We start from the raw sequence: 70870 nt of genomic DNA on the forward strand, positions 1-70870 counted from the left end.
GTTTTTTTTCCCTTTGTGCTATGTATGCTATGATCTGTGAGGGAATTAATTGGATTTAAGAGAAAGAGGGCTGGACAAAATCACCAGTCTCACTTTCTCTCCCAGAACTGTCTTAGGTTCAATGACCAGATATTAATGAAGACAGCCAGAGATGACCTTGGATGCAGTGTGGGAAACTTTGGCGCATAGCCCTTAACTTAACATACCAGAGAATTTACACTGGAGAGAAATCTTGCCAGTGAAAATATGAGAGGGCTTTTACCCACTTTTTCTCCCTTATTTTACATAAAAGAATTCGTAAGTGCAAGGAATCCTAGTGAGCAAGGAATCTGAAGTAAGTCTCAGTCATGTCTTTTGTGTAAGTTTTTGCTAAAAAAAAAAATAAGAATGTGCTTGCAGTTATCTGATGCAATACCAGGAAAGCACAAGGAAGTTAGAAGGCCATTCTTTCTTATGTATTAATCAGCAACTATTCTTTATTTCAGGCCTGTGTTTAACCCAAAAACCTGGCCAGTTCCTCGAGTAAACATGGTCCTCCTAAAGGAATGAATAAATAGTCTCCTTGGTGGGCCTCTTGTGATGGAGCATCCTATACTTGGGAGGCTGCTACATCCCAAGAGTCACATATTAAATGAGAATACTTAGTGTAGTGTCTTCTTTGTTTTCATCCTATAAAAATCCCTTAGTGGAAAAGGACTTTAAGGATTCAGGATAGGTGGTTTTGTACAGCTTGCCTAGCAATGGCTCCCATTTGAGACTGAATAGCTGTGACCATGAGTCCTTCCAGGCAAGGAATTCAGATATTGGTGATTCCTCACAATGGTGATGATGTACATTGTATGTTGTTTGTTATAGTGGCTACTGTGTTTAATTGTGTATTACTTTTATGCTTTGAGTTTCCTCTTCCCTTATTTAAATCAAGGTTCTGAGCAGTAATAAACTTGTACCCACTCTCTTTAAGATATGCCTGTTGAAATATGAATTCCAAACCGAGATTAATCACATACCCTATCAATGTAAGACACATAAAAAGGCTTCACCCAGAGTCCCTCTCACATGAAAATATTCATAATGTACAAAATAGACGAAGAGTTCCACGTGGAACTCAGCCCTCACTCCACTTCAGAGAACTCACATTAGAGAGAAAACATAACAGTGGAAGGAATATAGGAGGGTCTTTACCTACTTTTCCTCCTGTGTTATCCTTGAAAGGAGAGACTTTGAATATAAGAAATGGCAGAAGTATTTCACAGAGAAGAGTCCCATAAATATAATGAATATTGTAAGGCCTTCACCTGTCTTTTTCCCCTTATCATTCATGAAAGAATTCAAAATGAAGATAAATCTTAGGAACATAGGAACTTCCACTTGGATGTTAGTGCTTGGAGGCCATCAGAGAATTCACACTAGACAGAAGCCTTTTAAGTACAAGAAATATGGGAAGCCATATAGCCATATTCCCTTATTTCTTATGAAAGAATTCTTTTTTATATAGCTTTTTATTTACAAGATATATGCATGGGTAATTTTTTAGCATTGACAATTGCAAAACCTTTTGTTCTAACTTTTCCCCTCCTTCCCCCCACTACTTCCCCCAGATGGCAGGTTGACCAATACATATTAAATACAATATATGTATACATGTCCAAATAGTTATATTGCTGTGCAAAAAGAATCGGACTTTGAAATATTGTACAATTAACCTGTGAAGAAAATAAAAAATGCAGGTGGACAAAAATAGAGGGGTTGGTTATTCTATGTAGTGATTCATAGTCATCTCCCACAGTTCTTTCTCTGGCTATAGCTGGTTCAGTTCATTACTGCTCTATTGGTGGCCACGTCCATCAGAATTTATCATCATATAGTATTGTTGTTGGAGTATACAATGATCTCCTGGTCCTGCTCATTTCACTCAGCATCAGTTTGTGTAAGTCTCTCCAGGCCTTTCTGAAATCATCCTGCTGGTCATTTCTTACAGAACAATAATATTCCATAATATTCATATATCACAATTTATTCAGCCATTCTCCAATTCTCCAATTGATGGGCATCCACTCAGTTTCCAGTTTCTGGCCACTACAAAGAGGGCTGCCACAAACATTCTTGCATATACAAGTCCCTTTCCCTTCTTTAACATCTCTTTGGGATAGAAGCCCAGTAGTAGCACTGCTGGATCAAAGGGCATGCACAGTTGAATAACTTTTTGAGCATAGTTCCAAATTGCTCTCCAGAATGGCTGGATGTATTCACAATTCCACCAGCAATGTATCAGTGTCCCTGTTTTCCCACATCCCCTCCAACATTTCGCATTATCTTTCTCTGTCATTCTAGCCAATCTGACAAGTGTGTCGTGGTATCCAATCAGACTCCCAAGAAACTATTTTAGTGACCTAGAAAAAATAACAACAAAGTTCATATGGAAGAATAAAAGGTCAAGAATTTCAAGGGAATTAGTGATAAAAAAAAAAAAGTCAGATGAATGTAGTCTAGGTATACCTGATCTAAAGCTATATTATATAGCAGCAGTTACCAAAACCATTTCGTATTGGCTAAGAAATAGACCGGTAGATCAGTGGAACAGATTAGCTTTATAAAGGACAAAAAAGGGTACATCTATAGCAATCTAGTGTTTGAAGAACCCAAAGATACCAACATTAGGGATAAAAATTCATTATTTGAAAAAAACTGTTGGGAAAATTGGAAATTAGTATGGCAGAAATTAGATATGGATCCACACTTAACACCCTATACCAAGAAAAGATCAAAATGGGTCCATGCTTTAGGCATAAAGAATGAGATCATGGCGGCCTTAGCTGTGCTGCTTCGGTGCTGCCGCTGCCGCCCCTGGGAGCAACCTCTCCCTCTCCCTCCCTAGTCCCGTCCCGCTGACGTAAAGATGAGTAGCTCAGAGGAAGTATCATGGATCTCATGGTTCTGTGGCCTTCGTGGCAATGAATTCTTCTGTGAGGTGGATGAAGACTATATCCAAGACAAGTTCAACCTCACAGGGCTCAATGAACAAGTGCCCCACTATAGACAGGCACTAGACATGATCCTCAACTTGAAACCTGATGAGGAATTGGAAGGCAACCCCAACCAGAGTGACCTGATAGAGCAGGCAGCTGAGATGCTGTATGGATTGATTCATGCCCGCTATATCCTTACAAACCGTGGCATCGCCCAGATGTTGGAAAAATACCAGCAGGGAGACGTTGGCTATTGTCCCCGTGTATATTGTGAGAATCAGCCCATGTTGCCCATTGGACTCTCAGACATACCAGGTGAGGCCATGGTGAAGCTGTACTGCCCCAAATGCATGGATGTTTACACCCCCAAGTCGTCCAGGCACCACCACACAGATGGTGCTTACTTTGGCACTGGCTTTCCCCACATGCTCTTCATGGTGCATCCTGAGTACAGGCCCAAAAGGCCTGCCAACCAATTTGTGCCCAGGCTGTATGGATTCAAGATCCACCCTATGGCCTATCAACTGCAGCTTCAGGCAGCCAGCAACTTCAAGAGCCCTGTCAAGACCATCCACTGATTTAGCTCCTCCCCTTCCCCCAACACCTCAGGCCGTGACACCATTCCCTCTCCCCCAGTACACACACACCTTTCCAGAACCCCTAATGGTTTTTAGTTTAAATTAAGAAGAAGTCATTATTGTGGTGGTGTGGTAGGAGTATGAAATAAAGTGGAGGAAAAGGCAAAAAAAAAAAAAAAAAAAAAAAAAAAAAAGAATGAGATCATAAATAGATTAGAGGAAGAGAGGATAGTCTAAGAGGATAGTCTACCTGTGGAGGAGGAAGGAATTTATGACTAGAGGAGAACTAGAGATCATTATTGGTCCACAAAATCAGAAGATTTTAATTACATCAAACTAAAAAGTTTCTGTACAAACAATACTAATGCAAACAAGATTAGAAGGGAAGTAACAAATTGGGAAAATATTTTTACAGTTAAAGGTTTCCAAAATATATAGAGAATTGATCCTAATTTATAAGAAATCAAACTATTCTCCAATTGATAAATGGTCAAAGGATATGAACAGACAATTTTCAGATGATGAAATTGAAACTACATCCACTCATATGAAAGAATGTTCCAAATCACTACTGATCAGAGAAATGCAAATTAAGACAACTCTGAGATATCACTACACACCTGTCAGATTGGCTAAGATGACAGGAACGATGAATGTAGGAGGGGCTGTGGAAAAGCTGGCACACTAATACATTGCTGGTGGAGTTGTGAAAGAATCTGGCCCTTCTGGAGAGCAATTTGGAACTATGCCCAAAAAGTGATCAAACTGTGCATACCCTTTGACCCAGCAGTGCTACTACTGGGCTTATATCCCAAAGGAATACTAAAGAAGGGAAAGGGGACTGTATGTGCAAAAATGTTTGTGGCAGCACTTTTTGTAGTGACTAGAAACTAGAAGATGAATGGATGCCCAATCAATTGGAGAATGGTTGGGTAAATTATGGTATGTGAAGGTTATGGAACATTATTGTTCTGTAAGAAATGACCAGCAGGATGAATTCAGAGAGGTTTGGAGAGACTTGCATGAAGTGATGCTGAGTGAGATGAGCAGAACCAGAAGATCACTATACACTTCAACAACAATACTGTATGAGGATGTATTCTGATGGAAGTGGAAATCTTCAACATAAAGAAGATCCAACTCACTTCCAGCTGATCAATGATGGACAGAAACAACTACACCCAGAGAAGGAACACTGGGAATTGAACGTAAAATATTAGCACTACGGTCTATCTACCCAGATTACTTATACCTTCGGAGTCTAATACTTAATGTGCAACAAGAAAATTGAATTTACACACATATATTGTATCTAGGTTATACTGTAACACATTTAATATGTATGGGATTGCCTGTCATCTAGGGGAGGGAGTAGAGGGAGGAAAGGGAAAATTTGGAAAAATGAATACAAGGGATAATGGTATAAAAATAATTACTCATGCATATATATATACTGTCAAAAAAATTTATAATTATAAAATTAATAAAAGAAAAGAAAAAAGAAAAAAGAAAACTATCTTTACATATAATTGAGAATATAATGGACTATTAAAATAAAATTAATTATTAAAAAATTTTATAGTGTGTAATGGTATCTCAGAGTTGTCTTAATTTGCATTTCTCTGATTAATAAGGACTTGGAGCATCTTTTCATATGGCTAGAAATAGTTTCAATGCCTTCATCTGAGAATAGTCTATTCATATCCTTTGACCATTTATCAATTGGAGAATGGCTTGATTTCTTATAAATTAGAGTCAATTCTCTATATATTTTGGAAATGAGGTGAAAGAATTCTTAATGGAAAGATATCAGGTCCTTACTAGGTGCTTAAGTCGGTACTTAACAGTTCTCTAGCTCAGGGTTCACACCTGTAGTTCACACCTTTAAAAGGAGTTTTCACCTTTAGACTTCTGAAAAGGAGTTTACCCCTTTAAAAGGAGCAAGCTCATTGGTTGTAGGAGTTCCCACAGGCCCCTGGGAGTACCCACAAGCCCATTCTCTGAGAGGATAAAAAGAGGCAACATTGAGTCTGGAGAGTCAGTCTGGTAAAGGTCAAGGAGAAGACTTCCCACACTTGGAGATTGAGTCAAGATTTCACCTTCACATCTACTTTCGCTCACAGAGAAAAGGATTCACAGAAAAGAAACCTCCTCCCAGAGAAGGATTATAATTGAGAGACAACAAGGACACTACAGAAAGAAATCTTATAAATGTAATGAACATAGTAAAAGCTAAAGTCTCTTGACCAGAGGGGAACGCACTGGTGGGGGTACACAGACAAGCCTCCCCCCACTAAAAACCTGGGAGAGAATTGCAGCTAGCGCTTCTCTTGGAGAAGGGTCTTAATGTGGATTAAGAACGTCACCAGAAGCCATAAGTGTCACCCCACTCTTGGAGATACGGGTGGGGGCTGGGCCCGGATATTCAAAAGGGTGCTTTTGACCAGGATTTGTGAATCAAGGTCAGCCATGGGTAGTCAGAGAGGAATCTTAAAGGGACCTCAACCCCCATCATTTCCTTTTGAATATCCGGGCCCAGCCCCCAGCAACACTACTCAGTGAAGGATCAGGAAGTTTGCAGAATTTGTAAGCATCGCCTTCCTCCCTTTTCCCCTCCCCCACTTATTCCTTCACTTGCCCAAATCTTGCTCTTTCAACCTCAACAACACTTTGCACCCCGCCCCCATGCCCGCAGCCATCGTGCCTTTGTTGGGCAGGACTCTTACTTCTTCCATCCAGGGGATTATATAAGCTCCCTCCTTTTGCAATAGGAAACACATGGGATGGAATGGGCTTCCGTAAGTATGTCTTTGCTTAGTCCGCGCGCGATGCAAGTATCAGGGCTAGGTGGTGGTTCAGTGGTGCCACGGTAGGCTGCACCTGGTGTCAGGTAGACATGAATTCAAACCTGACTTCAGAGGAATCCTCACTTAGGGAGTTACCCTGAGCAAGTGCCATAACCTTAGCTTGCCTCAGTTTCCTCATCTGTAAAAAAAGGGCTAACAATAGCACAAAAACAATCCCGCGATTGTTGTGAGAATCAAATAATGACTATTTGCAAGCCGTAAAGCGGTGAGGAAGTTCGGGCTTTTTAAATTTGGTGCTGGGAGGTAGGGTCATGGGAGGTGATTCCATGATTGACACACTAACGCTCACCCTTGTACCTATCTGACCCTAGGCTGTCCTCCCTAGCTAGACTGGAAGCTTTCTGGGGAAGAGCCCAGCACGGGGCCTGGCACACAGTTGGCGCCTAATACAAGCTTCTTCTTTCAGCTCTCTTCCCTCGGAGACTGGAGTCCATTTCTTTAGCTCCAACATTTGGAAGGATCCATAATCATTGAAAGGAAACTGACAGAGGTTCTGGAAACCCTCCAGGGAAACCCCTTTGTTTGGCAGAGGAGGGAAACTGAGGCCTGGTGGGGTGGGGGACGCAGGAAGAGAGGGAAGATCCTGCGGCGGCTGTGCCGTGTGTCCCGGGAGCCTTGCAGCCCCCATTGGCCCCGGAGCCTCTGCCAGGCCCTTCATTTCTCCTTTGCTTCTTCTCTCCTGGGGAACCTCTGCAATGCGCTCCCAACTGGCGCTCAATACTTGCTCAATCTCTGCATGGGCTAAGCTGCGAGGTAAGGGAGGGGGGCTGTGATGTCATCCGCTCGGCACAGCCCCGCCCCTTTCCTGGAGCCCAGTGGTGGGGGAGGGGGAAGGGTTGGGGAGGGTCCACAGAGCGCAGGCGCGGGGGAAGCGGTTATTCTCCCCTAGCTTCACTCAGGCCGCTTTGTCCCCATGGGGTCGGAGGGAGGAGAGAACGTGCGTCTGCGCACTCAGCACCGCAGCCCCTGATCCCCAGAAACACAGAGAGCGGCGTGGAGCGCGACTCCTTCGCTGCATGGTCAAGGGGCTGCCCAGGTATGGGGGAGAGGGGAAAGTGGGGGGAGGGGCAGTGCTGGGGGGGGGGGGGCTAGGCAGGGAGGAAGGCAGCCAGAGGTAAAGTGTGGGGGGGCTGGGCCGAAGAACGTAGGGGTGGTGTGTGATGGGGGAAGGGGGAGTGGTCAGCTGGGGAGAGCAGAGGTGTCCTGGGCTCCCCGGGGGGAGGGGGGGGGGAGCCGCAGGGTGGTATAACCCAGGACTGCAGGGGAGGGTCTCACTAACCTAACTGTGGGCAGCCAGGTCGTAACCAAGGGTGACGGAAGAGGCTGGTTCGCCAGAAGCGGGGAGAAAAGCTGTGTAACCAAGGGCAACAGGTGAAGGCTGGTGTGCAACAAGGAGGGGGCGAGAGGGTATGTAACCCAGGGCAACTGGGGATAGAAGCTTGTAACCAAGGGCAACAAGTGAGGGCTGATTTGCCGTGGGGGGAGGGGGGTGAGGGGAGAGCAGCTCCATAACCAAGGGCAACAGGTGAGGGACTGATGAGTAACCCAGTGTTGCGGGAGAGCTCGGGGGTACAACCAAAGGCAGGGTTGCGGTGAACCCTGACTGTCCTGCATGAGACACGGAGAGCCGAGGAGGGTGAGTGTGCCGGGGGCGGTGGGTGGGTATGTGGTCGCCTGCCAAGAGGGGCCGGGAGGGGGTTGAAGAGTCCCCCGGGGGACCGCTGGCCTTAGTGCATAACCAACCCCCTCCCAGCGGCTGATTCCTGTGTCGTTGGTTATTGTGAGCATGATGGCGCCTAACAAGGGGATGCGCGGAGGAGGCGGGTGTGCCCGGGGAGGGCGGGGGTGTTCTCGGAGGGGGAAGGGGCGTCGGATGAGTAAGGCGATGGGAGGGGCGGGTGGGTAGTACTTCATGAATCCGGAGCCACCCTCCGCGGCGCGGCGCCTCCAATCCGTATTGTCTCTTCATTGGTCCGCGCCAATGGCGTGTGATGAGTGGCAGATCTGGCCATCGCTGCGTCCATTACCTCATCTCTCAGACCAGGGAGGGAGCGATCTCCGGCTAACGTTTCTTGCTCCAAATCTATTCTCCCGAAGTAGCTAGAATGCCAGGAAAGCCCGTATCGCCCTAAGCGAGTCACTTAACCAGAACGTTCTAATTACACTAGTTACACTAAGAGTAAACGGTCATGTAGAGGGAGGGTCCTCACCCTGGCCCGACGAAATCTCGCATCCAGCCTCTCTCCCCGGCCGAGTTCCATGATCTCTCCCGGGTTCCCTTTATATCCAGTCTCTTTCCGGCTATCGCCTCCCACTTTTATTTCTCTCCGTTTATGTCGTTGGAACCAAGCTAAGCTAAATGTGGCTATTTTTACGTCGCCTCCTAAGATCGCGCGTCTGTCTTTTTTCAGTCGATAAGCGTTTTGCAGCGAGTATTTATTGTGCTGAGAACTGAGCTGAACACAAAGAAAGGTTAAAAAAAAAAAAAACCCAAGGAGCTCACGTTCTCTGGAGAGACAAACGTGCAAATTTACACAAAGCAGAATGCGCGGGATAAATAGAGATAAGAAAGGCTTTCGGTAGAGGATGGGATTTTTAATCGAGATCTATGGAAGCCAGTCAGAGTGGAGAAGGAGGAGGAGGAGGAGGAGGAGGAGGAGGAGGAGGAGGAGGAGGAGGAGGAGGAGGAGGAGGAGGAGTGTCCCAAACTGGAGAGCCAGCCAGTCAAAATGCCGGGAGCCGAGATGGAGGGTCTTGCTCAGGGAACAGCCAGACGCTGCGCTAGACTGAGAGACACTGTCAGGGCAGGAGAGGGCCAGAGCTTTGGACGCCAAATCGAAAAGTCTGCTATTTCGTCTGGAGGCTGTAGGGAGCCATTATTGACTAGAGCCGTGATGGAGTCAGACCTGGACTTTAGGAAGATCACGTTAGAGGCCCCATGGAGGATGGATTGTACGAGGAAAGAGCAGGCAGACGCCTCAGCAATAGTCCAAGTATGAAGTAATTTTGTGTGCTTCAACCATGGCGGCTAGACCTGAACACAGAGGAGGTCTGATGAGAACAGAGTACACAGAGACTTACCACCTCCTTATTTCTAGAATCGGTGCCCCCCTGCATGCATGCACCCCACGGCGGCACTGCCTTTTGGGGCTGTCACATAACCACTGACTCAGAAGGTGCAATCCATCAAGGTCTTCTTTAGTCGTCCAAAAGCAATGTATTTCTTTATTCTGAACTTTAAAACATCCAAAAAAGCATATATCATATGCATATACATAAGTACATATACATATATCCACATATACATACGTGTATGTGTATATGTTTTTATGTGTGTGCAATGTTTTGGTTTTTTGCAAGACCTTTGGGAGTGACTTGTTACGGATCTGGGGTCGCACTTGAATTTTTGTTTTTGTTTTTTTGTGAGGCATTTGGGATTAAGTGACTTGGTAGGTGTCTGGGGTCGTATTTGAACTCAGGTCCTCCTGACTTCAAGACTAGTGCTGTACACTAGGACCTCTGGTGTGAAGGCTGCTGAGTCCTAGAGAGGGCTGCTTTCTACCTTGGTTGTCTACCTGATCCATCTGACGCTGTAGCATGCACAGTGGCCATACCCCAGTAAATCATTTCAAAGAGGAGCTAAACCTGAGGGTAACCAAGGGATCTCAAATCCTGGGGTGAGATAGAGGGGTGTCTACCCCAAGTATATAAAGACTTCTCCTAGGGGCAGCTAGGTGGCGTAGTGAACAGAGCACCAGCCCTGAAGTCAGGAGGACCTGAGTTCAAATGTGACCTCAGACACTTAATACTTCCTAACTGTGTGACCCTAAGGAAGTAACTTAACTCCAGTTGCCTCAGGGGAAAAAAAAAAAAAAAAAGATTTCCCCTAGTGAAATGGGCGGATGAGAACAATTTGTTCTCACAGCCATGCAGGCAGGTAAAACAGGTATTGTGGTGCACTTAGGGCTTAGTTAGACCACTGCAGAGAAGTCAAGGGAGGTACCTTCTCTTATCCCTTCCCTGAGGGTCACATTTGTTCTTTGAAATTCTTCAACCTTCATTCTTCATTTTGAGGTACAGATTCTTCCACAGACATTCTGGGGGTCACTGTGAATACTGAATCTAATTACTTCATCAGTCCATGTAGGGCCTTCCAGGCTTCTCTGTACTCACCCTATCATTGCTTTTTACAGGGCAATAATATGTTCATTATGTTCTTGTTTATGTGTTTTTTAACATTTATTTTTTTAGATTTTGAATTCCAAATCTCTCTCCTTCCAATCCGTCTCCCACACACTGAGAAGATGCGAGCAATGTGATACATGTGAAGTCATGTAAAACACCTTTCCATATTAGCCATGTTTAAAAACAAAAATGGCAAGGAGAAAAACATGCTTCAATCTGTATTGTGTTCATTCTCTCTCAGAATGTGCATAGTATTTTTCATCCTGAGTCTGTTGGGATTGCCTTGAATCACTGTGTTGAGAAGAATAGCTAAGTTTAACAGTCGATCCTCATTGTAAGATTGTTGTGACTGTATGCCATGCCTTCCTGGTTCTACTCACTTCACATTGCCTTAGTTCATGTAAGTTTTCCCAGGGTTTTCTGAAACCATCCCCTTCCCATTTCAAATAATAATATTCCAGCACAATAATGTTCACCCATTCTCTAATTAGTAGACATCCTCTCAATTTCAAATTCTTTGCCCACCACACAAAGAGCTGTTATAAGTATTTTTGTATGGATGTGTCCTTTTCCTTTTTCTTTGATTTCCAAGGGTTATAAGCCTAATAATGATATTGCTGGATTAAAAGGAATGTATAGTTGTGCTGCCTTTCGGGCATTAGCTGTCAAACTGCTCTCTAGAATGGTTGAAGCAGTTCACAACTCCATCAACAGTACATTACTGTCTCTATTTTTACACATCTTCCTCAGCATTTGTCATTTTCCTTTGCTGTCATATTAGCAATCTGATAGGTAGGAGGTGGCACCTCAGAGATGTTTTAATGGACATTTCTCTAGTCATTAATGATATAGAGCATTTGTAGTGTGACTGCTGATAGCTTTGATTTGAAAATTACTATTATTTTCATAAATTTGGATCAGTTCTATATATTTTTGAGGAACGAGGCCTTTATCAGATAAACTTGTTATAATTTTTTCCCCCAGTTTTATGTTTTCCTTCTACTTTTGGCTGCATTAGTTTTGTTTGTGTAAGAATTTTTTTTTAATTTCATAGAATCAAAATTAATTCATTTTACCTCCTCTGTAATGAGGATAAGCAGATCTTGTTTGGTTATAACCTCTTCCCTTATCCATAGATCTAGTAGCTAATTTTCTTGTTCTCCCTGATTTAATCATTATATCACCTTTTATATCTAAATCATGTGATAATTTTGACCTTGTTGTGGTGGTTGTGATGTTTGTCTATGCCTGATTCCACCAGACTGCTTTACAGTTTTTGTAAAATCATGAATTCTTGCCCCTCCCAATTAGAACAATAGATACAATGGTCTTTATGTACTTAATATATTCCACTGATCAGCAACTCTGCTTCTTATCCAGTATCATACTGTTCTGATGATTATTGCTTAGAAATGTCATTTGAAATCTGATTGCTAAGCTACCTTCTTTAACATTTTTTTCAGTGATTCCCTTCATATTTTTGTCTTTTTATTCTTCCAGATGAAGTTTTATTATTTTTTTCTTTTGAGGTTTTTCAAATTTAGTTTATTTAAAGAAATAGAATAAAAAAAAAACGGAAAAGAAATACAAAACAAAATTAAACACAACAATAGAGAATACTGTCTTGTGCCTAGCATAACATTAGGGAGGATTCAAAACACCTAACAGCAAATTACTAGTTCCAGTGTCCATTTTTCTTTACCTCCTTGTAAACAGTTCTCTGTTGTATACCTTTTTAACTTTATTGTTATTGTTATTCCCCAGACTCCCCACCCCCAAGCAGGCTATATAGTTAAGAAAGGATGTATTTATGTATACATATATGGATATGTACATGCACATACATATACACATCTTTCCTATTTCCATTGACTCTGCTTTAATTCTGCACCTAATTTGCTTAACTATTACTTAACTTCCCCCACCCATGGATCCTCCCTTGTCTTCTTCCCTTATCCTTTGCTTCCCTCCTCTGCCCATTCCTCCCCCCCCCCCTTATTTCTTTATAGATCTTGGAGGGTGCTATACCCTTCATAATATATAAGTAGTGTTACTTATTTAATCCATTCCCGATGTGAGTAGGTTTTCAGAACTAGGAGCCCTCCTTCTCCCTTTAATGCCTCTATATCTATTCTTCCTCTCTACCTCATTTGTATGACATAATTACTATTTTTACCTTAACTCTTCCTCAGTCCTTCTTTTGAGCTGCCCTATTGTTGATGGCAATTTTAAACATATGCTATACATATGGGGAGAAAAACTCACAAACCTTTTGTCCATGTGAGTTCCTTGAAATTGATCTTTGATATTGGCTCTTATATGTTAAATTTTCTATTAAGTTCAGATTTGGTTGATAGAAAACCCTGAAAATCTACAAATTTATTGAATGTCCATTTTCTCTAGTTCACTATTATAGATAATTTTTCTGGATATGATATTTTTGGCTGCAGGCTTAGTTCTTTTGTCAGTAGATATGATTCCAGAACCTGCAGTCTTTTATTGTGGCTGCTGATAAATCCTGTATAATTCTTATTGGAGCTTCAGTGTATTTGAATTATTTGTTTCGTTGTTTTTGTTTTTGTTTTTTTTCCTTGTTTCTTGCAAATTTTTCTCTTTGATCTGGGGATTGCAAAATTTGGCAATAATATTCCTATGTGTTTTCCACAACGGATTTTATTGAAGTAGTAATTGGTGGGTTTTTTTCTATTTCTATTTCCCCCTCATTTCCACTCCAGGACAATTTTCATGTATTATTTCTTGCATTATTTTATCAGTGTCCTTTTTTGGGTCACAATTTTCAAGCAGTCCAGTTATTCTTATATTTTCTCTTCCTGATCTATTCACTAGATCTTTTTTTTTTTTTTTAATAAGATGTTTGACATTCTGTTTTTATTTTTTTTTTTCATTCTTTATAATCTTTTTTGTTATTTCCTAGTCTCATAACTTCACTGGCTTCCCCTTGCCCAATTCTAATTTTCAAAGACATATTTTCATCTTTGAGAGTGTATCTGCTTTTCTAGTTGGTTAGCTTTTTAAAAAATAATCTTGTTTTTCTTGGATGGTTTTTATTTATTTATTTTAGTTTAATTTCTCCTCAGTGTCTCTCATTTGATTTCTGAATTCTTTTTTGAGTTCTATAAATTTTTCTGAGCAGTGGGTTGTTTCACATTACTTTTTGAGGTAGAAACTTTTTTTACTTCACTGTCTTCCTCTGAAGATGAATCCTGGTCTTTCCTGTTCTGAGAGTATGTTTCTATGGTGTTCCCAATCAGTGGAGGTTCCTTCTGTCTTCCTAGACTCAGACCCCCACTCCATAAACTATCCAGGAAGTGAAAGTTTTTGTGGTTCCTGCTGGGGCTCAGCCACACCTAGCTAGCCCCTGGGCTCCCCACTTGCTGCTTCTTTGCAACTAGCCCAGAGCTGTTTGCACTTCATTTAATTCACTTAATTCGAAGATTAAGGGTTTTGTCAGGGAGGACCCTCGAGAGTCCTAGTCTTCTTGATTTTTCACCAGTCTGTTGGCCCTGTGGCATAAATTTGTTTTATTTGGGGGGGAAATCTGGAAAGCTTGAAATTTACCAACCTACTCCAATGTCTTCTCAGACCCTGTTATTTTTTCTAGCTCTACAAAATAATTCTTTGGTAGTTTGAGTGGCATTATGCTCAATAAACAAATTAATTTAGATAGAATCATTTTTATTAAATTAGCTCACCTCACCTGAGCCATTATTATTTTTCCAATTTTTTTTAGATATGTATTTGTGTGAAAAGTGTATTGTAATTGTGTTCATATATTTCCTGTGCATGAGTCAGAAGGCAGTCTCCTAAATATTTTATAATGTCTGCAGTTATCTTAATGGAATTTCTCTTTTTATTTCTTCCTGTTGGATTTCATTGGTAAAATATGGAAATGCTGATGATTCCTGTGCTGTTATTTTATATCTTACAATTTTTTAATGTTGTTAATTGTTTCAACTAATTTTAGATGATTCTTTAAGGTTCTCAAAGTAGACCATCTTATTATCTGCAAAGAGCCATAGTATTGCTTCTTTGTTGCCTATTCTTATTCCTTCAATTTCTCTTTGTTTTATTGCTATAGCTATCATTTCTGATTTAATATTGAAAAATGATGATAGTGAGTATTTTGCTTCACCTCTGATCTTATAGCGAAGGCTTCTAATTTATTCCAATTACAAATAACAGTTGCAAAAAAAAAAAATAATAACAGTTGCTCTGGGGAATACTTCTAATTTTAAGAAAAGCTTCATTCCTTTTTGTGTTTTCTAGTGTTTTTAATTGAAATGAATCTTGTTTTTTGTTAAAAGTTTTCCTGTATTTACTGATAGGATCATATGATTTGTTTTTCTTATTGAAATAGTCAATTTTGCTTATAGTTTTTCTAGTACCAAATCAAGCCTCCATTCTTCATATAAATTTCAACTGGTTATGATTTTTGTTACGCATTGCTATACTCTCCTTGCTACTATTTTATATCAAAATTTTGCATCAATATTCATTAAGGAAATTGGTCTCTAATTTTCTTTTTGTTTATTCTCTCCCTAGTTTAAGTATCACTTGTATTTATATTATAAAAGGAATTTGGTAGCTCTTCTTTCCTATTTTTTGACATAGTTTATGTAGTATTGAAATTATTTGTTCCTTAAAAGTTTGGTTGTTAATGGATTCATAATATAAAGGATTCATTTGGTCCCAGGGATATTTCCTTTGAAAGCTCATTTATGATTTGTTCAATTTCTTTTTCAAAGATAGGTTTAAGTATTCTATTTCTTCTTCTGTTAATTAGAGAAACTTATATTTTTGTAAATATTCATTGATTTTGCTTAGATTGTATTATCAGCATGTATTTGGGCAAAATAGTGCTTTTATCTTTGTTGGCTATGCATTCACTCTTCATTTTTGATAGTGTAATTTGGTTTTTTTTCTTTTTTAATCCAATTAACCAATGGTTTATCTATTTCATTAGTTTTTTTAGAACACACCCATTAGTTTTCTTCATGATTTCAATGGGTTTGTGTGTTGTTGTTTTTACTAATTTTGTTCATCTATCCTTTGATTTTCTGAACTTGTTTTGATGTTTAATTTGTTCTTCAGTTGTCAGTCATGTTCTTGAGATTCTTCATCTTTTGCTCCTCAAGATGAACTTTTTAATAGTTTTTTTTTTTTTCACTTTGTAAACTGTTTAATTGGTATGGCATTGAGTAAATGAATTAATTTAAGTAATGTTGTCATCTTCAGTATGTTGATGTGACAATGTTAGCCCATTGAGGACAAGAAATGTTTTTGTATATGGCTGGATGGATAGTTACTGAATCATGATTTGGCTTTGGCTCCCAGGTTCCAGTTCTGCAGGAAAGTAAAGAGAAAACTCGGGGAGAAGACGTGAAGCCTTTGTTGTGAGACGTTCCTCAGAGCTGAGGAAGGGTCCCTGTGTAGGAGTGGTTTCAGATTCTCCCAGCTTGGAGGAAAGTGGGTGCTGGGGGAAGATGTCCAGTAAGGGCTCAAACAGGAAGAAGACGCACACGGAGAAAGGTGAGAAGTAGAAGGTCCTCCTCCATCTGCACAAGGTGGGAGGATGCTCGGGAGGAACAAGGCCATCTCATGGCGGTCTCCTTCCTTCCCTTGCTCTTGGGGCTTGACCTATGGTCTTCCTGAAAAGTGGGACCACAATGAAGCTGAGCAGATGACTCCCCTTCTGGGCCTTCCTGTGAGGAGCTTATTGTCAGCTCCTACTGAACTAACCGCCTACTAAAAAGCTAGAGTACTGAATTCAAATCCATCCTCAGAGACTTAACAAGTTACTTAACCTGTCTCAGTTTCTCCATATGTAAAATGGGAATAATAACAGCCACTAATCACCATTGTGAAGTTAAGATGAGATAATATTGTAAAGTGTTTTGCAAACTTTAAAGTATTAAATCAATATTATTAATAACAATTATAATAATAATGATAATTAAATCACTTATTAAAAGCACCAGATTGCCTTTACATGCAGTATTTAATTTTTTTTTTTTTTTTTTTTTTTTGAGGCTGGGGTTAAGTGACTTGCCCAGGGTCACATAGCTAGGAAGTGTAAATGTCTGAGACCAGATTTGAACTCAGGTCCTCCTGAATTCAGGGCTGGTGCTCTATCCACTATGCCACCTAGCTGCCCCCTCACATGCAGTATTTAATGAAGGTTGATCATCCTTATTAAATTGCATCTTAGGATAGTCTATCCATTACTCTAATGTTATGAAAAACAAGACAATGACAGGTTTGCTGGATTTAAATCAGAAGAGACCTTGATTCAAATTCTGCTTTTGACAGTTGGCTACATGATCTTGGGCAAGACATATAATTTCTCTAACCCCAGTTTCCATCCCAAAACATAATCCTTAAGATACCTCCCTCCTAGAGTTGTTAAAAATCAAATGAGGAAAAAAAAAAAAATCAAATGAGGAAATGTGTGAAGTGTTTTTGCGCACCAAGAAGTGCTAATACATGTTAACTATCTTTATTTTTTAAGATCTTGAGTCTTAGAAATTCAACGTAATCATTTAGCCATTTGTGTTTTCATCTTGCCCATAATAAAAATGTAGATAGCAAGACGTTATGATACTACACGGAAGGCCCAAGCTGCCTTCAGAGTGGTGAGTGGTCATTACCTTGATGGGTGTTCCCGGATCTTTCACAGCTGTTTGCCTTTATCTTGTCCTCATGGTATAGAGATGGTTCTGTTTCCTGCCCTCTGGACCAGCTCACACGTGTCTTTGTAGGTTTCTCAGCAGTCACTCTCTTGCTCATTTCTTACAGTGCAAATGCTGTCCCATGACATTTAGATGCCATTCTCATTCAACCATACCCAAATTGATGGGGACTCCCTCAGTTTTGGGTTCCTTGCCACTACAAAAGATCTGCTTTAAATAGTTTTTGAATATGTGCGTCCTTTCTCTCTATTCCTGATCTCTTCTGCAGAAGGAAACTTGTTAACGGATTACATCTGGTTGAGAAGCGGGGAACATGTGTAGAATATATCATTAGCTATAATTTGTCATGTTAGAGTCCTAATATCAGCTTATGGCAGCAGCATGGTCTTTTCTGGACTTTCTGATGGATACAGGAGCTCCATTTCCATAGCCTGAGTCTCCCTTCAATTCTGTAGGGTCTCCTTTAAATCCAGCCCATAATCAGGAGAGTCTCAGGGGAATATTTCATTTCAATTAAATGGCATTATACTATCCAGAACCATCCCATTGCTCCTACTCTGTGTATATACAGTAGGAGATGGATAATCTCCCTAACTCAATGAATGTGGATGTTGGGTGCCTTTGATAGCGTTTCGCTATATCCCATCCCAGACTAGTTTTCTCCCAACTCTGCTCCACATAAAAGCATGCTCTGTTCCCAGGAGGAGAGGAAGGAGCCTATGCTATTAATATATTATTATCAGGCCTATTCTTGGAATCCTTGCCTCCAAAAGTTTTTGCTCTCTTGTCCTGACATCATCAATTGGCTTTTCGCTTGCTGAGAATGACTTATATGTGTATAGTAAGTTGACGATACTCAAAACTATCTACTAGTGGTTAAGAAATACAATGGTGGATCAATGCAATAGATTAGCTATATCTCATAGTAAATGACTAGAGCGATTGAAATTGGGGGGATGCCCATTAATTGGGGAGTGGTTGAAAAAGTTGGGGTGTGTGGTTGTGATGGAATTCTACTGGGCTGTAACAAAGGATAAGCAAGTTGGTTTTAGGAAAACATGAAAAGTGAAGTCATCTATGAAGTAATGCAGGGCAAAATGAGCAAAACAAAGAAAACACTGGATACAACAAAAGCCAAACTGTTTGAAGAGTAACTGTCAGTGACTAAGGTATTCTGAGTGATGGGAATGTTCAAATCCACTATGAGGGACTTATGAAGGAAGATGTTCTCCATTTCCCAAGAAAGTACTGACGATTAGAAGTATGTACTGTATGGTCCCCCATAGAAATAAATAAATAAATAAATATATATATATATATATATATATATATATATATATATATATATATATATATATATATATATATATACACATACACACACACCAGTGTCAAGTGTTTACTTTCTCTAATGAAAGTTGGGAGGGAGGGAGATAGCTCAGAACTCAAAATGTAACAAATAAATAATACTAAGGGAAGACAAGGTACTGGTAGAGATAGAGCTCCCAGTGCCAGTGAAATCTCAGGTCTAGTTCTTATCCCCCAGCCCAGCGGTCCTCAAACTTTTTAATAGGGGGCCAGTTCACTATCCCTCAGACTGTTGGAGGGCCGGACTATAGTAAAAACAAAAACTCACACTCTGTCTCCACCCCTCAGCCCATTTGCCATAACCCAGCGGGCCACATAAATGTCCTCAGCGGGCCGCATCTGGCCTGCGGGCCGTAGTTTGAGAAGCCCTACCCTAGAGATTCTCCAGGAGAATCAGAGCTAGCTGGTATGTAAAGATCTATAACCTGGAGAGTCCGCTGGATATGGCAAAGGATTGTTCCCTCATGATTCCTTTCTCTGTTGCCAGTTCCACCTTCTCAAGACCAGAACATGAAGGAAGATCATAAGAGAAGAAGTCATAAGAAGAGAACATCCATTGCAGTCCACTTGGCCAAAATTCAGGTGAGTGGGGTTCATTTTTCTACCTATTATTCCATGGTGTTACTGAGGGAACGTCCTTCTCATGTTCCTTTATCTTGGCTCCAGTCCTGAGCAAGTTCCATCCAGAACTCCAAGCTCCCTTGTTCTCTCCCAGGGAACTTGGCTTGTTCTGGGAAATGGTTCCAAATTCTCGGGGTTTCTCAGTCAGTAGCGCAAGATAGGGCCTTGAACATCTTCTAGGCCCGTAATTTTGGGTTGATTATCTCTCTAACATTTACTTACCAGGGAATACGGTCTATTCTCATGGCCTTCCAGGAGAAGGTCAGTGCCGAGAGGGCAGGAGCTGCCTCAGCTTTGTTGGGTGTCCTCAGTGACCAGTCTCTCAGGGGCTTTGTAGCTGTTTGCTGGGTGGGCCGCTGAGGAGAACCACAGCCCTGAGAGCAGTTGCCTTCCTCATGGTCCCTCCCCTTTCGAAGCATGGAGTTCTGCTGAAAGCAGGTGAAGAGCTTGTCAGCTGCTCCCCTTTGGCAGAGGAACAGCTTCTTGTGGCAGGGGTCTGGGGAACCCCTGGGCCTACTCTTGGAGAACTCTCTGAGGTTCTGCCCATCAACTACAGGCCGTCTCCTACCTCTGCCTCATCAGTGTCTCTTCTTTGTCCCATCTCCCATCTTGCAAAAGAAGACTTGATCTTCTGTGATGCTCCAGACTATCAGGAGGCACGGGGCGTTATGCCCATCGCTGGCGTGTTCTCCCTGCCCTCCGTGCTGGCTGGCATTAGAGTTTCCATACTCCTTTCCTCTGTGCTGGGAGCACCCATAGAGAATGGCTGGAACATCAGTGTGGGATTTGGCCACTCCAGAATTGTTACTTTCTTTCACAATTTGTTTAGTGCCTTATCTGCCTTGGAGTAACTGTGCCTAAAACAAGACTGGCCCAAGACTTAACAAGTTTGCCACAGATTGTTACATTTTCAGCATGAGCCTCAGAAATCTGTACTTGCTACAAGTCAGGACGTGATTTTTGCTTGGTTGATTGGCTAGACTTGAAAAAAGTGTTAATAATACAGATTAAATTGAAAATTGTTTCCCTTGGAGAATTAACTATTTTCCTGACTGTTAAATTTGGACCGCCATACTCCCATTTTGCTCCATAAGCCCTGCTTAAGCTCAGTTAATGCAATAGGAGGGAGTAAAGTCTCTGAAGGCCTGCCGTCTGTATGATAATGATAATAATGATGATGATTGGAATTTATCTAGCACCCTTAAGGTTTACCCTAAGGTTTCACATCCATTATCTCATTCGCGCCTTACATCACCCCTGGCAAGAATAATGACTATTATTTTAATTAAAGTTATTGGGTAGTCAATATTTGGAATTGAATATTGCTGTTATTATAAACCATAACTTGTCAATATTAACTCTACTTTGGAGGTTTCAGGAGAGCACGTGACTCCCTTGGCCGTGTTTTGGGGAATGAATCGTAAGGTCGAGAGCTTACTCGGTAAAATAGCTCTGGATGTGCTTGCTGAAGTGGGGCCCCCTCGTCCTTAGGTTTTCAGTGGCCACTTGACACTGAGAACTCAGAAACCCCCCTCGGTGGGAGGACTGTTCTTTCTCCCTCCCGCCAACTTGGGCTCCTCTGTGGCACCCATTAGTGAATGGCTCCAAAGCACTCAGGAATATGTGGATGTTTCAGGGATTGGTGACCTTCAAGGATGTGTGTGTGGACTTCTCCCGGTCTGAGTGGAAGCAGCTAAAACCTGCTCAGAAGGACCTGTACAGGGATGTGATGCTGGAGAACTATAAGAACCTGGTCTCCCTGGGTAAGGGCCCCTTTCTGCTTGCCTGTTGAGATGAAAGTCTTTATCTTCTCATTTCCTAAGGGCTCCGGTGGGGGCTAAGGGAGGAGGGGAAGGTCTGAGTCTTGGCTTGAAGTTCAGGATGAGTCAATAATGGAGGAAAGCACCTGTGTGCTTCAGAGCCCAAACCCAAGGTGTCCGACCCCCGTTCAGAGGAGAAACATCTCTGCCTTGCCCAGCTGAGAACCAGCATCTTTGCTCTGCTGGGACTATACTTTCGGCCCAAAATATTTCCCTTAAAGTTTCAGGGCAGCTCCCTCAAAACATTAGCTGGGGTTAATTAGCAAGAAGAAGCGAGTTAAAATGAACTCCTTGTCTTTCAACACAATCACGTCTGTGGCCCATCCCCTTCTCCCCCAACCATACTTCCTGGGAAGATGAACTGGAGTATTCTTCAGGCCAGGTCCTTTAAGTCACCTCTTGGTCCTCCCAGCATGCCTTCATTTTAAATCAGACAGGCTTTGCAGGCTGAGATGGCTGTCTTTCCCCGTTACCTTTCCATTTCTTTTCTCTACAAACAGGGCTTCAGTCCGTTAAACCAGATGTGATCTCCCGGCTGGAGCAAGGGGAAGTACCATGGACTCCGACGGGCCACAAACCAAAAGGTGGGTGAGTGAGCGAGCCACGGCTGGCCAAGCACTGTGCACACCCTGCCCCAGCAGGACCACTCCTGGGTCTGTACCCAGAGATCAAAGAGGAAGGGACAGGATCTACACAGACAACCACATTCAGAGCGGTTCTTTTAGTGGTGGCAAAGAACTGGAAGTTGAGGGACCGCCCATCAGTGGGGGGAATGGCTGAACAAGCTGTGGTATATGAGTTTAATGGAATAGCACAAGAAATAACCAAGTGGATGATTTTAGAAAAACCTGGGGAAACTTATATGAGCTGAAGCAGGGGGAAGTGAGTGGAAACGAGAGAGCATTGTGCACAGTGACGGCAATATTAAAATGATAATCAACTGTGGAAAGCTTGACTACTAGTACAATGGTCCAAGACAATTCTAAAGGACTCATGATGAATGCCATCCACCTCCAGAGAGAGAACTGATTAATTTTTAGTGCAAATAAGTATAATGTTATCATTTTCTTTATTTTTCTTGCTTTTTTGTGACATAGCTACTACAGAAATGTATGTTCCACTGTTGACCTTCTCATTGGATTGGTGAGGGACTGTAGGGAGGAGGGAACTCAAAATGTTTTTTTTAAAAAAAGGAATCTTGAAAACAAATAACAAAATGAGAAGGAGAGGACTTGACAAATACAAGTTCTTACAAGCAGCAGCCCAGCCAGGTGTCAGCATATGGAGATAATCAGTCACTTAGTGTTCTTCAAATTCTACAAGAACGCTAAAGAAAATCTAAGACAGTCTAGCAGAAGAGCCCTCTTAGAGCTTTCAGCAAATCATTCTGCAGCTCTGGGCCTGGAGTTAGAAGACCTGAATTCAAATCTAGCCTCAGACACTCACAAGCTGGATGACCCTAGCCAAGTAATTTAGCCATGTTTGCTTTGGTTTCCTCAACTGTAAAATGGGGCTAGTAATAGCGTCTACCTCCCAGGGTTGGGAGAATCAAATGAGATGATATTTATTTAAAAAAAACACCTAGCACACTTCCTGGCATATAGTAGGTGCTATAGAATGACTTGTTTCATTCATTTTCCTTGTCTTTTTTTTTCCTTTTTGTTGTTCAGTCATATCTGACCTTTGTGACCCCATTTGAGGTTTTCTTGGCAAGGCTATTGGAGTAGTTGGCCATCTCCTTCTACAATTCTTTTTATAGATGAGGATACCGAAGAAAACTAGGTTAAGTGAATTTCCCAGAATTCACAGCTAATATCTGATGCTGGATTCAAACTCAGGTATCCCTGACTCCAGCCCTGGCTCTGGCTACTACACTATCTCACTGCCCTTTTTCCTTTCTATCCTTGAACCCTCAATTCTCATCTCAGAATTTGGGTTGGAAAGGCACTGTGGAGTCTTCTAAGCATCCATCATTGGCTCAGATACTCCAGGGAAAGGAAATCCACTCTCTTCCCAGACAGTTCATTCTACTTTACATTGGGCAAAGCACTACAAATTTAGGTTATGCAATCTCAAATGGGTCTTATTATCTCTATTCTTTTACTTATTTTTAATCTCTTCCTCTACTGTCTCATTCTCTGCTAAGAAGTCCTTTTAATATGTGCAATGTCTAGATTGTGCATCATTATCATTGATAAAAGAGACAGATTCTGTAACATACTGAAAAGCATTTCCCTTTCTCCTCCTATAGCAAACAATAAATATTCATGTTTGGGGGGGAATTTTTTTCAGATTCCTTACATCGTAAGACTGACTGTGGGGCCAAGGTGTCAACTCCAAAACAGGATATCAGTGTGAGAGTATCCTCTAAGATAAAAATTGCAAAAGATAATTCGCAGGATTCAAAGCTTAAAAAAGTTTCAGGAAGCAATAATAGCAAGCCAGAGATAAAGAAGGAAAAGCTGGAAAAAGAAATCAAGAAGGAAGTGCTCGATCACGACAAAAATTCCCATGAGCCAAAGGCCCATAGCAACAGTACATCGGAGAAAAAATGCAGCCCAGTGTCAGTACCTACTTCACGACAGTCCACCACAGTTCCAGTGAGGAAAAATGTCCATAAATGTGATATATCTAGAGAAAGTTTCTTCAAACAGCTTTCAGAACTAATTAAACATAGCAAAATCTCCTTTGGGAAGAATATTTCCAAGTATAATAATGATAAGCAAACTTTCAGTAACCATACAGATTCTACTCAAAACCATGAAAGGCGTAAGGAAGAAAAACTTGGTAAAGATAACAAATGTGGGAAGGATGACAACATGCCCAGGAAACCCCAGACTGAACTCGAGAGAAGCCATACTAAAGAGAAACGCAACCGATGTAATGAATGTGGAAAAACCTTCACACGAAGCACAGGACTTTCTGAACATAAGAAAATCCATAATGGAGAGAAACCCTTCGAATGTGACGAATGCGGGAGGACCTTCACAGCAAAGGGAAGACTTAATGAACATCAGAAAGTTCATACAGGAACGAAGCCTTATAAATGTCATGAATGTGGCAAAGCCTTTACCGGGAGAGGACGGCTTAATGAACACCAGAAAGTTCATACAGGAGACAAGCCCTATGAGTGTAATGAGTGTGGAAAGGCCTTCATACAGAAGGGGACACTTCTTGAACATCAGAATGTTCACACTGGAGAGAAGCCCTATGAATGTAAACTGTGCGGAAAAGCCTTCAGACAGAGGGGGCAGCTTCGTGAACATCAAAAAATCCATTCGGGAGAAAAACCGTACAAGTGTCATGAATGTGGAAAAGCTTTCTCAGGAAAAGGGCGACTTACTGATCATAAGAAAATCCATTCCCCAGATAAACCCCACAAATGTGGTGAATGTGGGAAAGGTTTCATCCAAAAGTCACACCTTACTGACCATCTAAAAGTTCACACAGGAGAGAAACCTTATAAATGTAATCAGTGTGGGAAAGCTTTTATAAAGAAGGCACTACTTAATGGGCATCAGAAAATCCATACTGGAGTAAAACCCTACGAATGTGATCACTGTGGGAAAGCTTTCACACTGAAAGGACGACTGAATGAGCATCTGAAAATCCATACTGGAGAGAGACCCTATGAGTGTGTTCAGTGTGGGAAAGGCTTTATAGTGAAGGCACGACTTACTGAGCATCTGAAGATCCATACTGGCGAGAAACCTCACAAATGTGCAGAGTGTGGAAAATCCTTCACGCAAAGTGGACAGCTTACTGAACATATGAGAATTCATTCTGGCTTAAAACCTTTCAAATGTAGTCACTGTGGGAAGGCCTTCACACATAAGGGACGACTTGGTGAACATCAGAAAATTCACACTGGAGAGAAACCCCATGAGTGTAGTCAGTGTGGCAAAGCCTTCACACAAAGTGGACAGCTTAATGAACACATGAAAATTCATACTGGAGAGAAACCATTTGAATGCAGGCAGTGTGGGAAAGCCTTTACACGGAAGGAAAGACTTAGTGAACATCAGAGAATCCATACTGGAGTGATACCCTATGAATGTAATGAATGTGGGAAAGCCTTTACACGGAAAGAAAGGCTTAGCGAACATCAGAGAATTCATACTGGAGCAAAACCCTTTGAATGTAGTGAATGTGGAAAAACTTTCAGTCGTAGGACATCCTTTTTTTATCATCAGAAGACTCATACTACATAAAAACTTATGAATGTAATGAATGTGGGAGAGCATTTGGTCGTAGGATATCCCATATCATCAGAGAAATCTTATTAGGAAAAAAACTGAGTATATTGAATGTGGGAAATCCTACATCAATAACTCAAATCTTAAAAAGGATAAAATAATTTATATCAAAAAGAATTATCTATAAATGAAAGCACATGAAATATAATTTTATCATAAAATTATTCACACTAGAGAGAAACCATATGAATACAGTGCATGTGATAAAGTATTCAACAATTCAAACCTTAAGAGCCACAAAAAAACCCACAGTGAAAAGAAATCTATAACTGCAGTGAAGGAAAGTCATTAGCAACAACTTGAGTGCTATAAATCATCTGTGAACTTAAACATTCATACAAAAGTCGGGTGTGATAAATATGCGAAGACCTTCAAAAAATAAGATGACTTATTATATATCAGAAAATTCATGCTAAAAAGCATTTTATAGATATGATGGTTTCCTAATGTTTCATTGTGTCCCTGGTATAAATCCAACTAGAATATAATGAGTAGTTTGGGGATATATAATTACATTTCACATCAATATATTTTAAGTGTTTTATTTTCTCTGTTTTATCCCTTCTTGGTTTGGGTATCAGGATCATTTTTGTCTCATAAAATGAGATTGGTAGAGTGCCTTTTTTATTATTCAGAAAAGCTTTTAAATTACTCTTTAAATATTTTTTAGAATTCACTTGTTATCCATTCAGACCAGGAGTTTTTGTTTCATAGCTCATTTATGGCTCATTTAACTTCAATATGTGAGATTGGGTTATCTGGCACCTCTGTTATTTTTGGGGACAATAAGATTAATTTATATTTTTGGAGATGATTCATTTTCTTTAAATTTTCAGTCTTTCTAGCATCTTCGTTGTATATAATAGTTTCTGATAATATTTTGTCCATTCATTATGAATTTACATTGACTAGTTTCATTTTGGCTGTTTGATCTCTCTGTCTCTGCCTTTGCTTCTCAGTCTCAGTCTCTCTATATCTCTGTCTCTATCTCCATTTCTGTCTCGGTCTCTATATCTGTGTGTGTGTTTCTATCAATTTAGCTGATAGCTTAACCACTAATAGTTGTCCTGACCTCTGGTTTCATTAGTGTAGAAAACTCCTGAACTGAACATTCTTTTTACCAGTGCACATTAGCAAATGAACTATAGATTATGGCCCTAGGGTGGCTTGGGGCCCTGGAGATGTGTAAGTGACTTGTCCTTGGTGATAAAACCAATATGTGTCAGAGGCAAAACCAATATGTGTCAGAGGCAAGACTTGAACCCAGGTGGTCTTGTTGTAAAGTCTAGCCTTTTAATTTAGCTGCCTTGACATCTCTACTTCAGTGGATTCTCAAATAGCATAAAATTAGGGCCATTCATCATACTTGTTGCCTTCTCCTAGATAGCTGTCATTTCTTCGTCTTTGCCCAAATAGTTGCTTTTTAGCATTACTGAACACCTCTACTACTACTGTTTTGTTTTTTCATTTATTTCATCACACTTAGCTGTTGCTTTTTTTATAGTTTCTAGTTTAAAAATTGTGTGTAGGCAATTTGCCTTTCTCCATTTTTCGACCAGACTCCTTGGTAGCAAATGAAGATGTCCCCAAAACACGTTCTTTATGATCCTGGTATTAGTTCTTGCTAGGTGCACTACCATCCTTCCTGCAATCATCATACCAAAAGTCAAACTCCATTGCCTGATGTCATGTTAGTCAGCTAATAATCACTGTCTATATTCTCCTTTCTCTATCATTGCAGTATTCATTTGGAAGTAGTGAAACAAATCTTTTCCTTTTAATACAGTCCAACAAATAATTAAATTCACTGTACATTTATTAAGCACCTACAAGATTCAAGGCATTATTTTAGGGGCTAATGATATGACCTAGGTCCTGGATTCAAAGGGACTACAGGCCAATAGGAAAATAACAGGTATAACTGTGATTAAAAGGACAAATTGCTTATACAAATGAGAGGCAAAATGCTAAAAGAGCTTGGAGGGGAGAAATCACTTTCACTAGGATTAGGAAAGAGAATCAGAGATGATTTTCTACAGGGATAAGTAGGCAGGGCAGTGGATAAGGTGCTGAGGCTGAAGTTAGGAAGACCTGAATTCAAATCTTGCCTTAAATTCTAAGTGGCCAAGTCACCCAACTTGTCTGCCTCAGTTTCCTCAAATGTAAAATGGGGATCATAATAGCACCTACCTCACAGGGTTATTGTGAGGATCAAATGAGATTATACTTGTACAGTGCTTTGCAAATTGTCTAACATATAAATACTGTCTATTATTAAGCTTCATAGAGAAGCTTGTGTCTGAATTGAGCCTTGAAGGAAAGTAGTACTTAAACGGAGAACATAGAGGGGAACATTCTCCATGGTTGAGAATGGTGGGGGTCCTAGTTATACAGGCACAAAAATTCAAAATAAGAATGGAGCCTGGAATTTAATTCAGTTTGCTGGGATTGTGGGATACAAAAAGGGAGGAAGGATAAAATTAGATTGGACAAAGCAGGTTGGAATCCAATTGTAAGTGATGTCAAATGTCAGAATCAGTGATTCAGCAAATAGTGAGCATTCACTGAATGCTTTTGAGTAGAAGATAGATAAACTCTGTTGATTATTTGTTCAGCAAGACAGAAGATTATTTAGAGAGAAAGATAGTCAAGAATTAGGACAACCGGTTAGGAAACGATTACCGCAGATTGTGAACAACTTATGCTTGTTGCTCAACAGTCATAAGAGCAAGTTGTAGAAATTGAAGATATTTCATTATTTGATATGGATGATTGGCTATAAGGGGGTCACTTGGGCAGAACTCACAGCAGCTGTGTTATAGGATATGATTAATGAGGTGGATATTGACATCATCACAACTAGTTTATGGTTTTAAATTTTCTTATAAATTTAAGTAAAATATTTCATAGCAAAAAAAGAAGAAACTTTGTATATTAAACTGAGTTCCTAATATATACATATATCCTTTGCTTACCATTGGTTCTGTAGAATTTCTGATAATGATGGAAGGAAAAAATTGAAAAAAAAATTAGGGAAACATTCAAATGTTTGCTGAGGAAAAGTACAGAAAAACTTTACCTTGTGATATCAAATCTTGGAAAAAGGTTAATAGTGTGATGAAAGGGTAAGGGAATCAATCTGGACACGTTGGTCAAATAAACCATGAAGAATTTCTACAGACAATGGCTGCAAAATGAAGACATTGTAGAAAATGTGTTCAATTTCTTGTATAGGATTCTTTGTTCTGTGTATTATCTATAAAAAGTCACCCCTCCACCTAAATTCAAAATTATGTGCGTATGTAGTAAATAAGATTTTGTTTCTCTTGTGATCTCTTTCTTCATGTTACTGTCATTGTCCCAATATCTTATTGTGGAAAACTGATAAAGTAAATGTTGCCTTTGGCTTACTTTGTCTCTGTTAAAGCTCTTCTGTACATCCATACTTAGATGGAGCCATCTGACGGAACATCTGAGTTGTACCTTTATTTTTTAACGTAGTCAAGAAGCACTATGCTCAAAATAGATTTATTTAGGATATTTGAGTACGTTGGAATATGGAGTTGTTACCACTATGGACAGTCAACAATATGAACCTAAGCTGCATGATTATACAGTGGGTAATGTGTGCCATTTTTTGTATCAGAAGAGATGCTGTGCTTTTGTGTTTTTACTTAAACTTTGTTTTAGCAGATTTCTTTAAAAATCTATTCATTGTACAATTTGCTTCAGATTTATTGTGAGTAGTTTATTTGTTCTCTTGTTTTTAAATACATTTTGTTTTTAAGAAAACATAGTCCAGAATTTAAATTGTGGCTCCACCATTGACCATCTATTTAAATGGGCTGGGAGTAGGGAGCATAATAGTGCCATAGAGAGGCAGGAAGAAGAATGGTGGGGTGGAAGCCAAAGAAAGCAGGGAAAAGGCTCTGGTTCTCATTCATGGAACAGCTGATTACTAGGATGGGAGTGATGGCAGCTCCGAAACAAAATAACTTCCTAGAGTTTGTGAGAAGTCAAAGAAAGCCCAGCATGTGCTACTGTATCCCTCTGGACTGTGGGACCCAGAGTTCACCTGGGTTCAGAGAAAGGCAGCCAGGTGGTCCACTGTGCTAGATCTGGAATCAAAGAGACCCAAACTTACACTTGGCATCAGAAACTTCTATCTAGGGCAAGCCACTATCCTCCTCTGCCTTAGTTTTCTCATCTGCAAAATGGACTAATACCAAAAGCCCTGAAATATCAGGATCAAATGAAATTTGTAAAGTGCCTTGTCAATCTTAAAGCAAAATATAACATTGAGCTTTCATTACTAGCCCTAACTTTCATTTGGACAAGTAGAAACCAAAAGAAACTCAAGGAGGAGATTCTTAGGAGGCCCAGGAAGACAATTCTGATGAGAAAAAAAAGGTTAGTTCTTTGAAGAGATTAATGTAGATGCAGAACAAACGAACCAACTTTGGGTTTTTTTTTTTTTTTTAAAGGGAAATTGATACAAGGTCAAATAACAAATGAATACAAAAAGTATTATAAAGACTGAAAGAAAAATTAAGACCAAGAATGAACTAAACTGGTTAAGCTAAACTTTCAAACCCTTAAGGACAGAAAAGGAGAATTGGCTTTTTAAGCTTTATTGGGGGGGGGGGGGAAGTACTGAAGCTCTAAGACCTGCTTGTGCGGAATAAAATGACAACAGAGAATAAAGATCTGCCAAATATTCATTTTATGACTTTTCTGCTAATGAGCATGATCTGCAAGAAAAGAGAAAAAATGAGTAATAAGGGCTGTGACTATTATAATGAAAAGGCAAGACCTTCCTTTAATGAGTTGCAAGCCCCCTATCTCGCCCAGGTGCTCTACATCCTAGAGTACTGATTGCTGTCGTCACTTTGGTAGGGAAAAAGCATGAGGAATAGCAGCCGTGTGTCACAGAGAATAGAGTCAGTACACAATAAGGCAGTGGGGTTGACTTGAATTCCCAGAAAAATTCTAGAAAGGAGGATTCAAAAGGGAATTAATGAGCGTCTGAGAGGCTAATAATGGATAGAGAGCCAGCCCGGCTTTGAGCTCCTCTTCCGACATGTTCCTGGATGAGTGACCATGGGCAAGTCCATTCTGCATCTGCTGCTCAGGGAACACGATGCCCCTCCCAGGTAAGCTCTCATCATCTCTGAGTACCTGCTGCACACTCCAGCCTTGATTTCCCTCAGCTGCTTCTCCCCTCTGGAGGATGGAGAACCAAACCCTCCCAGTGATTTTCTTTATAGAGGCAAGAGGTTGGATTTGGGGACTCGCTCCACTCCATGTTTGCTACCCTGCCTGGTTTTTTCAACATCATAGAACAAGATACCCCCATATTGGGAACCCTTGAGGTGGTCTTCCTCATTCTCTCCTTTCCAAATTACTTGTGTTGTCTCCCCCCATTAGATTGTAAGTTCCTTCAAGACAAGCACAGTGCTTGAAACAGTGACTGAGACATAGTAGGAGATAAATTTAGATTGGTTTGGTTTGCCATAGAAACTCTGAGATTATAATTTGCTTATTTGCATTGGTCAAGAGGGTTTCCTTGCTGGCAATTCTCTCACCAGGGAAATCACAAGTTTGAACCAAAAATACTAAACATTTAGAGAAAGGGTATGATGAAAATCACAAAGAATTTCATCAAGAACAGGTTGGGATATGAAAAAGATAAGAACAAAATACTAGGGAGGGAAAGACAACATATATAAATGATGGCCAGAGAGTGGAATTATGATGTGGAATATTAGGGAGGTAGTAAGTAGAATAGCAGAGTGGTCCATTGGCACCCTCTTTCTAGAAAATACTTCCCCATCACAACTTATCAGCTATATACAGCTGCCTAAAGAAATGAGAAATTCCACCCTTAACTGATCACAGTCTTTATTTTATCTCTCCCTCTGCTTCATCCCTGATTTTCATCCTCACAACAACCTTCAAACCTTTAGGTTCCCAATTCCCTTCCCAACTATTCCCCCTGTACTGGCTATACTCTTAATTTCTTCCCAATCTTGACCCCTTAGTGAACCAATTCAGTTGAGAATCTTGCTCCATATTTCCCTGAAAAAAAAAAAAAGGCAGTTGCCAAGAACTCTTGGTTATCCTCATCTCAACTGACATCCTGCATATTCTACCACTCCCTTCACCATCTCACATGAGGTGGCCCCTTCTTGCCAAGGTCAACCTTTCTATATGTACAACTGATCCTGTTCCATTTTAAGCATGTGCCCCAACTTGTTGAAATAAAGGTTCCCCCATAATTAAAATAAATGCAGCAGCATCTTTTGCAAGTCTTTGAAATAGAACAGGTAAAATTCAACAAAGATTGAGGTGTGTTGTCTCTGAGCAAGATAAGTTTATTAACAGGTCACAAGGATTTTAATAAGGGGGAAAATGGATTGCCTCAATTTATGCTAAAGAGAATTCCAAGATGAAGATAATTTTTATAAGGTTAAAAAAACAAGGGTAGGTAATATCATAGGGTTGATAATGACAATATGACCGGTTACATAGCTGAAGCATGGGGGACAACATAATTAAGAAATGGTTTGAATCTATCTGCAGAGATAGCGATCCACACTTCACCATTCAGTAAATTGCACTTTTTTAAGAGTAAGTTGATGGCATAAAGATACTGGACCAGATTCCCTGATCCCCCAAAGATAGAATTCCATATGTCAAAAATAAAAGTGTTTAAGAAGAGAACCAGATTTTTAAAGGTAAGCTATTACAGGTTAGCTGAATTTCTGCACTAAGTTCAGAGACAAGGAACTATGATATGGACAGTTATAGGATAATATAAACTGTAAATAAGATCAATAATCAATTTAATCTCAGAGAGCAAAGTTGAGCCTCATTGATACAGAAATAGCTAAACTGGCAACTCAATGTGTAATGTCCAGGCTAGCCCTATGATTACCTCACCACAACACATTTAGCAGGCACCAATCCGGAGGAGAGCCATCATATCACCATATCATCTAAATATATGTTTATAGAACCATTCTCTCACAATCTTAGCCTTAAGCACTCTGCTGTCTTAGATTCAAGTACACCTTTTCAGTGTTCTAGCCCTCTGCAATCCTTCCAGCTCTCTACACCAATGTAATGATTTTTATTACTGTTAATATATTATGATAAAATAGACATTTCCCAACTATGCCCCAAAGAATACCCCAAAGAGACACTTGCTAACTACACCTTCAAGAAGATAAATCTTTCCTAAAAACAGGAAATAATGGTGATCTTTTTTAAAAGAGTACAATACCTGAATTTTTATTTCAGAATTGGGGTCCCATGACCTCAAGAAAAGTCACCAATAGGGGACAAAGATTTAACTGAAGGAAATCTATTTCAGCCAGAGTAAAATCTCTACCTCCCATTCTGCCCTGTGCCTGCCCTGAATATTTTATCTAGCCTCTTAAAGCTAGAATTCCAATTTGATATGAGAGAACCTGCTGATATAGTCATCTGAAAATAACCTTGGGCATCTTAATGCAAGTTAGAAGGAGCATAAGTGTTGTAGGAATAATATAATTTAATATAATTCCCCCTGCATTGTTAAAAATTATGGCCATGAAGAATTCTACAAAACATGACAAGCTTTATATGAGCTAATCCAGAATTAGGAAAGCAATATACACAAGAATTGCAATGTAATGGAAAGAGGGGGTGGAAAAGTTTGGAAATAAAAGTGAAATACATCAAAAATTAAAATCTTTCAAAGAAATAGGTTATGTCAGAATTGCCGGCAAAATGAGTAAACGAGTAGATTTGGGGAACACTAGTGAGGGAGCTATTGAGATCTTAGGAAAGCACTCACTACATAGTTCATGCTAAAAAAGACATGGTACAAAAGATGGTAGTAAAATACCTGACTTCAAAAGTGTGTGGATGTCAGGTTCAAGAGCAAGGTGATCTTGGCAGCATTAAGAACTGCATAACTTACGGAAAGCGCTTTGCTTGCCATTACCTCCCATGGATGCTGCCGATATCTTGTTTGCACAGTTATTGAGTTGTGGCCTCTGTTGGACTGTAAGCTCCTGGCATCCGTCCCCATGTCCTTAGCACTTGGCACAATGCCTGGCACAGAGGAGGACTGATAAATGCTCGTTGCCTTGACTAGGTGGTGTGAGAAAGACAAAGAAGTTATCACTACAGTTCTTTCAGAGATCCTTCCGCCTCTCTGGGGTCCCAAAGCTAGGAGAGCCCTGGGCTCTGTACTAATCATTTTCCTGGTCTATTAATGCCAAAATGAGATGGGGTAGGAGTGTAACATTTATTCTCAGAAGAAAGACCTGAGTTAGAATTGTTAACCAACAAGCATTTGTTGTGGCAGACGCACTGCTGGCTCTGGCTACACAAAGATAAAAGAAAACTATGCCAGTCCCCAAAAAGTTGACCAATATTTCATGGAGAAAACAATGGGAACATGTCTAAGTGAGAACAAGATGGAACTAACTTATCTAGTGCCCACTGTGTGCCAGCCTTGGGCTAAGGGCTTTTTACAAATTGTATCTCTTTTGATCTGTATTCAAAATGCATACAGAACAAACAAAAGACATGAGCAGGGAATTACTAGCAGCCCGAGGGAATAGGGAAAAGAAGGGTTGTTGTGGGTCAAGGAGCAAATTGGCTTTTCCTTTTCCAATGCATAAGGAGTAATGAGAAGGGAGCTCTCATTAACAGTGGGCATATGGAGATTGGAGGAACTGGGGTTGAGGGGATTGAGGAAGCGTTCTATCAGACTGATGTTATTTTCTAAATTTTCCAGTCTAAGACAGGCAGCTAGGGATGTCTGCTAGAAACCATGTGAAATAAACATGAGTCTCTTCATCAAATGTATAGATACAAAAAAGATTGGAAAATTATAGTAAACTATACTATGATGTGTAAAGGCAAAAACAAGTCAATGATATTAAATCTGTGGTCTGCACAGTGTAGTTAAGTAGGAAGAAGGCAACATGGGAGTAATGACATTACAAGATAAGCTATTTCAGTAATGACTTCCAAGGCCTTTGCTTTGAAAAGACAGCAGCACTAGCTGTTTCCCCAGCCCTTCAGGAGACCCTTTTGGATTTTTAAGGAGACTTGGCCAATTAAGATGTCTTCGTCTAATGTTGGAGAGGCTGTGGGAAAACTGGGACACTGATGCATTGTTGGTGGAGTTGTGAAAGAATCCAACCATTCTGGAGAGCAATCTGTAACTATGCCCAAAAAGTTATCAAACTGTGCATACCCTTTGACCCAGCAGTGCTACTATTGGGCTTATTTCCCAAGGAAATACTAACAAAGGGGAAAATGTTTGTGGCAGCTCTTTTTATAGTGGCTAGAAACTGAAAAATGAATGGATGCCCATCAGTTGGAGAATGGTTAGGTAAATTATGGTATGTGAATGTTATGGGATATTATTGTTCTGTAAGAAATGACCAGCAGGAGGAATACAGAGAGGCTTGGAGAGACATCAACTGATGCTGAGTGAAACAAGCAGAACTAGGAGATCATTATACACTTCAACAACAATACTGGATGAGGACGTATTCTGATGGAAGTAGAAATCTTCAACATAGAGAAGAGCTAATCCAGTTCCCATTGATCAATGATGGATAGAATCAGCTATACCCAGAGAAGGAACACTGGGAAATGAGTGTAAACTGTTTGCACTAGTGTCTTTCCACTCAGGTTACTTTTACCTTCTGAATTCAATTCTTACTGTGCAACAAGAAATTTGGTTTTACACACATATATTGTATCTAGGATATACTGTGACACATTTAACATGTATGGGACTGCCTGTCATCTAGGGGAGGGGGTAGAGGGAGGGAGGGGAAAATTCAGAAAAGAAGTGAGTACAAGGGATAATATTGTAAAAAAAAAAAAATTACCCATGCATGTGTACTGTCAAAAATTATATAATTATAAAATTAATTAAAAAAATAAAAATTCGAAAATAAAATACAAAATAAAAAAGATGTCTTCATCTGTCTTTCTGCCATTCTCATCTGCATGTACCTTCTTGCTGGGTCCAGAGGATAAAGATCCCATAAACTAAACCAGTGAGAAGGGAAAGACATCATTCCCTGATCTCCCATTATTTACTCTACCCCCCCAAAACCAACCTTTGTCCTCAGTTTCAGGTGCCATGGTGATTCCCACTACATTGGGAGTTGTAGCCATGGCAACCTTGGAGCCAGGATATCTGAAAGGATGCTGCAGCCAGCCAGACTAGTAGGGGAAACAGGCTAGAAAAAACCATGGCAACTCTCCTCGCACACCAGGGGTTTTGTCCTTGAAACTGGGGCTGGATGCTCCCTAGCAGGGCTTCTTCAAGTTTTTTCACTTGCAACCCCTTTTTCCCTGAAATTTTTTTCATGACTATGAGTATATAAGCATATAAAATAGGTTTGCAAAACAAATATTTACTGATAATCATAATATCACAACCTCTACATTTATTTAGTTATGAGACCCCATATCTGGTCACAAACCACAGAAAAAAATGGGCTCTATAGAAATTTAGCTAAGCCGGATTCTCTTCCCCTTCTCAAAGACTGACACGACACAAGCATAGAGAACTATTATCCTTCCCACATTTTGGAGGAGTGCCTTTGTTTGTTATTATGCCCTTTGAAGCAACTATTCCTTTGTAAATTGGAGGAGGGAGATTGACTTTGTCTCCAGTCCTTTTTCTCATCTTACTCAACTCCCAAACATGACTAATCTGGAACAATGCCCAAAGTTTCAGGTAAAAGGTGAAGCAAAATGATAGCAAGTAATGACCTGAGTCATGGAGGTAGAGCAGTTATATGAGTGACCATGAGATCAAAAAGAAACAAGAGTCGGCTCCTTTATCCAGCTCAAGAGGCCACTCAGTATAGGTACCCAGATCAGTGAATCCTTATTCTCCCAATAAGAAGAAACTGAGGCAGCTTTGTAACTGAGATATACCTACCAACATAGGGGGAGAAATTAATAAATGGGAGAGATACAATTTAAAAGGTCAAAACACTAAAGATTGAAAGAGGAGAGATATCACACCTCTCAGATTGGTTAAGATGACAGGAAAAGATAATATAAAGGAAGAAAATTGGGAGGAAGCACTCAGTATTAAGTGAATATATATATATATATATATATATATATATATATATCAGCTTTAAATCTATATGTAAAAGCTGAAAATAGGTTTCTGTATGTGTCTGTGTGTCAGTGTCTGCTTCAGCCTCCGTGTTTAAGGCTTGGAAAAATATCAGACTGAATTGTTGGCATTAGAATTCATTCAGAGTAATAATTCTTTCAGAGTGGTTCAGAGTATATTGGTTTTTGATCTTGGTAAGGTAATTTGGGATCTAATTTTGGGCTCCTTAAGATTAGGATAGTACAAGGAGAGAAAATCTTTTTCTCTTTCTTTCCATCTCTGCAGCAGCTTTGCATAAGAGGGGGGAGAGAAAAAGAAAAAATATACTTAATAGAGTGAAATAATGAGAAACTTTAAGCATGTAGTAATCAAAAGAGCATAGACTGAAAGGGATTAGAGAGTTTGGGAACCTTTAGAAAAATGGAAAAGCAGTATACTACCATTTTAAAAATTCCCGCAAAGAAGGAGCCTGGAACTTTGTTATCAGAACTCAGGCTTGTGGAATCATACCAGGAAGAATCCCAAGGTTAAAATCCAAATGAAGCAAGAATTGGTATTTAACTTTTTCCTGGCTTACTAAAGAGAAGAGGCTTGAATGAAATATCTAGGTAGATTTTAGAGAATTTCACAAATTACTGGTTAATTTTTTAAAATTCACTGGTTAATTTTTAGATAACTTTAAAAACTGGTATGTGCATTAAAAATGGAAAGTTAATTGGTTATGATAGATTGGTTCAACCTAAATTAATTTAGAAATGGATTCCTTCTGAAATTATAGAACCCAGATTTGGCTTGTTATTTAGTACCATGATATGTTATTGGAATATAAACAGAAAAATCAGCAAAATGTGGAAAATATGTTTTAAAATCTGTTGTTATATAAGTCTAGCTAATTCAGTAAATGTAATTTAAAAGATTGGGTATTTCCACTTTTGTTTGTGAATTAAAAGGACTCTTGGTAATTACTGTGCATGTTAAACAAGAGAGATAGATAGACATGATAGCATTATCAAAACAAAATACTTTTTATCTTTTTATTCCTTAGCTTTGAAAAGTCATTAAAATAAATGATAATCATATCAAATACCTAAATGTTTAATAAATCAATTTTGAGATCTTGTGATTTAGGTGCTACTTCAGATCCTAAACTCTTGCCATCTCATTGTCACCAAGTGGAAGCTAATGTGTACATCAGGGGAGAAAAGAGATAGATATAAAGATAAATATAGTTGTTTTTCTCTCTTAAAAAAAAAAAAACAATTAAAAACAACTTTAGAGTTTAGTACAAGATCTGCTATCTTGACTCTAGAATTTAACAATTTACAAGTCTTTTTTTTTTTCTCTCTCTCTCTTTTTTTTTCCCCCTGAGGCTGGAGTTAAGTGACTTGCCCAGGGTCACACAGCTAGGAAGTGTTAAGTGTCAACCAGATTTGAACTCCTGTCCTCCTGAATTGAAGGCTGGTGCTCTATCCACTGCGCCACCTAGCTGGCCCTACAAGTCTTTATGTAGTTTCTTCTGTATTATTATATCTCTGACAGTTAATTTCTAGGATCAAATCTCTGACGGAGCATGAATTACAATCCACAAGTTTTTTCATGGTTAATTATACTTATATTCTTGCTTCAATATTAACTCTTTCCTACTTACTAAAAATGAACACATTTTGAAGGCTTTCAACATTCATTATATTTGTCGATATTTTCTGGCATGAATTCTCTGATATTCTTTGGATATTCCTCTAAGCTAAGAACTTTCCCCAGATAATTATACCTCACGAGGTTTTTCACCAGTATGAGTTTTTTTGTGTGTAGTAAAGTTTTGCCTCTGCCTGAACGTCTTTCCACATTCATCACATTCGAAAGGTTTCTCTCCAGTATGAATTCTTTGATGTTGATTAAGACGGTAATTGTTGCTGAAGGCTTTTCCACAGTCATTGCATCGAAAGGGTTTCTCTCCAACATGAGTTCTCTGATGATCAATAAAGGATGCAATGGTGCTGAAGACTTCTCCACATTCACTACATTGACGGGGTGTTTCTTGAGGATGAAGAATTCTCTGATGGTTAATAAAGAATTTCCTTAGGCTGAAGTTCCTCCCACATTCATTACATCTAAAAGGTTTTTCTCTTGAATGAATTCCTTGATGTTCAGTAAGATACTTCTTCCGGCTGAAGGCTTTCCCACATTCATTACATTTATAGGGTTTTTCTTGGGAATGAATTTCCTGATGTTCAGTCAGATACTTTCTCTGACTAAAAGCTTTCCCACATTCGTGACACTGGAAAGGTTTCTCTCCTGTATGAATTTTCCTGTGTTTATTAAGATCTCCCTTCTGGCTGAAAGCTTTCTCACACTCATTACACTGCAATGGTTTCTCTCCAGTGTGAATCCTCTGATGTTGTACAAGAGATGAGCTGTGTCTGAAGTCTTTGCCACATTTATTACATTTATAGGGTTTTCCTTGAGCGTGATTTTTCTGATGCTCACTAAGGCAGGAACGATTTCTGAAAGCTTGTCCACATTTCTTACATACATAAGGCTGCTCTCGAGTATGAATGCTTTGGGGTCGAGTTAGTTGTGATTGTCACAGGCAGCTTTATCATATTCGTTACATTCAAAGGGCTTCTCCCCAGTGTGGATTCTCTTATGTTTCTTAAGGTACTCTTGCTGGCTGAAGGCTTTGCCACATTCATTACATACATAAGGCTTCTCTCGAGTATGAATGCTTTGATGTCGAATCAGGTGGTAATTATTGCTGAAAGTTTTTCTACATTCGTTACATTCAAAGGGCTTCTCTCCAGTGTGGATTCGAACATGTTGCTTAAGATATCCTCTCTGGCTAAAAGCTTTTCCACATACATTACATTCAAAGGGCTTCTTCTCACCAGTATGAATGCTTTGATGAAGAATAAGGGAAGAATTGTTGCCAAAGGCTTTCTGACACTGATTACACTTAAAAGATTTCAGTCCAGTATGAATTATCTTGTGTGTATTAAGGTTCCCCTTCTGGCTAAAAGCTTTCCCACATTCATTACACTTATAGGGTTTCTCCCCAGTATGAATTCTTTCATGTATAGTTAAGCATGAGTTGTTGCTAAAGGTTTTCCCACATTCATTACATTTACAGGATTTCTCTCCAAAATGTATTCTATGGTATTGAATGAGGTCTGAATGGTAACTGAAGGGCTTTCTGCACTTACTATACTTAGAAAGTGCTTTTCCCAAGGAGTGTTTACTATATTTACTTAGTCCTGAAAAGTGCTCAAAATTTTTTTTTAACTGTATATTTATGGAAACTTTTTCTCATTGAAACTGTCTGTTGTGGAAGATCTGACACAAGATTGAACTTTCTTCCAAAGTCATGCACATTCAACTCATTAAAAGGTTTTCTATGAGTGACTGTTGATTGCCAATACTGTCTCTCTGTACTGCCTTTTTGTCTGGCTGACCCAATATCACAATTCCAAGTTTCTTCAGACTTTGTATGCCAGAGACCATCTTTTGTGAATCTCTTCTTGGATGACTCTCTTATAGAATTTCCTTCCTTTGTTATTGACTTCCTGGTTTCATATCTTCTCATCTGAGTAAAGGAAGCTGAAAGAAGGAAAAAATGTTAAAATTCACTGATCTTCATACTCAGAAAAAAAGAAGTTATTTTATAAGTTCATTTTCAAAAGAGAATGCTGTTTGCTCAAGCATCAACTTCTGTATGAGGTCTTTCTGGGAGCTCTTGATGGGGGTTGAGGTCCCTTTAAGCTAGGATCTTTTGATTCACAAATCCTGGTCCCCCAGCCCCCACCGGATCTGAGCCAACTTGAGACAACACCCACGAGCCCCTTTAGGTATAAAAGAGCCAAACTGGAGCTCTCTCTTTGCAGGAGCCCTTCCCCCCAAACATGGTATCCTTCCAGCCATGTAAGGGTTCCCATCTGCCCAGCGACCACCTCTGGTCCTGGTGTTTTTCTACCTTTAACTTTACTTCCAAATCCTAATCCTTTTTATCAATCTAGGTTTTCGGGCCTATAAATTCCTTTTACAGGGAACTCTGCACCATCACGCGACTATCTTTGTGCCGACCCAAAAGGGGGTTCCCCTTCCCTCTCATCACTCTCAGCTAGTGCTTTCCCCACTAATATTACCTTGTACATTTTTTTCAACTAAATATTTTATTTTTTCCAATTACAGACAAAAACGATTTTTAATGTTCACTTTTTAAAAGTTTGAGTTCCAAATTATCTTTCTTATTTCCTTCGTTTTCCCTTCATTGAGGAGGCATACAATCTGATATGGCTTATATATGCAAATTCATATAAAACATGTTTCCATGTCAGTCATGTTGTGAAAGAAAACACATACTGAAACAAACATGAAAAAAAAATAGAATGAAAAAAGTATGCTTTGATCCGCAATCATTTCTTTCTTTGGAGATGGATGGCATTTTTCCACCCAAGACCTTTGGAACTGTCTTGGACTACTGTATTGCTGAGAATAGCTAAGTCATTCATAGTTGATCATCACATTGCTATTATTGTGTACAATGTTCACTTGATTCTGCTCATTTCACTTTGCATCAGTTCATATAAGCTTCTCTAGGTTTTCTGAGAGCATCCTGTTCATCATTTTCTATAGTATAATAGGATTCCATCAAAATTATACACCACAACTTGAACAGCCATTTTATATATAATACAAATAAAGAAAAGGATATACATATATCCTTTCTTTTTTGTAGCCCTTTGGGAAAAGACCTAGCAGCAATACTAAAAGTATGCCCACTTATACAATTCTATGGGCATAGTTCCAAATTGCTCTACATAATGATTGAAATTAGTTCACAACTCTAGTAATGGAGAATTAGTGTCTCAATTTTTCCACATCCCTTCCAACATTTGTCATTTTCCTTTTCTGTCATATCAACTAATCTAACGGGTATGAAGTGATCCATACTAATTATTTTACTTTGCATTTCTCTAATCTATAGTGATTGATCATTTTTTCACATGACTATAGATAACTTTGATTTCTTTGTCTGAATACTGCCTATTCATATCTTTTGATCATTGATCAATTAAGGTATGAATTATAGTCTTTTAAATTTGATTCAGTTCTTTATATATTTGAGAAATGAAGCCTTTATCAGAGAAAATTACTGAAAAATTTCCCCCAGATTTCTGCTTTTCTTTTAACATAGGCTACATTGGTTTTGTTTGTACCTTATGCCTTTTTTGTATAAGATATGCCAGTTTATGTGAATGTTGTCTCTATCAAAATGTAAGTTCTTCAAGGGCTTTTGTCTTTGTAACTTCAGAATCTAGAATAATATTTAGCCCATATTTATTATACGATAAATGCTTTTTGATTAATTTTTTTAAACATACATAAAAAGGTCACTTTTGAAAAGATAGAATAAACATTTTCAAAGGGAAATTGAAGACAAAAACAGTTAGGCATATAAATAACAGACATTAACATATAAGTAACAAAACACAACATTCCAGGATATGGAAATAATTTATTCTTTCAATGGAGAGCCACCATAGGCAATCTTTTGTAAAATATTTGCAAAGTGGAGAAATAGGAAACAAGTTATAAAAGCTACAGATCAGCAAGTTTGAAGTTATCTATGACAAAATTCAGGAAACTATTGTAAAGAGATGTTTTATGAGGCTTTAGAAGAAGAAAAATCATGGATTCAATAGCACAATGGCACAGCTGACCTTTATTAATAAAATTTCTGAACTAAGAGATGAAGGGATGGAAGGAAACTCACCTCTAACTGATTTACATTGAGGACTAGTAGCACAATGGTCAGTGCTGCCAGAAGACTGCAGAAAAACCATGGTTTGCAGAAATTCGTCCACATTGTCTACGTGTGTCTCCATCAGTCATGGAGGACACCATGCTGCCTTTGCTCCACCAATATTTAGAAATTGGCAGACCATCTGACAAAATCTTTCAAGAAGTCTTTATGGTCAAGATAATGAAATGTGCTGTTCTTCAAAGCTGGCACTCAACTCCTTTTTTCATGCCTTTGGTTTGGGACCAGAATGCTCTCCTCTCTCATTTGTACTTCAAAATCCTCTTCTTCCTTCAAGCACCAGCTCAAGCACTACCTTCTACCCGTAGCCTACATGGACAACAGGCTGAATAACTATCCAGGAAGAGTAACAAATAAAAAGATGTCCTCAACCCATAGGGAGTCCTCTAATAGCATGTCTTAGATATCATAGTTGGTTCTCTTGTGGTCTATGTTTTTATCAAGACATTAGATGAAATTATAAATAGCTGGTAGAAACAAGTATATAGGAAATAGTTAACATACTAGATAACTGAATCAGAAACAATTTTAAAATTATTTTTAAAAATTTTTAAATGTTAATTAATTTTTAATTAATAATTTGGTATAAATAACATAATTTATATTGACACGTTAATAAATAATTAATTTTAATTTTTTTAAACTCAACAGGCTAAAACAATGAATGTACTCTGTGATCCAGTGATACTTGAATCTTCATTGATCCTTGAGTAAGATACTCTATCTAAATAAGCATTTTTACTTGCTGTCTTCTGTAAAGGATTGAAACTGAGTTCATGCACTGAGCACTTAAGGCTAATTACCGATGGGACAATACTCCATTAGCATATGCTTAGAGAATGGCCCTGCCCACTATACTGTGCTGGCTTGAGCTGTTGGTGTATACAGAGAATGGTAAGAGGCATTGGAGGGTGGAGTATGACAAGCCAGAGTGACCTTTGGGTGGTGGGGAGAGAGAAGGAAGGTATGGAGATTCCTGTATCCATTCCCCTGACTGCTACCCCAAACAACCAAAAATAAAGATCAAGAACTTTTGCTTATCCTGACTCCAGCTGATTCTAAGGTATCCAGGGTGCTAACTCAGTCTTCACAATCCTCCAGACCTGAAACTCTCTTCCTCATCTTCATCTCTTAGCTTCTGTGACTTCCTTCCAGTCTCAGCTAAAGTCTCACATTTGTCAAAAAGCCTTTCTCAGTTCTTCCTAATTGTACTCCCTTCCCTCTATTGACTATCTCTAATTAATATTCTTTAATACGTTGATGGACATAGTTAACTGTTGTCTTCCATGTTAGACTATGAGATTCCTAAATGCAGGGACTATTTTTGTTTTTCTTTATATCTTTATCTTTATCTCTCCAACACTGAGCACAGTGCCTGGCACATAGTAGGTACTGAATAAATGTTTGCTGACTTGACTTGACATGAAATTTTAAGATAAAGGTAAAGACTTACATTGTGGTTGAAAACCTCATTTCCACAAATAGTTTGTCAGGAGTCACTCAAAAGGCCTGAAAATTCTGGTTGTCATGAACTCACTACAAATCAGTTTCTCATAGCCACTACAAAAGTTAACACCATTTTTTTTTTCTTTAGTCAATCAGGGCTAAGTGACTGGTCCAGCGTCACACAGCGAGGAAGTATGTGAGGCCGGATTTGAACTCAGGTCCACTCCACCACCCAGCTGCCCCTAGAAAAGCCTTTTGACATTCATTACTGTCAAGGTCATAGAAATCCTTGTCTTATTCTAGTCTGTTCTACTAGGCCTACATTTAGAGTTCTCAGCTTAGTTCTTGTTGCTGTCAGTAATTTTAGTCATGTCTAACTCTTCATGAGGGGGCTTCCTTGGCAAAGATACTAAAGTGGTTGGCCATTTTCTTCTTCAGCTCATTTTTGTAGAGGAGGAAACTGAGGCAAACAGGGTTAAGTGACTTGCCAGTCACACACCTAATAAGTGTCTGAAGCTATATCTGAACTCAGGTCTTCACTTCAGTCCCAGAGCTCTATCCACTGAGGTGCCTCGTTCAATTCTAGACACTGTATTTTAAAAGTGGTATGGCAGCTTATAGTTAGAAAGGCTTAATTGCAAGGTAATACTTCAACTGAGACATGAAGAAAGTAAGGAGCTCTTTGGAATAAGATATGCTGGATGGTCAGTGAAAGGGCATAGATATAGGGGAAGGAAAAGAAACAAGCAGTTATTAAGCACCTGCTGTGTATCGGGCTCTGTGCTAAATGCTTTACAAATATTATCTCTTGCTAGGAAATGGAGCGCCATGTGTGAGGAGAAGAAAAAGGCCATTTTGGCTAAACAGTAGAGTGTGGGAAAGGATGGAAGATACAAGTTTGGGAAGGCAGGCTGGGGCCAGATTGTAAAGGGCTTTACAAGACCTCTAAGAAGAGTCTATCTTTTATTTGAGAGATGATAGTCATTAGGGAAGAGCAAAAAACAATCAGACCAAATCTTATGGAAAATGAGTGTGGAATATGGGGAGAGAACGCAAAAATGAAAATCAACGATGGCATGATTGAAATAATCTAGATGAGAAGTCGGGACTAAGGCCCTGAGCTAGGGTGCTAGCCATGTGAGAAGGGGACAGATGAAAAAACTTGACAGTTTATCAGATTCAGGGATGAAAGAATGAGAAGTCAGGGATAATGCTGAAATCGCAATCTGGGAGACTGGAACAATGATGGAGCCCTAGACAGAGAGAAGGAAGTACTAGAAGTACCAGAAAAGGGTGGGAGATATGAATTTAGGAGATAAAGATTTCTCTTTGGAATATATTGTTTCCCCTATTAAACCCAACCCTCTTCTGAACTTTCTGATCTTTTTCCAAGACATAATCAGTTGCCCAGGTTCAAAACATCATTTACCTTGGAATTATCCCTAATTTTTCACTCTCCTTCATGATCACACTCAATCAGTTGCCAAGTCTTATCTACCTCCATGGTATCTCTCCTCTATTTCCCTTTTTCTCCTTTCCCTGATGTAGAACGCCCCCATCCCCATTCACCTGGATTACTGCAAAAACCTCCAAATGGCGCTCCCAGTCTCAGATCTCTACCTTCTCCCATCTCCTTCTCCATACTTACCAAAAGGATCAATCTACAGACCAGATCTGAATAGATATCTGAAGGAAAAAGGGTTCTGTGATTTAGAAGTGAGTAGAGAATGCATTACATGCTGGGGAGGGGGACAGGGCAAAGGTGTAAAGGCAAAGATTGAACTTTAGGAGTGAAAAAAGGGAGACCCCAGTGGTCAGGAGAGGAAGTAATGAATAATGGGGATGGAAATCGAGGTTGAAGCCAGATGGTGAAGGACTTTAAAAGCCAAAAAGAAGTTTATATTTTATACAAGGTGAAGTTGGTAAGCTTGGTTTTGAAAAAATAGTAAGTTTGAGAACTGGCTTTCCATGTAATTGGTGTCCTCTGTAATCATGTGTTTTCTTTGCTAATCCGAGAGGCTGATCCATGGGATTGCCGGAAAGCCAAAGCATCCGTAGCACAGAAAAGGTAAAGAGCCCATGTTCTTGAGGGAAGAAGGAGCCACTTCTGGGGGATAATGTAGAGGGAGTTCTTGCTCCAGAGTGAGTTGGATCAAATGGCTTCTGATTGCCCCTTCCAACTCTGACCTATAAATCTGTTCAGGTGGTAGGAGTAGAGTCGGGGAGAAAAGGAGTGACTTTTCTCTGAAACTGGAGGAAACTGTAATAGGAGAGCTAGCAGGAACATCCTTGGCTGAAACATGACTGACTGAAGGATATGCTGCTTTCCGGGACTCCCTTCTGCCAGTCTTCCATCACTTACCTAGAAAAGTGCATCTTGGGATGTCTCTGTCTGGGAACCACAGAACTTCCCTTCTCTCCAATTGGGAAATCACATCTGGTTTGGAAATGGGAAGCCCTGCTCATGAGAAAGAAAGGGGGACTACTGAAGACAGAGCACCATTCCAGTGCCTCTCTTAATTATTTCCTATTTTTCCTGTAATCATTTGCATTCATATATATTTGCTTGCACATTGTCTACACTATGAAACTATGAGCTCCTTGGAGGACCAGGACTCTCTGTTACCTCTTTTTGTATCCCCGGCACAGATGAACAAATTGCTTAAACATTAAACTTAAAATATTGCTTAAAACATTGCTTAACAAATGTTTAGTGATTTGAATTAAATCATATTCTTTCACTTTAGCAGCAAGCTAAATAAATTAAAAACTTTTTTTCCCCCAGATTTCCTTATTTCATGATACTCTCCTCTTCAAGGATTTTCCATTTCCATCAAAGTGGGCTAGTTGTGCCTGGACATGCCATTGCACTTCCTCCTTCCATGTTCCTCCTTGTATCAAAGAGAACAAGTCTCTGTCTCTCTGTCTCTCTGTCTCCCTCTCCCTCTTCATCTCCATCTCCCTCTCTCCCCCCTGTTTGTCTCTAGTTTCAATGCACTTTCAAGTCTCAACCAAATCCAGAAATGTTTTTGCATCACACACACACACACACACACACACACACACACACACACACACAAATACCTTTAGTTTTATTTGCCTTCTCACTGGGTAGGGGAGAGGATAAGACTAGAGAATTTGAAACTGAAGATCATCATCATAATAATGACAATAAGGTCTCTGTGCTTTAAAATAAGTATGTATAGATAATCATTTTTAAAAAGAACTGAAAGGGAAGCCGTTCTCCTTATTCTTAGGGCCTTCTTTCTGAAACACCCCAATTTCTCCTATACAAGCCTTGTTTGTACACAGTTGTTGGCATATGGTCTTCCCCATCATACTGTGAGCTCCTTGAGAGCAGGAACTGTTTTTGTTCTTCTTTCTATCCACAGTATCAGCACACTGCCTAGTACACAGCCGGCACTTAATAAATGCTTCTTGATTTGACTTTTAGTTCTTAAATATTTTATTATATAATGTACATAATATTTGTTTATTATATATAATATGAGTTCCTAAATATTCCTAAACAAATAAAGATCAAGTTCAGGATGAGTAAAGCAGAAACTGAAAATGACCTTGGAGACAAGCTAATCCACCATTTTAATGTTAGATAAGACACTTGAGGTCCCAGAGAAGTGACATGATTTGTCCACAGTCATATAATTAGAAAGAGGCAGAATCAGGATTAGAAGCCGAACTTCCTGAGGGTGAGCCCATTGCCCTTCCTGCTACATCATGCCTTGTAATGGACCTCCCAGATAGAGGCATTTTTGTTTGAGATATAAGTTGAGTAGAAAAGATGGTTACTGACCCAGAGGCTTCTGGGACTATTGCAGATGGGCCTCCATCATCCATGAAGCTGTCAAACTGAGATACCAAAAGCATGTGTCTGGTACAGCGCTCCCTTTATCAAAGATGTTCAGAAGCGCCTTCTTGTCTCCTCTCAGACACGTAGAATATGACTCAGTTTACAAAAATCTTATTGCCTCTACTCTAACAAAATTCCCAGCTCAGCCTTTAAAGCCAGCCCAACTCAATATGGCTCCCACCAGACTTTTTTTTCCAGATTTGTTTCATGGTACTCCCCTCTTCATGGACTTTCCATGCCCAGCAAAGCAGGATAATTTGCCTGGACATACCATTGCCCCTCCTCCTTCCACATCCCCCTTATCTCAGGGTACTCTCTCTTCACCCCTCCAGCCTCAAGCTTCCTGAAAAGCATTGCTCAGATTTAACCTATACCCAGCAGCCTCATCAGATCCCTCCCATTTCTAATTTTTATTATTTTTACGTTATATTTTCTTATTTTCACACATGTCGTATCCCCAACCACTAACTAAGACTCCTTGAAGATATGTTTTGTTTCCCTCCCCCAGCACTTAATAGATGCCTCATAAGTGCTTCAGACTTGCCCTGCTGACTCTCCAGTGATCAGATGGCAGCTCCCGGGGCCACGCACCCTTACCCAGAGAGACAAAGTTCTGGTAGTTCTCCAGCATCACGTCTCTGTACAGGTCTTTCTGGGCCGGCTCCAGGCGCCCCCACTCCTCCTGGGTGAAGTCCACGGCCACATCCTGGAACGTCACCAGCTCCTGAAAGAGCAAACTTTTGGGTGATGCAGTGGACGGCCCACTGGGCCTGGGATGGGCAACAGTTCAAATACATTTTCCTACAGATTTAACCATGTCCCTAACATTGTCTTACTCAGCCTCCAGTGACCCCTTCTTACCTTCAGGATTAAATGGTGGGCATTTAAAGCGCTTCATAACTCGGCCCCTTCCCACCTTTCTAGCCTTCTCCTTTCCCCACACTCTCCAATCCAGCTCTACTAACCTCCTCACTATGCCTCATCTCTCATCTCTGGGCCTTTGCGTTGGCTGTACCTCACACCTGGAGTGTACTGCCTCCTCACCTCTACCTCTCTGGTTTCTCCCAAGACTCAACTCATGGCTCTTCCCTTGGGACTTCATCTCCTGGCAGCCCTGATGCTCAGCTGGAAGACAACCATGTGCAACTAAGCCACCACATCACACAGGGATGTCCTCGATGCTGGAACATCCTTCTCCTCTTGTGAACAGCCAGATAACCTGAACTGAACTGAATTCAAATTTGACCTTAGACACTTACTAGCTATATCACCCTGAGCAAATCCCTCAAGTTCTGTTTGCCTCGGTTTCCTCACCTATAAAATTGGGATAACAATAGCAACCAACCTCCCAGGGTTGTGAGGATCAAAGAATATTACTTGTAAAAGCACTAAGCACAGTGCCTGGCACAAAAGGAAGCATTATAGAAATGTAAGCTTCTATAATTATCATTATCATCATTATTAAAAAGGCCAAGGTGGGACAGGCCACAAGGATGCTGAAGGGACAAATGGGAATTGAACCTCTGTATCCAGAGAAGAAAAGACTCAAGGGAGACACGGTTTTTGTCTTCGAATATTTACAGGACCATGTGATGGAGACTTATTCTGCTTGAATCAGAAGGGCAGATCAAGGAGTAATGGGCCCAACTTACAAAGAGGTCCATTAAGATTTGAGGCAAGAAAAGCTCTCTTGTCCTCAAAGAGCCATCCAAAAGGCAAGCAAGCTTTCTCGGGAGGGAGTGAGCTCCCCCTTACCAGAGGTCTTCCAGCAAATTCCAGATGGATTTTGATGGATCCAAGATCCAGATTCTTGATCATTTCTCCTCATCAAAACCCTTGATATTGTCAAATGGCTCAACAGTCAAAAGAAATATATTGGGGTTTTCGTTTGTTTGCTTGTTTAATCGGATAGCTAAATGGCAGGGTAGATAGAACACTGTGTCTCAGAGTCAAGAAAACGTGAGTTTGAATCCTATCTCAGACATTAACTAGCAAAGTATCCCTGAGCAATGAACTTAAAAAAAAAAAAAAAACTCTATCTGACTCAGTTTCCCCATTTGTAAAGTGGGGAATATAATAGCACTTACTTCACAGGGTTGTTGTGAAGTTTAAAAGAGATATTATTTTTACATACTTATTACAATAGAAAACACTAAAAACAACTGAATTCAAGTCAAACCCAAATATAATTTTTGATCCTGAGTCTGAAATATATATCCTTTCCATTAAGAAATGGTACTCAAAAAGAATCCAAAGTTATATATACAATCAGTTACATGAGACTATTTTTCTGAAGTTTTTTTTTAATCAGAGAGTATTATAGATTCAGAGGAATTGTTTATTTGGAAGTAATATATGTGTCAAAACAAAGCATATCAAATTTTAATACAAGGAAACAAAATAATTTAGGGGGTACAAAGTTAATAGACTCAACTATATAATATCTGCCTGATGAAATGTGAGAAAATTTAAAAAATAAAATGAATGGAATAAGAAACATGATTCTTTCATCTTTTGCTGTTTTGTTTTTGAGGCAATTGGGGTTATAAGGTTTGCCCAGGGTAACACAGCTAATGTATTACATGTCTGAGGGGGGATTTGAACTCAGATCCTCCTGACTCCAGGGCTATTATTTTATTCACTGCACCATTTAGCTACCCCCATGATTCCTCCTATGCATGAATCTTATAGCCTTCATTCATAGATTTTATAGAAAATTGATATAAGTGATTACAATATAATTACAACATACAATGTAATTGTGTATTTACAATATACAATATAATTACAATTGATATAAATCTAATCTCAAATGGAGAAAGGGTAGTTAGTTCACAAATTAGGAAATATGCCTTGCAACAATAATGATAATAACTAGCATTTACATAATGCTCTATGGTTTACAAACAATATCTTACTTGAGCCTCACAATAGCCCTGGATTTCTTCATTTTATAATTGAGAAAGCTCAGCTAGAAAAGTTAAATGACATGCCCAGGATCACCCAGCTAGTGAATGTGTGGGGCTGCATTTGAACTCTGGTCTTCCTGGGTCCAGGTCCAGTACCCTATCCACTAGCTAAAAAAATACTTTGAAAAAATGTCCAATATCACCAATTACTAAAGAAATAAAAAGTGAACACACAAGGAACTGCCTTACACCAGGTGACAAAGTAACAAAAAATTAACCGAAATGATCAAACCTAAAGTTAGGGGCACTGGGAAGAAACAGGAAGACTTATACATTTTAGTGTCTATGAATATCTCTGGCACTTCCAAACTCTCTTCAGTCTAATAAATCCTTCATTCCCTAATTTTCTGTCTCTATATTTCCAAAACTTCCACCATATCTTGATAACTTATTTCCCCACTTCCTTTCCTTTACCTTTTCCATACCCTCTAGAAGAATTCATTTTTTCCACAATCAAGCCAACAACAAGCATTTATTAAGCGCTTATTATGTGCTGGACACGATGCTAAGCACTGAGAACAGAAACACAAGCAGAAGGCAGTCTCTGAACTCAAGCTTAACATACATTCTACTAAGGAAGATGACATATAAAAGAAAAAAATTTTTTCTCCAAGCAAAAAGAAAATATACAAATATACAAACTTGGGGGAAACTTAGCAGGGCATGATAATGAAAGGGGAAAAAAATCTACCTAATCCTGGAAGGCCAAGTGAGAGAAAATCCTAATAGTCAAATTAAAACAAAAGAGGTAGAATAAAAAAAAAAAAAGTTTTTTAAAGCTTAAAAAGTTAACAATATGGTTAATGGAAATATGTTTCTCACAATTGCACATGTATAATCTGCAATTAATTGCTTCCCTTCTCAAGGAGGTTGGGAAAGAGAGGAGAGAATTAGGAACTCAAAATTTTGATTGTTGTGAGGATCAAATAGAATAATATTTCTTAAGTGCTTAGTTATAGATATTACTGCCAATGTCTGACACATTGATGGGATTTTCCAAGAGGAAAGGGGAAAATCACTGGATATAGGAAGGGAGAGAAAGATTCATTATTTTTAGTGCATTACCAATAACAATAACTAGCATTTATTTTATGCTTTAAGGTTTACAAACCACTGTATATACACATTTTCTCAGTGAATCTTCACAACAGCTCTCTGAGGGGAGGCTATTATTATCCCCATGTTAGAACTGAGGAAACTGAGGCAGACAGGGATTAAATGACTTGCCCACTTACAACTAGTCAGTGACTAAGGCTGTATTTGGACTTGGGTATTCTGGACACCAAGCACAATGCTCTATCCACTGCAGCACCAAGAAACGAATCAATAAATGGGATCTAATAACAACAGATTTCTTTTTAAAGGAAAACACCCCCCCCAAAAAAATGAATGCTCAAAGAGGAGACTTCTGCAGCAGCCAAGAGGCTTTCGGGCAGCATTCACTGGACTAGGATACAATGGGAGAGCGTGAGTAGGTATAACACATCTCTGAGCCTCAGTTTCTCTGTGTGTGAAATAGTGGGGAGGAGTGACGTGACTTCAAATACCCGTTCCAGCTCTAATCCCCTCCTAAATCTACCCATGGCCTCCATCAGATTTTCTATTTGTTTGGCAGAGAATAATCAAGTGGCAGGACCTTGGATTGGATTTAGACGCAGGGCACCAGCCAAGGACGAGGGAAAGAGGTCTGAGAAATAAGGTGCTATTTCAGAAGAGGCAGGAAAGCCTAACTCACCTGGGACTTGTCCATCAGGTACCCAGAAGTCCCTCCCTCTACTTCCTCCTTCACTCTTCTCATTCGGGGAAGGACAAAATCTTGAGGAACCAGAGCTGCAGGGGAAAGAACAGAGGTCATATGCCAGTTGTAGAGGGCAGCTCGCAGAGCCTCCAGGATACGATCGCTCACGCTAACAGGCTGGGACCTCCATTTCCCCAGAGCCCAGAGACAGCCTTGCCAGATCTTAGATCACCACCGTGGGGCCCAACAGGGCAGCTTCCCAGAGATGGAAAGAGCTCTGCTCAGAGGATCAGTCACAGAATCTCCCACTCTGCCGCGGGCGATTCTGGGTATGATACTCAGTCTCCATTCTTCAGCTGCTTCACGTTTTGAAGGGAGGAGCAAATCAGTGATTTCCCTCATGTCAGTAGCTATAACATCCAGCTTCTCCTCATCCTAAGAGAGCGTGCAGGGCACTGAGAGGTTAAGTGTTTTTGTCTACACAGCCCACAAATACAAGATCATAGGCCAAAGACCCAGGGGAGGAAGGAGACTGTACCTCTAGCTTGGGCTCTGACAGCCACTCTCTTGAAGCCTATGCACTCCTCATAACCATGTCTCTATGCAGGATTCCAAAGAAAAGCAATTATTCTGAAATACGGTCCCAAAAAGATTTTAGCTCATATATCCCAGGTTAAGAACACTTCAGTCTTAGAAAATGGAAGTGACTTGTCGCAGATCGCGCAGGCAGGCGGCAGCAGAGGTGGACTAGGCCCCAGAGCTTTCGGCACCAAGGCCAGCTCCAGTCCCCAGCTCTGCTAAGCGGCCTCTTCACACCAAGTTGAATATTTTCAGTCAATTTCTAATTTCCCACAGATTTGTGGATCTATGTGGTTAGGTCTCTCATGGTAGAGATCGGGGTAAGGGGGACAAGAGCAGGAGCCACGGGCGGGATTTAGGCCTGATGTCAGGAGGAATATGCTTCGGAGGCAGGGCAGCCCTCCAGCAAAAGCCAGAGCACCATCATCAGGTATATTTACAGGAGGGAATCCTGGGACCCTCCCCTTCCATTCCTGCCCAGCCGTGGGTTACTGCGCCTGCGCACCTGAACCCACTCCTCCGGACAACGCTTAGGACGACGTTCGGGGGCTCCCCTCAGCACCAGTTTAGGGGATCCCTGGGCCGGTCACTTACTCTGCGGGGATTTTGGGAAATGGAGGCGTATTAGAGAACACACCCCGAAGAATTGTGGGAAATGTAGTCTAAAGAAAAGCACACGGTCCAGTTAAATGTGTAGTAAGAGGAAGTGGGGAGCCCAGGAATATATTTGGGAGGAAGGTTAATTTAATTCAAGAAAGATTTGTTAAGTGTCTATCGTGTGGAGGGTCCCATATTAGAGAGCGAGGAAAATGGGAACGGTTTCTGTACCCCTCATGTTTGGAGATTTGGCCATAGGCAACAGCTGCTAAGAGAAATGCGTAATTAGATTGGTAACGTGAACTGAATTAGATATGTAACAGGAGGAGGTGGGGGAAGAGGAGGAGGAGGTGGGGGAAGAGGAAGAGGAGGAGGAGGAGGAGGAGGAGGAAGAAGAAGAGAAGGAGGGGGGAGGAGGAGGGAGGAGGAAGGGGAAAGACAGGGGGAGGAGGGGGGGAGGAGGAACAGAGAGGGGGTAGGGGAGGAGGGGGAGGAGGAGATGGGTGCTTTATAAATGGGTGTTAAAGAATGCATACAAAGCCATCAAAGAGCTTAAGAAGGCCCAGCCAAAGGGAATCAACCAGGAAAGACCCATTATCTTAGTGAAAAGGAAGATTGAAAAGAATACTATATTAAAAAAAAACAAAAAACTAGAAGAGGAGAACAAAGAGACTTTAAATTAAAAAAAAAAAAGTTAAACTTTACTCATGAGCAAAAAGAAGTCCCTACTTTATTTATTTATTATTTTTTTTTGGAGAAAGAGGGAAGGCCGCATGCTGCGATGGAAAGAGCTCTAAACTTGGAGTCATAAGATTCAAATTTGAATCCCAGCTACTGCCACGATTACGTTCAAATCCATTTAAAATTCCTGGGTCTCAATTTCCTCACTTGTAAAAATGGACAAGTTGGACAACACAACATTTGGTCTTCCAAATCTAGTTTTGTATTCCTGCATAAAGAACATTAGTCTGATAGTGCCATGACTTATGGACTAAAAAGGAGAGGGAAACAATAAAGAGATTGTAATAGCCACCAGAAGATGGTCACGAAGTCCTGAACTACACTGATAGAAGATACAGATGTTAATAGAATTACAATCACAGATAAAGATGGACAAGGTTGAATTTGTTAATAAATTTGAAATGTGAAATGAAGTAAAGAAAAGGTCTAAGAGTCTCTTGGAGTGCTAATCTGAGAGTCCTCCTTAACTTTGTCTCTTCCTCACCTCTCATACTCAAGCTTCATTCCACAAGTATGCAAGAAGCACCTATTGTGTTACATCTCCCACCTCTTGTCTTTGCTTTGGTTGTTCTTGGTTTCTGGCGTGCACACTCACCTCACCTTTGCTTCTCAGATCTTTTGTTTCCTTCAAATTTCTGCTAAAGTAGCACCTTCTCCATGAAGTCTTTCTTGATCACCTTAAGGGAGGTGGAGTGAGGGAGGGGGAAGCAGAACATTTAGATCAGAAGCTTATCCAATCTGCCCTTCTCAAAGAATGGACATAGCAAACAAGAAACATGTCAGTTTCTTATACATCCAGAAGATCTGGTTTTCCTTTAAGCTAAAGGCTTGATTGCTATTTCATTAATGGAGGTAAATATGACTCCAAGCCTTATATTCAAGGCTTGATTCCCTTCCTGTAATGTTCTTCTCTAAAATGTAATCATTCTCTGGGAGCAGGTTTCTTGGGGGGCTTCTGGAGGCAGCCTTTGTTCAGTTCAATAATCCCAAAATGCAGCCAGGAGTTAAAAGTCCAAATCCTTTATTGTCTCCTTCAAAGTCTTATCTCCTTCACTTGGGGTTCAGCTAGTTTTCTTAGAGGCCATCTGTAGTCTTGGTTCCGAGAGCTTAAGCTGCCTTCTCTACTTGTGAATCTGCTCGGCTGAATCCTGGCTCTGAATTTCCCGGAGTGCATCCTGATTGAGGCTCCTAGCTTATACATGCTCTCTTAAAGGTATGAATCTTGTGGAATTGTAGTAAGTACTATGTACATCTAGAGAACTATTGTAATGCCGGAGAAACTGAGGCAAGATAGAGATTAGAGAGTTTTCTTTAATATTTTATTAATTGGAGAGTTTAATTGACTGGACAGGACTCTCGTCTCAAAGTATCCAGTTATGAATGGGGGAACCATGAACACTTTTATAGCTCTTCAGACAAAGGAGAGGAAAAAGCGGGAAAATCAGGATGGGGGGAAGTTATAAACTTTTACTAAAAGCCAGAGTCAGGATGTTTGAATAACAGAAGTCAAGACGTCAGTGAAGTATCCGAGATAGTCTTATCTTTTGGAATATCTTAGAAGGGCCGTGTCATAAATTCTTGGGGCAGAAGGAGCTAGGAGCCAGGAAGTCTGATCTGCTCCTCATCTCCCATTGACAATTTATAACTTTAGAGCAAATGGTCCTCAGTCTTAATGAACCAGGGGGGTTTTATGACTTAGGGGACTGAGGCAGGACAGTTAAGGAAACTCAGGACAATGAGGGAAACTAGTGCAGGGAAACTGAGGTAGAACAGCTCAAGGAGACTGTGGCACAACACTATTAAGTCCCATGCTAAATTAGATAACTATTGTCTTTATCAATTACAATGACTTAGCATCTTGTAAGAATCCTAAACACCTTTCCCTAAAAATTCAGCTTCACAATTGATATGCACATAGAAAGTAGCAAAGAAACCCATTTATCCAATTCCACAGGAAAACAGAAATCAGAGAAAGTACATACATTTACATAAGTATGCATATTTGTTTATTTTCCACAGTGAGGGTAACAGCATGCAAGCTAGGAGGAAAACTAGACAATGGGAAAATCTCAATACTTATACCAATAACTAAGCTGTAGCTCTGATAAATGAGGGCTAATAGAAACTGTTAGACAAGCTTAGTTCAGGGTTTCCTGACTGAAACAGTACCTGCAAGTATTTGTTTGAGCTCAGGGACTACCTAGTGCTGTGTGAAATAAATCTAGAATTTTGCTGTGATTGAGTTCATCTAGAGGGTGAGTGCAAAGGACTGTTGGTATGCCAAGCTCAGGGCACAGTTTGCTTGCTGGGCCATAGCTCAGTATGTCTCCTAAAAGTATTTTGGTATTTCCCCTTTTGGCCAAGGAACCCTTTCCCTTCTGGCCACTAAAGAAAAGGCAGGCATAAGCCAAAATGCCATGAGAGGCTAGTTGAGCCAGAAAAAGATGTCAAGTCTGTGGGCTTAGGTTGGTACATTTTTAATCCAGGAGGTCAATTCCTTAAAGGTACCTGGTAGGGAAATCTGTCCCAGGGATCATTGCAAAACTCCCAACAGGGTATATAGCATTAACATATACAATAAGGGGTCTGGTCTAACTATTGTTTGTTACAAACACAAAAGAGAAGGAGGCCAAAATATATAGAAGGGAAAAATGCCAACACATTCTTGAATCAGGGCCTTGGTGATTAAGCACATAAAAAAGGAAGAAATAAAAACTAGACTGGGTACTCAGCCCTCATCTGGAATCTTGGGTCAGGTGTTTCATTTGAGTATCAGAGGCTTCTGGGTCCATACTAGACAAACCTTGAGGTCACCAGAAGGTTTTGCCATCCCTCAAGAGTCCATCTACTTTGTTCAGACGATCCAGGAGAATAAACCTACAAGTTTGACAGCTGTAAGAGTAGCCAAAAGGACGAGGCAGAGGCCCTTAGAAATAGTGAGGGATTGAGCAATATGAGGCTAATTTTCAGATAAGGGTTGCAGGAGAGACATAGTTGTGAGAAAAATCCTTACATCAATCTTTGGATCTGAGTTTCTGGTCAGCATCACATAGGTCCTTGGTTAAAGATCTCTAAATAGCACCATTTTCTAGCCACACAGAACTAGATTTGAATGCAGTGAAGTTTTCTACTAATCCTCGAAATTGAATGTGATTTTATAGAAAGACAAACATTAGATTAGACCCATAATTGAATAGGTACTAAGCTAGTTTCAGGATTAAGTCACAAAATGGAATCATTGTGATTTGCTGAATTTCTACTATTAATCACTTCCTGGCTTAATCCCTTCCATCCACTATACACCAAATATATTTTTTTTCAAAAATTCATAATCACAATTACATTAAGTGAAGTTATATTAGTGTCAGGTTTCGGATTAGATTACTTAGGGGGCTCACAGCAGGGAAAATTCACATGTTGGCAAGGTAACAAAGAAAAAAAAAAAACAAACCACAATTTCAAGGTTGAGATCAGAAATCAACCTCAAAAGCTGAGACTAGAGACAAAAGAGCAAAACAAAAAAATTAATAATTATACTAACATCAAGTCCCCTTGAATCCTAGTAACCCATACTCAATGTCCACTTAGCCAGTATATTTTGAATCTCAACTGTTTCATGTAGTCATCTTTTCTTAGAAAATAGGTTTTATTCTCCAGTATACCAGTGAAGGGTCTCTGTTTCTTTAATTCCAAAACAAGAGGTTTCTAGATAATTCAGATTTAATATAATTTAGTACAATCATTTAAATTTGGTCCTCCCATTTGAAAACATCAAAGAATTTCAGTTTACATAACATTTGCTGTTTCTAAATCCTGTTTCTCATGTAAAACTTTTTAAAAATTCATGAGTCCAACCCGATAAAATGAACTTTTCTGACTTTTAAAATTATCAGATACTTTTTCAATGGGAAAGTAGTGTCACTTTCTTTATCATCAAAGATATCACTATCTTTATCAATTTATGTGTAAAACCCTCAATTCAATTTTAAGAAATTATTACTAAAACATATGCAAAGCTTAAATTTTCATGATAAATAAGTTTGGAAGTCAATATGTATATAAGTTTAAAGAAAACAGTCCAATCCTGATGCTTTCTCAAAATTTACTGTTTTAATTTAATTAGAAAACTTTTTATATTGCATTTCTGTCTTATTAGTTTGCTTAATCATTTCCCCCTTAGAAGGATATCATCCTTGAATTATAATTTGACCACAAATATGGGTTAAAATGATGTGATGTTCATACTTACATCCTATTATCGTAAACTTAAAGGTATTCTAGTATCAAGCTATTATTTAATAATTTGATTAATGATTTTGATTAATAATTTGATATGGTACTTTCAAAACGTCTTGATTATAAATATTTGCTGTAAAAGAGGGACATAGTTATAACAATGTTGCATTACAACAGGGTAAAGACTCCCTTAGCTCTGTTTGATTCTAGTCATGTCATATCTAACAGCCAATGATGTAATCTCAAGATTATTTTCCTTTTCAGGTGGTCGGGAAATTTCCTTTTCAGAAAGGAAATAATACAACCGGGAATAAAAGTCAAAAGGATTCTGCCTCAGGCTAGACCAAGGTCATCCCCAAAATTTTCCTAGGCACAGACATCCACCTTTAATAGTTTCCAGACTGTCACACATATAAATTTCTATTATTGGCTTTATGACAATTCAGACAACTATCCCTGTAATCAATGCTCAAAACAATACTCAATTTCAGTGCTAGGAATTTTTACCTTACATAGCAAAATTTTACTAACCACAACTTCGGGGCTTGAGTATCTTTCCTGATATTTTCCTATTATTGGCATTTTGTTTATCCTTTACTTATAAATTAAAGCCACACATATTCTGGTATATCAGACATTCAGCGAATACATAATAAATAACTCATCATTAATATGTTGATTTTTATTTTTTTAAAAAGTCCAATTCATGAGTAACAGCATCCAGATTAAAAAGTCTTTTTGTCCAACAGTATTTTTGTTACAATTTCTCAAATTTCATTATACAAGACAAGTTAGAAATGCAATAGTAACAAACAATGTCATGAAACAAACATTTTACAAAAACATACACACAAAATGACAAGCAGCTATAAACAGACACAAACAGATTTAACAAGGCATGCAGATACAACCCAAAGCCAAACATATATTTCCTGGTTTAAGAAAATGTGAAGTTAATGAAATGCGTCTTAGCCTGCAGGGGAACTGAAGTAGAAACAGAGCAGGTAAGAGCCTCCTGACTTTTGCAGGCTAGAACCAAACAGAAGAGGAAGGAACGTTTGCTTAAGGGAACATAGTACGAAGAAAAGATCCAAGTGATCCAAGATGAATTATAACTATGCAAAGACTAAGAGAGAAGTTTATTTTTTATAAGGAGGGAAATAGCTTGCAAGCAAGAAGAAAAACTAGACACATGTGCTGCATCTCCCCAGTGGAGGATATGTTTTAGTGGAAGTAAATCTCCATACTTATACCAATGGCTACACATGAGCTGTAGCCTTGACAATGAGGGGTAACAGCAACAGTAAGACAAGTTTGATGAGAACTAGGTAAGGAGTACCTAATTGAAATTAGGTTTAATTGAGGTCTAGTGGCAGGTTCAGGGTACAGGGAGTCAAATAGAGCTCCCCTGCAACCCTTTTGGATTCGGCACAAGGATACAGAGTTAAATGAGGTCTAATAGTGATGGGGATTGAGGTCCCTTTAAGAACCCCCCCTCTATGGCTGACCTTTGATTTACAAATCCTGGTCAGTGGGTTTTCCCCATCCCCCACCGGATCTGAACTAACTTGAGTTTTCCCAACCCCCACAGTTTAAACCCATGGAATTCTATTCAATGCTGACCCTGACTGAAAACCCATCAGGAGCCTGGGACTCTACCCACAAGTCCCTTTAGGTATAAAAGAACCAAACTGGAGCTCTTTCTTTGCAGGAGCCCTTCCCCCCAAATATGGTATCCTTCTGGCCATGTAAAGGTTCCTGCCCGTCTAGCGACCATCTCTGGCCCTGGTGTTTTTCTACCTTTAACTTTACTTCCAAATCCCTACAATAAACCTTTTTATCAATCTACGTTTTGGAGCCTGTAAATTCCTTTTACAAGGAACTCTGCGACTATTTTTGCACCAACCCAAAAGGGGGAACCCCTTTCCTAACTCTCATCAATAGCAGCACAAGAGTCCTCTGTAAAGGAACTTACAGACCTGAAAACCTAGACTGATAAAAGAGGTTTCTTATGGGATTTGGAAGTAAAGTTAAAGGTAGGAAGACACTAGAGCCAGGTTGGCTCCGGTGGGCAGAAATCCTTGACATGACCAGTGTAAGGATGCCATCTTTGAGACCTCTGCAGTTTAGCCCTTTTTATAATAGGGGGGCTTTGGACCATCTGAAGGGGCCTGTAGGTGGAGTCCCATGTTGGCTACCTACTTGAGTTTCAGCCAGGGTTAGAATTTGAATAGAATTCAATGGGTTTTTAGATAAGGCAGAAACTGTGCTTGGGTGGGGTCCCTTCCCTGAGGCAGAGTCCAAGGAGGTTTTAAGAGTTTTGGGGTTTCCTCATCAAGTTTGATTTAGAGCAGGGCTTCTTGGTTGGATCATGAGTACTGTAGGTATTTTATACAAGGTCAGAGGACATATGGTGCTCGTATGAAACAATTCTGAGATTATATTGTGACTGAGATCATCCAGAAGGTGAATGCAAAGTATTGTGGTAATGCCAGGCTTGGAGAAAAGCTTGCTTGCTGGATCATGACTCTGTAAAACAGGCTGTCTCCCAATAGTATAGTCACACTGATGAGAGTTAGGGAAGGGGTAACCCCTTTTGGTTCGGTGCAAGGATATATAATTAAATGCAGTCTAGTGACAGCACAGAGTCCCCTGTAAAGGAATTTACAGGCCTGAAAACCTAGATTGATAAAAAGGTTTATTATGGGGTTTGGAAATAAAGTTAAAATCTAGTTAGCAAAAGGTGAAGGTAGAGACAAAGGGGCACCAGAAATAGGATTCCAGTGAACAGAGATCCTTGGCAGCCAGGCATAAGGCTGCTATGTTAGGAACCTCTGCAAAGAGAGAGCTCCGGCTTGGCTCTTTTATAATGAGAGATTTAGCCAAAGGGGTCTGTGGGTGGTGTCCCAAGTTGGCTCAGATCTGGGTGGGGGTTGTGAGAGCCCAGATGTCCTATTGGAATTCAAAGGGGTGCTTTTGACAGGATTTGTGAATCAAAGGTCCTAGCTTCTTGAATTGATAATACATTAGCTAGGGAGGGGCTGGGATTCAGAAAGGAATAAATCCATCTGAAAGGATTAGTTTCTTAAAGGGAGCACAACCCACATCAACACTATCTATAATCATATGAAAAAATGCTGTAAGTGACTATTGATTAGACAACAAACATAAAATAATTCTGAGGTCCTATCAAATTGGCTAAGATGACAGAAAGGAGAAATGACAAATGTTGGAGGGAATGAATATGGGAAAATTGGGGCCCTAGTGTTCTATTCATGGAATTCTGAACTGATCCAACCATTCTGGAGAACAATTTGTAACTCTGCCCAAAGAGAGATAAAACCTTTTGATTCAAGAATATCACTAGTAAGTCTGTAACTTTCCAGCAATCAGGATAATGTTCCCTACTCCTTTCCTTTATGTCTATATCATATATTATATATTATACCAAAATAGTCATGACAAGTCTCTTTGTGATAGCAAAGAATCAGAAGCAAAGTGGGTTTCCATTGATTCAGGAATGGATGCAGGTGTGTTTTGGGAGTGAAGGGGCTAGCGTAAGAAGAGTAACCTTAGGAAACCTTGAAGTGAATTTGGGGAATAGTAGAAGACAAGATTAGTTAAATTCTGTAGAAGTTATTCTAAGGAGTTAATTCTTCCCTGTTGTACATCCTCACATTTTCCCCCAGAAAATAAAGACTTAAGCTTTATACAATCACTGACTTTTGTCATCTTAACTGCCCTGTTCTAGGCTCAAAATCCCATGCATCCATTGTAGAGTCCTTTTTTTTTTTTTTTTTTTTTTTTTCCCTGAGGCTGGGGTTAAGTGACTTGCCCAGGGTCACACAGCTAAGAAGTGTTAAGTGTCTGAGACCAGATTTGAACTCCAGTCCTCTGAATTCAGGGCTGGTGCTCTATCCACTGCGCCACCTAGCTGCCCCATTGTAGAGTCTTAAATGTAAATAATCAATCAATGAGAAGTTATGAAATCCCTTCTATATGCAGGAGATGTGCTATGCACTGAGTATAGACAAAAAAAAAAAAATTTAGTCCAATTTTTCCAAAATAATTATCCATTGTTTCAAGGCGCATTTAGATCAGGCAAGGGTATTACAAGTAGAAGGAGATTGTAAATTGGGAATAACTCGGTAATTATAATGATGGTGATGACAATAACTAGTATTTATATAGAGATGTAAAATTTACAGAACATTTTACTTTTGTTAGGATCCTTACTAGGTGCTAAGTCTGGTACTTAACAATTCTCTAGTTCAGAGTTTACACCTTTTAAAGTAATAAAGGAAAGGAAAGGGGGAACCCCATTCTTGGCACATAGATAATCCCATGAGGCGCAGTGTCCCCTGTAAAATTAATTTACAGGCCTGAAAACCTAGATTGATAAATAAAAGGTTTATTGTAGAAATTTGGAAGTAAAGTTCAGTTAGGAAGCTGCCAGAGCCGAAGGTGGCCGCTGGGCGGGCAGGAACCCTTACATGGCTGGAAGGATACCATGTGTTGGCTGGGAGGGCTCCTGCAATGAGGGCGGTCCGGCTCACCTCTTTTATACCCAAAAGATGATGGGCAGTACCCTTAAGTTCTCCGCAGGCTTTTCAGTTAGCTCAGATCAGGTGAGGGCTGGGGGAAGCTGAGCTGAGGGTAGGGGCTGGGCCCAGATATTCAAAGGATGCCTTTGACCAGGATTTGTGAATCAAGGTCAGCCTGGGTTGGGCAATTAGAAAGAAATCTTAAAGGGACTTCAACCCCCATCAAAAGGAGTTTGCTCATTGGTCCTGTAAGGAGTGCCCACAAGCCCATGGAGTACCCACAAGCCCATTCTCTGGGAGGATAAAAAGAGCCAAGACTCAGTGGGCAGGGTCAGTCTGGAAGACAGTTTGGAGACAGACTCTGATTCATTCCCATATCTACCTTCGTGCTGGCTGGAGGCTTTGGATTCAGAGGGAGGTAAAAACTGAAGCTGGCTGGAGACATTCTGATGGGAAAAGATTCAAGACTTTGAAGGACACCATATAGGAAAAGGACTTTAACTCCTGGCTGCATTTTGGGGATTACTGGAACTTAAACTAAAACTAAGACTGGCTTCAGAAGTTTCCCAAGAGATCTCCTCCCAGAGAATGCTCCCAATTTAGAGACAACAGAACTTCCCAACTTTTCATTTGAGTATTCCAACAACCAGTGAAGTAACTGTTCTTAACTTCATTTTACAGATGAGGAAATTGAATCTGTTTGGACACTAAACCTTGGGGTTTAGTGATCTGCTTAAATTCACACAGCTAATAAGTGTCTCAGGCAGGATTTGAATTCAGGTCTTCTTAATCCTACCACACTGAAAGATCTGGCTGCTTCCCATCCCTGGGATGGGAACATATCCTGTATTTTCTGTTCACTACATTGCCCATACCTGGAATGCTCTACCCTTTTCTTTTTGCCCCAAGAATTTAAACATTCCTAAAACACCACTTCTTCCAGGAAGTTTGTCCTGATCATCTCTGCTCCCACATCTCAGGTGGGTAACGACCTTTTCTTGTCTGCCCCAATCACAGTCTGTGTGGATTGGAAAGATGGTAGCCATCAAGTTCAATCTACACATGAAAAGAATCCCAGCAGAATCAAAACCTGAGGAATAGTCGACTATGCAGCCCCTAATTGATAACCATCACTCTCCCTCCTGAGGCAACTCTTTCCACTTTTGTATAGCTCTAATTGTTAGTAAGTCCTTCTTGATATCACTCCTGAACTTCCCTCTTTGTAACTTTACTCATTGCCCCTAGTTTTCTTCTCTAATTCCAAAGAATTAATCAATAAAAATGTATTGAGCTCCTATTATTATGGATAAATAAAATAGTTTTATGATAACAGAAGCAGGCTAAGTGAAGATCTCAGAGTTCAGCCAGATAGCAGAAACTGCAAGGTCATCCACTGCATTTCAAACCCTGGCCGGTCGTTTATGACTTTTGTTTTGCCCCTGGACGCTCTGGAGGAGAGAATGAGGTTGATGACTTTGTGCAACTTTGCCTCACATAAATCCAATTTACAGACAGCAAAAGATAACACCCGGAACATTTGAGCATTTTATTATTCTACGCTATACGTTACTATGTTATTATTTTGCCTGCCTCAAAGTCCGGTGGCTACATGCTAGTGACAAAGTAGCAGTGTGGGATACAGTATATCTTTTACCCAGGAGTCTAGCGTGAGACTCTTGCCATCACCTCGCTCCTCCCTCGGTTTTTTCCCAATCTTTGCTGCAACATTCCCTCCTCCCTCTGTCACTCCTCTTCTTGGCGTCCCCCCTCCCTCTGTCATTCCTCTTCTTGGCGTCCCTCCTCCCTCTGTCCCTCCTCTTCTTGGCGTCCCTCCTCCCTCTGTCACTCCTCTTCTTGGCGTCCCTCCTCCCTCTGTCCCTCCTCTTCTTGGCGTCCCTCCTCCCTCTGTCCCTCCTCTTCTTGGCGTCCCTCCTCCCTCTGTCCCTCCTCTTCTTGGCGTCCCTCCTCCCTCTGTCCCTCCTCTTCTTGGCGTCCCTCCTCCCTCTGTCCCTCCTCTTCTTGGCGTCCCTCCTCCCTCTGTCCCTCCTCTTCTTGGCGTCCCTCCTCCCTCTGTCCCTCCTCTTCTTGGCGTCCCTCCTCCCTCTGTCCCTCCTCTTCTTGGTGTCCCTCCTCCCTCTGTCCCTCCTCTTCTTGGTGTCCCTCCTCCCTCTGTCCCTCCTCTTCTTGGCGTCCCTCCTCCCTTTGTCATGCTATTATAAAAATACGAACTTCTATAAGGACTGGTGTCCTTTGGATTGCACGGAAGTATTCTTTCTCTTGCAATAAACAAGGTTTTCTCGGGAGTCTTTTTCACAAAAGTCTGTGGATGCTGTGATTTGCCTGTTGCTAGTACGCATTTGCGTGTGTCTCCCCTATTAGACTGAGAGCATCTCGGTGCCTCTTAACGTCCCCCAGCACTTAGCACACAGCAAGCACGGGGTCTGGCACCTAGTAGGTGCTTGATAAACGTTTACTGAACTGAAGGGAAAGAGCAGCAGGTGAGCGATGAGTGCAGAGGACTGGAGAAGACTGGAGGGGAGGGGACGAAGGTGCAAGCGGGAGGATCGGCCTTAGGGCAGAGACAAACACGTGGTGGCCCCAGCCCCGGCACTCCGAGGACTTCTCCACCTCCTCTCCGCAGGAGGCTCCTGGGGAGAGGAGGGGCCGTCTAGCATTGCAGTTTGGCCGACATGCCCGCGCTGGGAAGAAAGCCAGGCTCCTGCGAGGCTGATTGTTAAATGTCCTGCAAAAGGAGCTCGTTTTATTGATTACTGGATTTAAGAAACTGACGGAGAAAATGAACATTGGGGAATTCAGACTACGTTTCCCAGGATGCATTTGTGCGGACACACCGGGCTTACGACCCCGCGTCGTGCGAAGCCGTTTGTGGCTGACCTTCCCCCAGCAAAGGGCGAGGCGGGGCTGGAGCTCGTGGTCCCGGAAGTGAGGCCGAGCTTGTGGCGAAAGTGAGGGCGTGAAAGAAAAGGGGAGGAGACCGGAAGGTAGGGCCGCGACTCCCGCTCCTCCGCGCCAGCGGTGTGCGCGCGCACGCTTGCTCCTGCGTGAGTGCGTGCCCGCGTGCGTGCGCGGCCCTGGCGGCCGGCCGTCGGACTCTCCGGAGTCGGGCGTGTCCGGAGCCAGCTCAGGTTTCGTGGGGGTTGGGGCTGGTGCGGAGGAGCGGGCGTGTCCCGAGATTGCAAAGAAGCCGAGCCTGAGGCGCGAGGAGAGCGGTGAGCCCCAAGAGACGGGGGCGGGTCGGAGAAAGGGGACACGTGACCCTGAGGGAAGATGCACGTGACCGTGTGGAGATTGCACGTGACCCTAGGGGGCGGGAGCCCGAGCTGGCCGGTATTGGGGACGCTTTCCTGTTGTCACAAGAGCAAAATGCAAGTTATGGTTATGATAGTCAGTGTGGGCAGTACCCCCGGGGGGATGCGAGTCCGGCCGTAGTCGTGCGAGCTGCCACGCACGTGACTGTCACAGGGAGGCTTAGCGGACTGCGCGTGCAGACGGTGGAACGCGAGGGTCCGATTGGAGCCCGCCCTCCCCGGGCGGGTTTAATAATGTATGCATTACACGCTGACCCGCGGAGCCGTGGGGTCACGGAAGTTTAAAGCTGCCCCGTGGGTGGCGCAGGCTGTAATCCCCGCCGGAGGAAGCTCGGCCCGCCAGTTCTCGCGCTGTCCCCACTACCTGCAGTCTCCTAACGGCCCGTGATGTATCCGTGGCCTTGTCAGCGCAGGATTCAAACTCAGGGCTCCCAGGAGCAGCGGGCTCTCCGCTTCGGGGCCTCCTGCTTCCCGCCTCTAGCTTTCAAATGTCAGAAGAGAAACAAGGTGACGCCTGACATCACAGGCCCCGCTGACTAGGGACTGACGTCATCCTCCACTGAAAATGTCCCCGACGGAGGAAGTAGCCTCCTCCCCCTTTCTTTGGCCCCGCAGGAATCCTGCCTCTTTTTTGTGCCAGCTTAGCATCCCCAGGTCTGCCACCCGATGTCATCCTGGGCTTCTGAGTTCAGAGGGCTGGTTCTCCGCTCCCTCCCGGGGAAGTGTGAGATCCCAGTGGTGTGGCCGTGTCTCAGCGGCGGCCTTACAGCGCGCAAGGGCCCGCTTTCATCCGAGACATTGCTTTCTGTCTCCCCGGGCCTTGCCACTTTTTTTAGAAGTCGATTTCTTTGAACCCCAGTGTATTATTCCTATTAAATTTCGTACTGCAACATTTGGCGCAAGTTCTTGATTACCGAAGGTAAGAGCAGAAGTCTGAGCACCCCCCTGGAAGCCTTCCAAAGTACCGTCGGACCGCTCTGATGTGCCGTATCCTGAGTCCGGCTGATTCTGAGCCGGGAGTAGCCCGGCTAGCTCAGTTGGTAGAGCATGAGACTTAATCTCTGGGGCTCCACGTTGGGTGCCAAAATGTAATGTTCTGTTTCTCCAGATTGCAGTCGTTCTCTGGGAGGAGGTTTCTTTGGGGGCTTCTGGAGGCAGAATGTCTCCAGCCAGCCTCAGCCTCCAGCTCCCTCCGAATCCAAACCTCCAGCCAGCACGAAGGTAGCCCTGGGAATGAATCAGACTCTGACTCCCAGAGTGTGGGGTTGTGGGTTTCCCAGAGTTCCATCCTGGTTGTGAATCTCCCGGAAGTCCATGAGCAGGCTTTTCCTTTAGACTTGGGAATCTGCTGGACTTGCGAATCCACTGAATCCTGGCTCTGAATCTCCTTGAGCCTCCTGAAGTTCTCCTGGGAAGTCTTCTCCTTGACCCAATCCAGACTGACTTCCCCACTCAGTGTCGGCTCCTTACATCCTCCCAGAGAATGGGCTTGTGGGGACTCCTTAAAGAACCGTTGATGGAACTCCTTTAAAGGTTTGAACGCCTTTAAAGGCGTGAACTTTGAACTGGAGAATTGTTAAGTACCAGACAACCGACTTAGCATCGTGCCTTTTTCCCCATGACATCTCAAATGCTTCTGTGCAAAATCCTTTGTGAACCTCAGTAAGTTCACTTTGTACTGAGTTTTTGTACTTCAAGTATTCATTTATGTAATTACCATTTGTTAGTTCTTATTGTTCTTCTGTCTCCTACATCCACATTGGTCTTTTTAGCCAATTTCCCCTTTTCTTCTACATCACAATTTTCTCCCTTTGTATTGTCGGGATTTCATTCTTTCCTGTCCCTCATTCTTCCCAGCTTGACTTCCTCTGCAGCATTTTAGTCTGTGAAATCCTGCCTTTCCTGCTTCACAAATTCTGAGATTAACTGGTAATTTTCCTCCAAGATTTCCATCATTTCCACTTAAGCAACACATTTCTTCACATTGATGAAAGTCATGACCAGAAATGAATCTTACCGATTCTTTCACTTTCCGAAGGATAAAATCATTAGTCACCAAATTATTAACCACTCTGCTTTTAGCAGAGATCCCCACAGGTATCTGGGTAATGGAAATCCACCATCATTCTAATCTCTCAGGTGCCTCTCCACATTGATTAGTTTCAGATTGGAATATGATTTCTTCCTTATCTGAGTTATTCTTTTTATTTTTCTAGTCTTAGCCCTTCCCACACACAATGTAATTGGGTTTTCCCTTGGCTCTGCTCTTAGATCTTCTGGCTGCTCTGATCTGTGACTTACCCCAGGTTTTCCACTCTGCTTGGACGAGTTCTCTGTGGGGAAGTTCAAGTGTATTTGGTTTCCTCATGTTTATTTCTCTTAGCTCTCAGGCATAGAAAGCTACGCTACCAAAAAATCTTCCATACCCTACAAGAAGGACCAAGTCATGGGCTCAGAATGGGCCCACTCCACGCCAATAAACAAGTGAAATAGGAGTAGTCGTTTATCTGTCTCTTCCCTTTGATCTCTCTCCCATCTCTTTCTCTCTTCTTTCTCCTTCTTTCCTCTTTCTCCTCCTAATCTACTGTGTGCAGAGTCCACCCTCCAAGCCAGTTTGAGCAGGTGAGCCTAATTTGCTGTTTCTGCTTTAGGAAGTGGGGAAGCCCACAATTAGCCTCTCCGGTAAGCTCTACCCTGCAAACATTTCTGTCCTCCTGGACTCAAGCCAGTGGAACTTTGCAGCTAATTTTCTCCTATCAAAATACATTTGTGTCATTTAACTCATTTTGTCCACATGAGAACCATTATTCAAGGAGGGCCATGGTTGTATCCTCATCATTTTCTCTTTGCAGAGAGAAACCCGGTGATCTGTTTAACACCTGTGGCCAAAGCTAGGACTAAAATCCAGGCCAGCATTGGTCTACACTTCAAGATTGAAAAGCACTTTACAGATATTTATCTCATTTAATCCTCACAACAGTGTAATGAAGCATCTTTCATATAATGAAGCAAATATCCCTATTTATCAGATGAGGAAACGGAGGCTGACAGTTTAAGTGACAGGCCCAGTTAATGGGCTAGTAACAGACGCAGTGTGAGTGCAGGTCTTCCTGGCTTTCCTTACTCCCAGGTTTTTGCCTTTTTTTCTGTAATGTTTCACTACAGCTCTGTTAATAAGGCTTTTTTTTTTTTTTTTTTTTTTTTTTTTTTTTTTTACCAGATGTTTCCACATTCTATTAACCACTTAAGGGGATTTCTTCCATTATATATTTTTATGAATTTTCTTTGTTTTCAAATTGCCAAGATTTATCTCTTTGTTTATTTTTCTTTCTTCTCCCAGAAAGCCATCCATTATAAGTTTGTTTTTATTTTTGTTTTGTTTTTTTTTTTTTTAAGAAAAAAAGAGAAAAAAATAATTTGGCAATATTAGCCAGCATGTCAAAACCACTCTGCCAATGGATGAAACATTCTACACTCAAAGTCTCCAGCTTCTGTAGAGCAGCAGGGGAGGTGTCCCTCCTAACTCTGCTTTGGGACCAAAATTGAACATTTTATGTCAACATTACATGTCCAGGGGTAGTTAGGTGGCGCAGTGGATAGAGCACCAGCCTTGAATTCAGGAGTTCAAATCTAATCTCAGACACTTAACACTTCCTATCTGTGAGACCTTGGGCAAGTCACTTAATCCCAGCCTCAGGGGAAAAAAAAACAAAACATTACATTTCCATTGTGGAGGTTCTTATGTCTCTACCTCATTGATTATGTACCTCCACGTACATCTGTCCAGCTTTCTCTGAATTCATTGGACTCATCATTTCTGACAACCTAGGCACGTTCAGTTACTTTTATGTCCTGCCATTGGTTGAATTTTGCCCAGTCTGTGAGTTTTCTGCTTTGTTTTTGATTCTTGATTACCATTAAAAGTGCTGTGAGGAATATTTCAGTGTATACAAGGCCTCCTTGGGCTATATACCCAGCTGTGGAATCTCTGGGTCATATAATGTGGACTTCTTTATCACTTTATTTGCATAACTCCAAATTGCTCTGCTGATGGTTGTAACAATTCACAACTACCGCAGCGTTACATTTCTGTGTTTCTCTGTTCCCAAACCTCCAACATTAATTGTGCCATTCATCTCAGTTATCTAATTCCCATTTTCTTCCTACTTCATGTTTTTCATGTAACATAACCTTTTCCCTCTCCCAGGTAGCTAAGCCAGAGCCAGACTTACATGCTGTTGTTTGTCAAATGTCCTAAAGAACTCCTGTTCTTTATGTAAATCGTTGTGTATTTTGTTTTCTTGATTCTGTCTTGACTTTCATCATAAAGTCTTTTTGTGTTTCTTCAGATTTTTCATATTGATTTTTTTTCATACAACATTCATATTTCATCACATTTATATAGTATAATTTGTTTAGCCATTCTCCAAGCAGTGAACATCGACTTTGTTTCCAGTTCTTTGCTACCTCAGAAGA

General features: G+C 40.6%; 4 protein-coding genes and 1 pseudogene across 9 annotated transcripts in view; 3 read left to right on the forward strand and 2 right to left on the reverse strand.

Annotated features, from left to right (window-relative positions):
* The first annotated feature begins 2809 nt into the window (after window positions 1-2809).
* LOC141564720 (casein kinase II subunit beta pseudogene) lies at window positions 2810-3660 on the forward strand (annotated as a pseudogene).
* A 3631-nt stretch (window positions 3661-7291) lies between these two features.
* LOC141564721 (uncharacterized) lies at window positions 7292-31480 on the forward strand. 4 transcript variants are annotated; one of them, XM_074307580.1, is made up of 7 exons: window positions 7293-7447; window positions 7705-7818; window positions 15952-16146; window positions 19162-19256; window positions 20932-21058; window positions 21616-21699; window positions 23408-31480. In XM_074307580.1, the coding sequence occupies exons 3-7, from the start codon at window positions 16101-16103 to the stop codon at window positions 25324-25326; spliced, it is 2271 nt and encodes a 756-aa protein (XP_074163681.1). In that variant the 5' UTR covers window positions 7293-7447; window positions 7705-7818; window positions 15952-16100; the 3' UTR covers window positions 25327-31480. The 4 variants fall into 4 exon arrangements, with proteins under 4 accessions (XP_074163683.1, XP_074163681.1, XP_074163680.1 ...); XM_074307579.1 differs by having other exon boundaries at window positions 7296-7447; window positions 7709-7818; XM_074307581.1 differs by having other exon boundaries at window positions 7296-7447; window positions 7709-7782.
* A 7496-nt stretch (window positions 31481-38976) lies between these two features.
* Window positions 38977-42366, reverse strand: LOC141562679 (uncharacterized). The gene is made up of 2 exons (XM_074302684.1): window positions 42297-42366; window positions 38977-39828 (listed from the first exon to the last, which is right to left on the reverse strand). The coding sequence occupies exons 1-2, from the start codon at window positions 42364-42366 to the stop codon at window positions 39098-39100; spliced, it is 801 nt and encodes a 266-aa protein (XP_074158785.1). The 3' UTR covers window positions 38977-39097.
* Window positions 42367-42418: 52 nt separating this feature from the next.
* Window positions 42419-53811, reverse strand: LOC141564729 (zinc finger protein 69 homolog B-like). Of its 2 annotated transcripts, XM_074307597.1 has the most exons (4): window positions 52366-52900; window positions 48259-48385; window positions 46153-46248; window positions 42419-42653 (listed from the first exon to the last, which is right to left on the reverse strand). In XM_074307597.1, exons 1-4 carry the CDS (start codon window positions 52483-52485, stop codon window positions 42643-42645), a joined length of 354 nt encoding a protein of 117 aa, XP_074163698.1. In that variant the 5' UTR covers window positions 52486-52900; the 3' UTR covers window positions 42419-42642. The 2 variants fall into 2 exon arrangements, 1 of the variants encoding a protein (XP_074163698.1); XR_012488691.1 differs by lacking the exons at window positions 42419-42653; window positions 46153-46248 and adding an exon at window positions 52907-53811 and having other exon boundaries at window positions 47375-48385; window positions 52366-52460.
* A 12304-nt stretch (window positions 53812-66115) lies between these two features.
* The window catches only part of LOC141564722 (uncharacterized), a 23440-nt gene continuing 18685 nt past the window's right edge, over window positions 66116-70870 (forward strand). The window contains exon 1 of one of the 2 annotated variants that reach the window (XM_074307583.1): window positions 66116-66295. The gene's annotated coding sequence lies outside the window, so the exon portion shown is untranslated. The other variant, XM_074307584.1, reaches the window with a different exon arrangement.

Source organism: Sminthopsis crassicaudata, chromosome 3, assembly GCF_048593235.1.
Source record: "Sminthopsis crassicaudata isolate SCR6 chromosome 3, ASM4859323v1, whole genome shotgun sequence".
In the NCBI taxonomy this organism is placed as follows: domain Eukaryota; kingdom Metazoa; phylum Chordata; class Mammalia; order Dasyuromorphia; family Dasyuridae; genus Sminthopsis; species Sminthopsis crassicaudata.

Excerpts from the sequence above, each read along its gene's own strand:
- LOC141564721 (XM_074307582.1), top strand. The coding sequence starts at position 16,101 with ATGTCCAGTAAGGGCTCAAACAGGAAGAAGACGCACACGGAGAAAG. Across the intron at positions 21,059-21,615 it reads TAAGAACCTGGTCTCCCTGG|GGCTTCAGTCCGTTAAACCA; the intron begins GTAAGGGCCCCT and ends CTCTACAAACAG. Across the intron at positions 21,700-23,407 it reads GACGGGCCACAAACCAAAAG|ATTCCTTACATCGTAAGACT; the intron begins GTGGGTGAGTGA and ends AATTTTTTTCAG.
- LOC141562679 (XM_074302684.1), bottom strand. The coding sequence starts at position 42,366 with ATGGTTTTTCTGCAGTCTTCTGGCAGCACTGACCATTGTGCTACTAGT. Across the intron at positions 39,829-42,296 it reads TCAATGTAAATCAGTTAGAG|AAAAAGTTTCCATAAATATA; the intron begins GTGAGTTTCCTT and ends AGTTTCAATGAG.
- LOC141564729 (XM_074307597.1), bottom strand. The coding sequence starts at position 52,485 with ATGACCTCTGTTCTTTCCCCTGCAGCTCTGGTTCCTCAAGATTTTGTC. Across the intron at positions 48,386-52,365 it reads ACCTGATGGACAAGTCCCAG|GAGCTGGTGACGTTCCAGGA; the intron begins GTGAGTTAGGCT and ends TTGCTCTTTCAG. Across the intron at positions 46,249-48,258 it reads CCAGAACTTTGTCTCTCTGG|GGCTTCCCATTTCCAAACCA; the intron begins GTAAGGGTGCGT and ends TCTCATGAGCAG.